This window comes from Periophthalmus magnuspinnatus, chromosome 13, assembly GCF_009829125.3.
Source record: "Periophthalmus magnuspinnatus isolate fPerMag1 chromosome 13, fPerMag1.2.pri, whole genome shotgun sequence".
NCBI classification, from domain to species: Eukaryota; Metazoa; Chordata; class Actinopteri; order Gobiiformes; family Gobiidae; genus Periophthalmus; species Periophthalmus magnuspinnatus.
This window is the reverse complement of record NC_047138.1, coordinates 3798106-3870194: the sequence shown is the minus strand read 5'-3', so window position 1 is coordinate 3870194 and position 72089 is coordinate 3798106. Positions and strand designations below refer to the sequence as shown.

Here is a 72089-nt window from a genome sequence, read left to right as displayed (position 1 = left end):
AGGATAGAGAGAACTAAATAAGAGATCAATACAAGAAATAAAAGAAATATATGAGTTTGGGCTATTTCTGTATCCAATAATTGGTCAGTGTAATGTAATGTCTAGACACAGTGACTCATCCGACTTTAATAAAAACAGAACACTTCACATCTCCAAAGCCAAAAACAAGTAAAAAAAAACAACAAAAAACACAAAACAGGCTAGCTACACATGTAATTGTTAACTTTTCTCGTGGATAATCTGCTACCTGCTCTCACTAGCACAGTACTTAAATAAATACTCCACAGCAAGACACTAAGATGCAATTTACTTTTATGAAACATGAGTTGGTGCAAGGTTTTATTTAGATCCTCTGATAGTTATTAATGCACCAATCCTTATCTGCAGTGTCCAGAGTGTTCGTTTGTTTCTAAGGGACATGCAATAAATTCCCCATGTTTCGTGCAAATGGATTGAGCATTTTGAAGGTTATAAGAGAGCTGCGAAACCTCAAAGGGCACTATATTCATGTAGTAGCTGAAAATGAGGGAAGTTAAAGCCTCCACTGTGCTTTTTAGGCTGATTAGTTTAACGTACTAAAATATATCAGCCCTGACCCGAATCACTCATGGTAATTCACAAAGGGGCTTAAGACTGTGTACGCTGTGATCTGTAATGCTCATTTAAAACAGCTATTAGAGACTCTATATATCTTTTAATGCAAAGAAATAGGCTCGTAAAGCAAAAATACAGATGGATTAAACAAAGAATGCAGCACACAAATGCTGTGTGTTTGTTGGTGACAGACAGATCACAAATACATGTTATTAACCCCAAGTCCATTTGAATGTTTTAAGAAATTTGAGGCTTTTGACCACAATATTCAAATGAAAATCTACTAATCCAGGCTTTATTTAGGACTAAAACACAACATTATGGCAAGGCAAGTTTATTTGTACAGCACAATTTGTACACAAGGAAATTCAAAGTGCTTTACAGAATAAGAAAGACATTAAAATCACATTACTTTTAATAGGTTTAGGGGTCAACAGGAAAAATACATCATTATACAGTACAAAATTCGTCAAATAATTCAACAAATTGGAGAATCTTCTGCTGGAAAACATAAGCAGGTTTTCATCACACATTTAAAAAGCATCACTATCTGTGGATTAACCATGTTGGAGACAAAGTGTGGAGTTTAATGTGGGACGTGCACATGTGTTTTGGCAGCGCAACAGACTGTCACAATTTTGTAATACTATGGGCAAGGAAATGGGGAAAATATTTGTGTACACACTACCAAAAACATGGATAATGATGTGTTTTTGGGCTAACCACTGATGCACACTTCCCACAAAAGCACGATTATTTATTCAAGATATTATTGGCAGCATCAAAAAAAGCCATTACCCACAAAAGGAAGACGCCCGGCAACTGGAAGGACATTGTGGACGAAATTCAAGTTATGGAGAGGCTCACATATATTCTAAGGTTACAAAAGGAAAATATGAAGAACAACTGGGAAAAATGGAAACTGTATTTAAATGACAGCTGACCAATTGTTCACTGTTATATTGTTATGTTGTTGTTGTTGTTTTTTTTTAAACAATAAAATATAAGTAAAAAAACAAACATAATAATAATAATAATAATAATAATAATAATAATAATAATCACAAATAAAATTAACATTAACAAGGATAAAAGTGCAGAATAAAACCCTTTCTGTCTCACATCATCAAAATATCTAATTAATTTGTTGTTGATAGTTCCGGCAGCGTTCACAGAAAGAATTCCTTTGGTTTCTTCCCCTGGACATGTCGCTGGCTCGTCAGAAATCTTGTTAGAAAATGTAAAAACGGTTTAAAAGTGTTGATTTACTTAAAATAAAATCATAACTAAACAATTCTTCCAGCACTGTAAGAGGTAAAATGATTAAAAAGCAAAGTACAGAAGTAAAGAAGCAGCAGGACTCTTCAGAAGCAGGAAGTACATCATCATTATGTTTATTTAATGCATTGTTATGATGTTTTTTGAAATGAAATCTACCTGTGTGTACGACGACAGCTAAACCTTATGCTGCACATTTATTCTACGTGACTAAATCCCTTGATATTGCAGATTACGCAGGTGCCCAGCATGTTGATGGAATATGCACATAATGATTTAAAGTGTATGAAAACTACAGTCAATGGTAAATTAATGAAACTCCCAGTGTGTCGTCAGCGGTTCTGTGAATTTGCCATCCCTGCACATTGGATTGACCCAAACAAGCACTTAATACATTGCTTTTTCTGGTCCAAGGCACATGAATGGGTCCAGAGGAGGTGGAGACACAGAATCAATTGGTTTGACAGAGAAGTGAGACAGGAAAAGAGCAGAGACCAGAGGGTGGATGAGGGTGGATGAGGCTGAGCCAATCCAGCCTGTGTCGTAATTAAGTTTTTATATGGAGGACCCCAGGAAACGGTGCGCCGCTCAATAGCCAATCCAATCAATATCAAAAGCTCTAATCCTAAGCAGCAATTTCTTAAAAGGCCGCTGGCTGGCCTTGGCGGTCCTTATCATCATAATTATCCAGAGGAAATCAATAATGTGGCTTCAAAGAAATACTTTCAAATACAGGCAGCTCACCTCTTATGACTATATGTGAGGAAAGTCATGCAGATAAGACTGTGAATGTTAAAAGAGTTTGAATCTCAGATAGTAGTTTAGTTTACTTTACATTTCTCACTACTCATCAGTACCTCAATCCAAAGTACTACATTTTACAGTGACGGTACTGTTCACCTTGCTCAAAATGACAATATAATTCACGTCTACAGCTTCTACGACGAGATGTACTGAAGTAATCTTTCCCCGCACGATTGTGGCTAATGTTCTGAATTCATATTAAGCAGCTGTTACTTGTTGTATTAATAAAAACAGCTGCAGTAACCGTCACATTCGCTTTATGGTTTGTCTAACGCTGCGTAATGAAGCAAAACAAGCCTAGGTCAAACGCGTGATGGTTCTCAGGTGGGTCCTTTCTTCAGTCGGGGTCAGAGGGTAAATCTGTGGCTCCGCGTTACGACAGCGCAGATGTTCGCTAACGTTAGCTCCTGTTTTCCACTGGGGAAACACATGGGGCCTGTGAGGTCAGTGCGAAACATATGGACTCAGTGTATGGGCCAATAACTTAACGTGTTCTTTCATCCAGATGTTGAGGTCAATTAGGGATTCAAATCATTAGTCAAGTAAAACGTATTTGGTGAGAAAATGAAATAACGCGTATGTTTGGATGGAATCTATGTAACTACTGCCACTTATCTATTACAACCCCAATTCCAGTGAAGTTGGGACGCTGTGTAAAATTTAAAAATACAGAATACAATGATTTGCAAATGACTGAGCCCTTTGGAGATGCTCCTTTTATACCCAACCATGACACACGCCTGCTTCTAATTAACCTGTTCACCTGTGGAATGTCCCAAACACGTGTATTTTAAGCATTTCTCAACTTTCCCAGTCTTTTGTTGCCCCTGTCCCAGCTTTATCGGACCATGTTGCAGGAATCGAATTGAAAATGAGTGAACATTTGCGTTAAAACAATAAAATGCATCAGTTTGACCATTAAATATCATGTCTTTGTAGTTTATTCAGTTCAATATAGCTTGAAAAGGATTTGCAAATCATTATATTCTGTATTCTTTTTTAAGTTTTACACAGCGTCCCAGCTTCATTGAAATAAATAAAAAAATCATTGATCAAAAAGATGCACTTAAAACTATAAAACAGAGACTCGAGAAGGAATACAGATGCAGAATTAAGTCATTTCAGTTCAATGTAAACTCTAAAGTGCCATTTATCTGTCTGTTTATATCACAATAACATCACTTTACCATTAAATGATTTCATGAAGCTGGTTACATACGAGTAATGATCAATTAGACACTGTAAATGAAACAAAATGAAGGATTTATTGTTTGATCATGGCGTCAATTATTGTGAATAATCATAATATTGTGAAGCATTTTCTCACAATGATCCTAACACTTACATTTAATATGGATACATCCTTATACCCGAGTAAATTCAACTCACTAATGCGACTTCCTCCTTTATTAAAATGTTCAAAAAGCATCCAGAGCCAATTAACTCTGTCAACAACAGTCATCCACTAGGTTTGTTAACATCACACACGAGCAGAGCAGAGCAGAGCGTGCCTAATCTTATTTTCCCTCTGACTCTGACATAATTACTTAATTAAAGGTTGATTATTATGAGATCCAGTCACCAGAGTCATCACCAAACACAACGCATACTTTAATTGCTTTGGGGAAGTTGGGATCCATATAAAAGCCTCCTCGGTTTGCCCCGTTAGGTCTGGCAAAGCTCACACTGTAGTATGTAATGTTCAAGGGTAAACTAATGTTGTGATCAAGAACAGGTCTAAAATGTGGTTACTCGATAATTTTGATTATTCAGGTCGCAGGTATAGCCGGAAGAATTAAAAAAATAAACAATTTAGAGGTTGTGAGGTGCAGTAAAGTGGTCCCTCGTTTATCGTGGGGGTTACTTTCTAAAAATAACCCGCAATAGTCAAAATCCATGAAGTATCAGCTTTATTTTTTACAATTATTCTCTATGTTTTTGGCTGTAAAACCCCTCACCACACACTTTATACTCTTTTCTCACACAGGCGTTAACATTTTCTCACATTTCTCTCTCGTTTAAACTCTCTCAAAGTTCAAACCTTCGTAGGCGTCTTTGTCGGTGCAGAACGTTTCATCGACATTGTGGGTTTTGTCAGGGAGAAAGCAAGTTGCAAACGTACAGCACTTCAGAGTCACACTGAGATCCAACGTTTATGTAAATTTGTCTGAACACATTCTGTACTGGACAGGAGACACGGCACGGAGGAGACTGATGGACAATGGTCTTAGGAGGACGCCATGCAGACCAGAAGAGGACCCTCCTTATACACACTAACGCACACATTGGGAGACGCTATAAAAACTGTCAACATTCACATCTCAGGGCTCTCTTAAATAAATACTATATATATATTTCCGCAGAGTAAGTTGCTTCATTGTTCACTTTACCTGACTTAATATTTCAGGCTCTTGTTCCTCTTTAACGCTTACACCAGAAACGAACATTCCTACAAAGTACAAATAACTCATTTCAATTCACTTTGCGTGCTTCTGTCTGTCCCAAGTGTCCGCACAGACACCGGTAAAGTGGCATTTCAATATTCTGCACCTTCAACATGGAATAATTTACAAAAAGTTTTGAAATTACAAGAACTGACTTCGGTAGTTCAGTTTAAATCTATGTTGAAAGGTTTGGAAATTAAGTCTGTGATTTGTAATTGCTTTTAAGAATCCATTTTGTGATGTGTTGAAATGTGTGTGTGATGTAACTGTGCTGCTGTCTTGGCCAGGACTCCCTTGAAAAAGAGATTAGTAATCTCAATGTGACCTTCCTGGTTAAATAAAGGTTAAATGAAAATAAAAATTAAAAAAATGTACTAATGTTCATGCTTTTAGTTTCATTTCATAAACCTGGTCATATAGATCCTAACAGTGTTGATCTATTTGACAGTTTGATTGGAAGAAAACAAAGGATTTCATTGTCGGTCATGGTGTCTGTGATTGTGAATAATAAATATATGATGGCGTTTCTTCTCACAATACCCATAACATAACATAAAATATGATATTCTGGCAACCACCTGGGATTACACCGTCATTTAGTATGTATAGCGCATAACTAATAGACCCTAAAGCTCTTGTTGCAAAGCTGACATCCTCACGTCACATAGCCTTATTTACTCTCTATTATGAGCAATATATTACACATTGCATGCTTTTAAAAATAATGGAGCACTTTGCAAACAATTTATGAGCACTCCTCCGGTCTTTATTTATGGACTGTGTCTCATCACCTTTTATGTCTGGCCCCAGGAAATGTGTCACTGTGTTGACAAGAAATAAACACTATAACTGTGCTCAGTGGCATGAAATCATGAGCTATCAACAAGCAATTTACTATTCGAATCGCAAACTAGTAACAACAAATGCATTAAACGTACGGAAATTTCAACAAGTAAAGATGTGGGGATACAGCGCAAGGACGAGTAGGGGGCAAAGAGATGTGTTGCGTGACTGTTTAGGGCGCTGTGCCTTAAAAACAAGAAAAACAAAACTCATTTTAACCAGTTTTCAGTGGTCCAAAGTTATTCCTCACAGCAAAATGTCTATAACAGTTTTCACGTGATGGTAAACTTAACATTTACTAGCAAAAGACGTTTAAATCTGTCAACTGGACAAATTGTACAGTACAGATCTTAGCCAGAGAAAAGAAATAGTTTGAGAGGAGAGTTAAAGAAGCTATTTAATGTTAGGAAAGAGAATCCTTCCTTAAACAGGAATGGAGGCCTGATACAGAATCTATCCCCCGTCTATAACTCCATCCTCAGACCTAAACAAAGAGAACAATAGTAGGATCGTTTAAGCTGAAACTGGAGACAATAGCTGTTTATAGTTTCAGTGTAGTTAGCACCTCCCTTCAGACAGATAGAAGGCAGTGTCCACCGGATATCTAACCAGAACTGAAGAAAAAGCAGCTTGGACGAGCAGCGAAACGTCTTCACTCCTACAACGATTTGTCCAGTTGGCAGATTTAAACTTCGTCTTTTGCTGTGGATCAGACCTGGACGACTGCGGGATTACACAGACATCTTAACATTTACTAGCATGCTAACGTGCTTGTTTGACAGTAAAATGCTTTCTAATTAAATGTAGACAGCACGCAGCGGACTCATTTGGACCCCGAGAGCTGCTTATACGATACATCTGTACTGGAACAAGACACGTTTTGCTCAAGTACTTGGAAAATAATCATGCACAAAATGTTTAATCTAGTTATAGTTCATTCCAACTATTTGACACTGGAAGGGTTAGGGTTTGTTTATTTTTTTTAGTTTAACCAGCCTTTGTTTTTTTTTGTATGCTCTACTATTATAATTTACCATATCATTTACCAACTACTGCAATATTATTCCCTTCTCAACATAACTTTGGAGCAGTTTGGCTTACAGTGCCATTCTTTCTGCTGATTTCCTGCACGTTTGTGGTACAAAATAAGGCAACCAGTTAAAAAAAACCCATTCCCTATTAACCAGATGGGTGCACAGCGAGTCGCCAGAGCTTTCAATGTAACAGTAAATTTAGCTTTTTCCGAGCATTGCACACTCTATGTTGTTGGGAAGTGTGCCATTTTCTGACACAGCTGCCCGGGCTTGTCACGCTGAATACTCTGAACACTGGCGGCTGAGTGAGATCCTTGTTCACTCTGTGCCACATAATAGCACGGTCACAGTAATCCGTCCCCTGTGCAGGTGCAGCTATACGAAGGGACGTGGTAAAGCCAAAAACTGTGCAGAGATGCTTTGGGAATAGAGGTATTTGGAAGAAAAAAAATGGTGATATAACACAGGACTGCTACGATTCATGTGAATAATCATGACTAGACTATTAAACTAAATGTAATCTGGACTATAAAGACTAAAAATACACACAAAAAGACATTTTATTCCAATGAAATGTCAAAAAAGACATGCAATTTTACACCACAACACATTATTCATACATATTTTCTATCTAAACGGCTTCAGTCACCATATTTCAACTGTTACTTGTTCAAAAATCTAATTGTACAAAAGAAATAATCATTGGACGAGTTGACTACTAATAAAAACTGAAGAAGTCCTATTCCACCAGCTGTAAAGGACAGGTCAGATGTAAGTGCTAAGATGATGAGAGTCAGCAGTTTGTCACAGCTGGATACTGCGCTGGCAAAGCTGTCAGGAGCAGTGAGGATCCAGATCTTGAGCGATGCTGGAGCTGGAGCACCAATCTCACCCTTTTCCACGAGAAGCAGCGTGCACAGAGCTGCTGCCGGTATGAGTCTGTTCACTGAAAGCGCGCTGAAAGTAAGACGTTTTGTGAACACTAAACCCCTGAGAGGCATTCTGCACGCTTAAATCTTCACAACGACGGTTTTATTTTACATCAATTGACCTCATATTTGTGTAGTTTTTGTTATTTTTAGCTCATAAAAAAGACAGTTTTGAAATCCACCCAGTCATATTCAAATTATACACATTAAATTTGTAAGGTTAGCATAATAACAAACTTCCTGAATCAACGTAAAGCCGAGATCGTGCAAAGGGCAGGCCAAAACCAAATAAGTTCAAAAAAGTCCAGGGCTGACTTCTTCTCCCAGTCCAGCCCTGGCTATGTTGTGGTATTTCTCTACAACTCAACACTCACACAGATGGACAATAGAGTAAACACAGCTTTTTTGATACTGACCCCAAAAAAAGTTAGTCAAACGTTATCATGCTATATCTACAGACAACAAACTAACAAGTTAACTCCAAAAACTAAGTCCCCCTGTTGGAATTATTACATCTAATCCAGGAAATGTTTTCATCTGCTGGAATTACGGTTGTGCAAATCCGGTTGTCCAAATCTGGCCCCTGACGCTGGAGCAGGTGACCACTTGAACCACTTTTGGCTCAGAGGTTGTATCTCGCTGCCGCCCGGGGCTCATAATCAGCTCATGCATCATCTGTCCCTCAACATGGATTAACCAAGTGCCTGCAAAAACACAGGAGAGGCTGGGATGAGGGAAATCTGCCACTAGAGACCAAAAGTGGGCAGGCGCTTTATCCCCCTCTGCCCATTTTTGCATCAAACATACTTTTTTTGGGGGGTGGAACTTCGGATTAAATGAAAATCTCATTAATTTAACTGGTGAATTTATGATATAAAGTAGATTGATTTGTGTAAAATGTTCAAATGCACCAACAAGTCTACACTGATTCTCTGGGAGCCTTTAAATTGGCTTTGTAAAATGTTTAGAACTTATTCGCTGTTAAGATACAAAATAATATAACCCAAATGATAATGACGGCGCCCACAGCAACTTCCAGAATAAGGAGAATTAACAATTTATGTAGAGTTTAGATCGGGCACAAAAGATCCACGCAGGACCGTGCACCCGATGATCCGAGTTTTATTGTTTTATTGGGAGAATAAGCACACTAATAAATACAATTCATCATAGTTATGTTTGTTGTTATGCAGACATTCCAATATTCATTTGCACTTACGGCCAGAACAACATCTTAAAGCAGCGGCGCCTGCAGGGGTAGACCTTGAATTTCCTCGAGTTCAGTGGATCTCCCAAATTACGCATGGAGCAGCGCAACTCTGATTATTGACTAAATTGTTCACCCGAGGGCAGGGTTGTAAAACTATTCACACATGCCTGTTTCTGACATTGGATATGCAGGGTACCAAGCGCTGGGTCTTTTTTACTCCCTCCAATCCCAACGAGGACAGCGAAAGAAGAGAGCCACAGAGCAAAGACGACGACATGGAGGGGTAACCAGGGAAAATGTTCAAAAATCCTGCAGGCGCCTCCTCTTAAAAGTGCTTGCGACGTATTTACAATTTGAAATGAGACGACGTGTTTTTACAAGTAGCCTCTGGTCTTTTTATATATATTTATGCATGTGTCATTTTAGCACAACTCATGCTTCATTCATTTTGACTCAAACTGTACGTAAGAATCATGGGATGGCTGTGTCTACATGTGTGCCGTGGACTCGGTAAGAAATTAATATGCATGTGATTAGGGACCAGTTCAAATGGTTTCCTGTGCTGTGCTGCTGTTTCCTGCCACCCAAGGCAACAATTACTGTAAATTCATTACTCCATAAAAGCTATTATACTACCATTAAAAGTCGATTATGAGATAGTGTGTTGTCGGAAGATAGGTGCTTGCAGGGCCTCTGGGTATCAGTCACAGATGCTCCAAAGCTAGACAATTAGAGAGCTTTAACATGTTAAATGGTTTTATCTGGCATAAATCAAGGGAGGTAATTGATTTATCCAGTTATTGCTTAAAACAGCCAATTTGTCTCTCAATGGTATTGACAAAGTGGATATGGAAATGAGCAGGTAAAAGGCACCATCGCTGATTAATCTGTTACACTGAAGTCTCCACCACACACTGAAACGATGGTTGTTTGGCTCAATTAAAGAAAGTGGTGATTGCCGTCAGATCTAGGGAACAATAAACAATAATATCACTAACTGCAATAAAACACTAGCTCACTGTACTTTGGTAATCGTGTCAATCCCCAACCAAGATAATAGACATTATACTATCCGAGTGTGTACATCTGTTCTAATTGTGGACAATATACAAATATAGAACATTGCTTACGAAACGTTCTGTTTCCCACAGACTCTGCGTTAGACTCTGTTAGACTCTGCATTTTTGACTCTACGTTTGACTCTGCGTCAGACACTAAGATAAGATAAGATAAGATAAGATCTGCCTTTATTAGTCCCACAGTGGGGAAATTCCAGTATTGCATCGCACAGTTAAAGAACAGAAGGAAAATGGTACATGCAATAATACAAGATAATAGATAAATAGCTTATAATAATTTAAAAAATAGACTTAAAAATAAGTTCACTCATGTTAACTCTTCACTTAGACTCTGCATTTGACTCTGTTAGAATCTACATTAGAGTCTACATTAGACTCTGCATTTTTGACTCCATGTTAGACTCTACTTTTGACTTTGCATTAGATTCTGCATTTTTGACTCTGCGTTTGTCTCTATGTTAGACTCTGCATTTTTGACTCTACGTTACACTCTGCGTTAGACTCTATGTTAGACTGCATTAGACTCTGCATTTTTGACTCTGCTTAGAATTTTGCTGTACACTGCCTTTAACCTGATTGTACAATAAATATCTACAGAACAATTCCTGAACCTCTGCTTATTGTTCTTTATACAACAGAACAGAAACCATCATGTTCTGAATTGTTTTAATAACAACAAACTGCAGCTCTATAATCGTTAAAAAGCACCACTTCTTTATAAGACAATATAAATAATGTCTTTTTAACTTTTACATATGTGTGTGTATTATCATTTTTTGAGTCTATTTTCATAACATTTTTAAACAGCCTGAATTTGTGTTGCTGTTAATCATCATCACAGTTGCGATATCGTCCCGTTCCTCGTCTGTACAGCCTGATTATAATTTCCAAGCGCATACATTTACCAAAATTATCGTTATAAGAGAGGACCCATCTTGACAACTGTTCGGCTGCACAAATGAACTCGTCAGCCCATTACATGTGTTGTCCTTGTAGTAATGTTATCACACACAGCCGAGGGACTCAACATGATGAGATTACATTTACTGCAGTGTGTTAACAATCTGAAGCATGTCCACCAATAAACTTTAATGTGCTTTGATTTCAGTGGTTCAACTCATTGCCGTGGTCCCAAGGGTTCGTACTGACAAATTAGGATGGATTACGGAGATACTTCGACTAAACAAAACCCACATGGCACAGATCGGCAACTATGAACAAAAAACAACTTGGGAATAAACTAAAACGTCAGAACCATTTCAGACTTTTGCTTATGTTTTTTTTTTTTATAACACCAGACCTTTATTTGGCCCCGAGTGCACCTTGCAATAACTCATTTATCATTCTTCCTTTGTTTGTCTTTGCTCATTTTGTATAATGTCTCTCTCTTGCAAAATTGCAGCGCCCTGGGCAGAAGTTGGGGTATTTGTTTTGCACTGTCTGTTCAGCAAACCTCGGCTCATTTATCAAAACAAGTGTGATGGGATGCCCTGCCCCGATGCCGTTTGTCTTGTATTGATCACCTCCTGTCACGACTGTCTTTCTTGAAAGTGATTGGTGCTTTCGTCTTTCTGTTTAGCTTAATGCTTTGGAACATTAAAGTCTTTCAAAGAGGGGCAATTGAGCTAAAAACAAGTGAAAAATTGTCTTTAGAGAATTTTCCGCTTACTCACTACTGCCATCTATTGAACGCTTTTAGAACGTTTTGGCTGACTCCTCCAATCACCAGTTTAAACCACTTCCCTCCAACCAGATGGCTTTTGTAATTGAGTTTATTGAGGCACAGCCAACGTGCAGTTTTATTTTATTGCTAAATACATGATACTTTCTTTATGTAATTTATACTTATTACCAAACTATTTGTATGTATTTAAAGTTGCACTATGTAACTATTCTGGTGGAGGGTGCATCACCTGCTTTTATCAATGGAAATTCTTTTGTCTGTTGTTGAGAATATTTCACAGTATCTCAATGGAGACAAGCTGGTAGGCCAAGTTACAGGTCAGATCTGTGGAGAGGTGATGTCTCATAGTAAGAACGCATGTTTTTCAAGGTATTTTGAGCAGTAAAAACAAATGTAGTTGTAAAAATGCAAGAAAATGTGTGATGGGATACTAAAACTCTCTAGGTAAAGGTAAGACTTATTTGTATAGCTCAGTTTGTACACAAAGTACTTTACAGAACAAATATTGAAATCATGCAATAACAAGGAGTGAAGCAAATGGCAGAATGCATCTTTTAATGGTCAAAATAATTCAAATATAGTGGTCCCTCGTTTATCGGCGGGGTTACGTTCTAAAAATAACCCGCAATAGTAGTCAGCTCTATTTTTTACAATTATTCTATATGTTTTTTGCTGTAAAACCCCTCACCACTCACTTCATACACTTTTCTCACACAGGCATTAACATTTTCTCACACTTCTCTCTTGTTTAAACTCTCTCAAAGTTCAAACCTTCGTAGGCGTCTTTGTCGGTGCAGAACGTTTCATCGACATTGTGGGTTTTGTCGGGGAGAAAACAAATTGCAAACACACAGCACTTCAGAGTCACACTGCGATCCAACGTTTATGTAAATTTGTCTGAACACATTCTGTACTGGACAGGAGACACGGCACGGAGGAGACTGATGGACAATGGCCTACAGTCCAACAGCCAATCAGGACGCACGACACAATGGTCTACAGTCCAACAGCCAATCAGGACACACGACACAATGGTCTACAGTCCAACAGCCAATCAGGACACAGAACACAATGCACGCTCAGACAATGTAAAAAAGCATGAAAAATTGCACCAAAAAAATCCATGAAACAGCAAGACCGTGAAAGGTGAACCATGTTTTTCGTGAGGGACAACTGTACGACAATATGGTTGTTCTGTCTTGTCTCCGTTCACAAATAGAACAGAAGGAGTCCGCTTCCTTTTGAACAGACAGTCGTGTTTTCTAATGTGAAGTGTAGGTGCTCTCTGGTGATAGCACAGATGCTACGGCCATTAATGGTTTATCACAACAGTGCAGAGTCCTGGTAAAGCGGCTCACAGTAGAATGAATGCTGCTTTTCATTGACTTTAATAGTACATTCAGACGGAAATATCCACCTCTCTCCCAAGAGCAATGAGAGGTGATTCAAAGCCAAATGTGTCGCTGTGAAAATGACTCAGGCTGAATGAAACCCAAAGCTGTTAGCATCAGGGTGATATTACCGTGGAGAATCAGATTTGTGATAAACCTGCAGGTCCCAAAGCACAAGTTAAGGTCAGGACCCCCATTAAAACCTCGCAAAACAAACACGTATGCACCAGCCTCTGTGCGTCGATGCAAATGAAAAGATCGTGATGGCTTAACATGCTAAAGAGGGCACGTAAATCCCGGAAAATGTCCCGAAATTACTTAACGTAAGCCGGTATCTGAAAAGGTTGACGGCAAGTGGATCAGACAGCTGTATCAACAGTCAACAAGACCTAGGTCACTCAGGAAATGCTAATCGCTAATGTTAGTTTGATCCCGCTGATGGCGAGCATGGGCAGCATCCAGGAACACAGTGAATAATCCATATTGAGTAGATGCACGATTGTTGGGGTGTTGAAAAAAATGGATTCTTAAAATGATCGCAATTTTATGTCTTTTACAGTCTTTAATTGTGTTATTATGTGTGTTTCCTCCACTTTAAACTCACCTGACATGCCTCTGCAGACTTTACATGGCGTCATTAAACTGGGAAAAACATTTGTTGTACCATAACTTCATTCAAAACAGTTGTGTTAGGGTGTTTCAGTCATAGTTTGCATCTGAGGTCTTTTCTCCAGGGGGCTGTCTCCGAGTGCACACAGACAGAGGACGAGTCTAACGTGAGGCCTCGCTGACACAGAGCAGAGATTTATGGGATATCAGCGCTACTTTGAGTCACTTTAGCTCCGTTGTTTGCTTTACTGTGGTGTTGTTAACAGTGAAGAAAAGCTAATGCGCTAACTACAGTCACAACGGGTCGGAGTTAAATGGTCAGAGCCCCGTCGTATTGTAAATAAGCTCTATAATGTATAAGAAAATATGTATAATATTTATCTTTAATGAATAGACCTATGTATTTAATCACTGCAGTATGGAATGAACTGGGCCCAGTACATCTGTTTTATTGAATCATGAACTAATAGAAATAAATGCAATGTGCAATTATGTGAACTGTGCAATGAGTGCAGTGTGCAATTTTTGTTTTGGCCCTTTCTGACCCCAGCCCTCGGGACCATGTCTGTTTTATAACATCCATTGTCCGAATCAAATAAATAAATACATATAATTTCAGGTAATTTCTTTCAGATTCTTGCCTGATCTAAGAAAAGTTCTGTTTTATATCTATGTACAATTTAAATAAAAGACTGTTACAACAGGGAAATGTGTAAAATAAATGTTCTTTGTTTTTAAATGAAAAATTGCTTCAGAATTGTTTTTCTTTTTTTCAGATGAATAGAAAGTTTAAACAAAACATTTAATTTATGTCCTAATGGGAGATAGGGGTGGGATTTAATAAGTTTTCTTCTTCCCACTCCTTTTCAAGCTTAAATAAGAACAAATTAGTGAAATGTCTTTTAAGTGAACCTGATACATGTGCTCGAAATAAATAAATAAAATTAAATTAAATTAAATGAGAATCGTTTTAGAACCTAAAATTGTTTTAAATCATACTGGGACCCCAGTGATCAAAATCACCAGGGGCTTAAACCATTATGTTGTTACCACAGCACTTTCACTCTGCTGCTCCATTGACCTGCGACCTCTGAACTACAGCTATCAGTGCATTTTTTATACATGAATACATGACATAGACATGTGCAGTTACAGCACTCTAGGGGGATAATGGTGAAAGTATTAGACAATGGAAATGAGAGCAGACAAAAGCCTCTAATGTTCTTCGGGGACAATAGACAATAGAATGTCCATAGAAAGTGCACTAAGCATAATCCTAAGTACGTTTAATGTGAATGTCCTGTAGTAATACAAGAACCTAATCATTTATTTTCATTTGAGTGTCAATTTGTAATTAGACCGGCTGAGTGGCCCCGTTGTATTCTCCCATGATGCTGTCTACATTGCTGCTGTTTGTCTGTGTAATCCCGCAGTCGTCCAGGTCTGATCCACAGCATCTGTCAACTGGACAAATCGTTGTAGGAATGACAACGATTTGTCCAGCTGACAGATTTAAACTCCATCTTTTGCTATAACTGCTGTATATTCATATCCTTCTCAAAGCTGTGTTTAGTGGAGTTTTGTGTGTTTTTGGAGGCACATGTGACTGTGAAACTTCTCAACTATGAACTTTAAGTGCAAATATAGATCCAGGTTAAGTGATGCCCGTCTTCAGTCTGTTCTCAGGGTTTCAACTGTGATTTTTATCAAGGAAAATGTTGTGAGCAGGTTTCTGGCAAAAAATGAACAACTTAGTTCATGTATTAGGTTTGAAATATTGCACAAGATTGATTTACTAAAACATTAGAGGTGCAGGCAGGTTTAAACTGTACTAAATGGTGCGCACTGCTGCTGTAATGAGTATTATATTGTTCTAAATATGAAAATAATGAAATGGGTCTAATTATATTTGACTTTGTGGACATTTTTACTTGATATATACATATTTTTTGACAGGGTCTGATGTGGCTCCAGACTGATTTGAGTTTGAGACCAATGATTTACACAAGTTGTTCTGTTACTTGAGTGATAAATAACAGTTAAATAACACATTTGGACACATTTTGTCTTATTTTATTTTTGTTTTAAGGAAATAAATGCTCTGTTCCGTCTCTGCACTAGTATCAGTCGATGTCAGGTATTGGCAGATACTAAAAAATCTGTATTGGAATTGAAAAAACTGGATTGGTTCATCCCTGGACAGAAAAAGAGCTGAGAACAAAGGCCAGGTGAGGAGAGGAACAGGTTTTAACCGGTTTCACATCTGCAAATCTGCAAAAAAATCTTAATAAACGCACAGATGCTAGCTTTAAATCAGTCATTGCTTTTATTCATGTTTCTTATTCCGTGTGTTTCTTTATTTTCACAATGTGGTACTTGGTTACAAATACTTCCATTCTTCCAACTTCCATTTATATTCCTCATTCTCTCTTCAAAACTCATTTCTGCCGGTGCGTAAAGTTATAAGATAGACCCCAGTGCAAGGGAACTATTGGGTATTTTCTCCGTTTTTGCGTGTAGGTTTGTCAAAAGTATCAAAACCCAGATACATGTCTATATTAACACTGATACTGCAGCTAGATACTCATTTGAAGGAGAATCAATACTGAAAAACAAGACAAAATCAAGACAAAATTTGACTTTTCTTGGATAAATTTAGAATGGCATTGATTGATATAAGGGATAGTATAAGATCACATTAAAAACATAGTATTAAAGTGTTTTTTTAGTATCATTGTGGTATCGAAAATGTTTTTTTTTAGCACAGGGACAGCACAATTTGCATGATCCACAGTTATCTCGTCAAAGGGCCGCTGCATCTGGCACTCCACTGTCTGTCACACTCATTAGCAGCTCATTAAGAGATTGGAAATCATTTCACCCGGGATCACGGAAATATTATGAAAATATTCCTGCTGCTTCACGGGGAAGTAAACGCAACTCGAATCAAGACATCATGAGTGAGCTGCACTAATTTGTGTGGTAGCTTCTTAATGTTACGTTTATAAAAAATGTAAAAAAAAAAAAAAAAAAGTTCAAATACAAGAATTCACTGTGGTAAATGGAGGAGCAAGGAATATAATTATCCTGTATAATCCTTAAGCTCATGAGCCAATAATAAGATGTATTCTGAAGGGCAATACACGAGAAGATCTGAATTTGTATATTTCATTGAAGACGTTGCATGTATGAATGGATGAACTGGTTTAATTAGAGGAATTATTCATGGGTTTCAGCTTATAGGCGACATTCTGAGGACTTTAAGAAGATATATTTTGTTTTGACCTTTTGCTACGGCATTACACAAATACACAACGGAAAACTAAGAGTCAAACGAGTGCGAACCGGTACACCACAGGGCTACCGATCGTGTTTTATATGTAAATGGAGTATTATGGTATTGGTATTGGGGATGATTTTCATAAGGACTGACGGAGGGATCAAAGATACAGACTCGGGTAACAGTTCAACAGAGTTTATTTGCAGATACATGAATGTGAATGAAGGTAGACAGAGCAGACAGTTGGGAGCAGTGTCGTGGGTCGCAGGGTCAGAGGCTGAGGTGCTCGTACCAGACATGGAGAGCTGGGTCGGAGAAGGAGGAGCAGAAAAAAAAAACAGAAAATGACAAGAATACTGGAAGGTTACAAGATGATCCGGCCCAGAGTGTTGGATCCTCAGTCCTTTTGTGCTCACAGGTGAAGCTTGATTGCGTGATCAGAAGCAGGTGTGTGGAGGTGGTGCCAGAGTCTCCGCCCAGCTCCAGGCTCAGACACAGAAGGGAGGGGGGAAAAACAGCACGGGACACACAAAAAAAACCCAAAACTGACAGTGATATACAAATGTAATGTTGCTTACTTTCCTACAAAGGTGTAAAGGTTCTGTTTTCCATGTAGCAGTGGCCATATATCACACTAAGAGAAAATAACAGCTATGTTCAGGTTATTTTAAGGCCACATCTCTTAATTTGTGACGTCCACTCTGGGTATTATAGAACATTAATGCGATCACGTTGTTCGATTGTGCTTTAAATTTCTGACCTATGGAATGTTTAACCCACACTCTTCGAGCTCACCTTCTTTAAACTCTTCTGCCTTTAACCCGACTTTACAGCGATTGAAGAAAGGAACATTGAAACTCTGTGGCGTCTCCTTTGTCACAGTTTTTTTTTTTTTAGTAAAATAACGTTTCTTTAGTGCATTCCTAAATCTGACCCTTTGACAGTGGCTCCGTCTTTTCTGCATCACTCGAGGAAAAACTAAAACTAAAACACAACTCTGTACTTTTAATTCACTACATTCGAGAGCAGTATTTGTACTTTCTACTCCACTACTTTGAACAGGACTGAAAAGTAAAAGTATTTATTATTGTTTGAGATCTGCTGAAAAGAGTTTATTTTTATTGCGTTCATAATTTGACCAAAAAAAAACAAAAAACAAAAAACAAACAAACAATAGATTTAGTTGTTTCTATTGAACAAAATTCAGCACAAATCTGTATTGAAATAAACTGTAACGGACATTAAAGATCTACAGAACATTCCCTGTGTCTCTCCGTCTATTCTTCATGCAACAAAACAGAAACCAACAGTATTTTTGATAAACTTGTGTCCTTATTCTTTGCAGAGGATATTCTATTAGCTAAATAACTGCAGAATTTGCTATTTAATAACTGTGCCAACGCAAACTGCAGTTTCGATTCACTGTCCAGCCGTACCTTTCCAGCAAGAACATTGAAATTACCTTCTCACCCAGTTTATTTCGTCCTTATTGTTGTCTGCTTATACGTTTTCTCCTATGGCTTTGGCCTGAGTGCATTTCTGCTGACGAGCCCGGAGCACTGCAGACAAACAATCCAACCGACCAAGCCCTGTGTTATTTTCTAACCTGGCTCTGATAATCCTGTCCCCCGGGGAGCGCGGTGACATTCACTGTTTCACTGAGAGCACGTTGGGTGAGTCAGTGTGTGTGGCTGGGTTGCTCTCTATTACCATAATGATGAGTCAGTGCTGTTCTGTGCCGGGCCCTCCTGTCCTCTCCTGTCCACTCTGTCTTATGGTTCCTCTTTTATGTCTCCTCTCCTTCGTCCTCTCTTTCACCTGATCCTACCTGCACCTACTTTACTCTAGGACTGTCCTGTCAGCTCATACTGTACGTGCAGGGGAGTAATGAGTTACACTGACGAAAGTACTTACAAGAACTGCACATTTAATCACAGTAGAATAAAAATCGCAACTTCAATGGACGTAATTAGCCAATAGCAAAGGCAGTATTTTTTTAAGTACCATATTTTCCTCCACAACTAACAAAATATCCTATCATTTTCTGCATAAAATCACTAACGCTGTAGTTAAATCTGTACAAACGTGTTCTGAAATGTGATTCTTGTATTATTCTCTCAGTTCATATTTCAGTAGTTTTGACAGTTTTTCTGGATGTGTTTAAAATATGAACACTGAACAGAATCGTATTATTGAAAAATGAATTGCAAATCTAATCACAATTGCAAAGCTTGTCAGAAAAAATTGCAATTAGATTTTTTTTTTTTTAACTTACTGTACCTCTATTTTTGATGTATTATCATATTACAAAATAAAAGTTGAGCAAAATACGACCATGGCTAAACTGCACAACTAAAACATGACTGACTAAAGTTGTCCCTCGCTATAACACGGTTCACCTTTCGCAGTCGGATTTTTTTGGCGCAATTTTACATGTTTTTTTTAATATCATCTGAACGTACATTGTGTTCTGTGTCCTGATTGGCTGTTGGACTGTAGACCATTGTCCATCAGTCTCCTCCGTGCCGTGTCTCCTGTCCAGTACAGAATGTGTTCAGACAAATTTACATAAACGTTGGATCGTGGTGTGACTCTGAAGTGCTGTACGTTTGCAATTTGTTTTCTCCCCGACAAAACCCACAATGTCGATGAAACGTTCTGCACCGACAAAGGCGCCTACGAAGGTTTGAACTTTGAGAGTGTTTAAACGAGAGAGAAATGTGAGAAAATGTTAATGCCGGTGTGAGAAAAGTGTATAAAGTGTGTGGTGAGGGGTTTTACAGCAAAAAACATATAGAATAATTGTAAAAAATAAAGCTGATACTTTGTGTATTTCGCTTTCTGCGGGTTATTTTTAGATTGATAAACAAGGGACCACTGTACTTATGAACATTGTTTTGATGAAGTCATGTTACGTGATGATAAAATGAGAGATTAGTGACCAACCAACCAGTGATCCTTTTAGTTTATAGTTTTTTTGTGTTTTGCGCAGTAGCTTTTCATAATAAGCTGCATCTTTTCTGACAATAAATGGAAACAATCACCTTCGCTCTGACATATTTGCACTTTACGTGTTCATTAATATGCAGTATCAAATGAATACCTGCATATTTTTTTGCTTTTTAAACCCTATTTATGTATTTTCACCAGTTACTAGCATAAATACTTGCCTACATTTTACATAACACAGTTGATTCTGCCATACTCTTCCCTCTGTGCACAGTATACGCACCAACGCTTTCCTCTTTCCTGTTTAACGCTCTTGTTTACTCTCTGCCAATGCTGACACGACACATTCAGGTTTACATTGTACTCCTACATCCAAGAAGCAGCATGTCCAATATCACAGGCGGCGATGGAGGTGGTGGAGGTCTGCGATGTCCTATGTCCTCATTAACCTGCAAAGTGATGAGTGTCCATGGACGCGAGCCAAAGTGCGTAACCGAGCCTCTGTACTGTTTTTGTCATGTCTCTTTCTATAAATAAACCTTGTGTGTTAACGCTGATCTGATTGTTCTGTTCATACCTTGTTTTATCTTTGCCGTTTTTGTTTGGAAATGTATTTTTTTCTACAAGACGAGGCTGCTGATTAGAAGGTAAGTGAGCAGAGGAAGGCAAAGCTTAGAGAGAAAACAGCTGTGGGGATCTGTTATTAACGCAATATTAAATACATTTATGATACGACGATTCAGATTTACGATATGACAAAACAAACAACAAACTCTTGCACAAAGTTGTATCAGTATATCCTAAATATTGTTAAATCACCCTAGTCTGAAACCGTTTTCCTTATTTCCGTTTGTAAAGTGACAAAGGAGTCGAAAACCGCGCACGCTTTTGTGACATTACATCATCGTTGTGTCACATTTCTTCGTCAATGTGGAGCAAATCCTCTGACTTTGTGTAAACTGTGCAGCAGCGATTGCCCCGACGTCTCGGCACTCTCACGTTTGATGTTATAGTCCAAAAGCATTACCACAAAATCAAAGCCGTACTTACAAAGTCATTCATCGCGGTCCTTCGAGAGCTACAACTGGTGGTCTGGTTCAAAAGAAAACACGAATGCACAGGGGCCCCCGACTGTGGCGCGCTGGCTCCATCTGATCAAACACTGACCTGTTTAGTTCATGCCTGATCAAAGCCTGATGTCTATTAACCCTTGTTGGAGCTAAAGTCTTATCAAGAAATCTACAACCCAAGACACAAATACACTGGGGAATGTATGTCCTCATCTGATCAGCGAGGATTACCATAACTTCTGAAATTAACAATAAAAACTAAAGACTTTGGATAACACAAGACACATATGACTCAAAGTATTAGATGTAAATATACTTTGAGTCATATTTACATCTAATATTATATAACAGTTAACAGTTTTTATTTCTCAAACAAATATTGGGCCTAAAAACAGGTCTTGATCTTTGGTTTTCATTCTATTTTGTATTTATTTTTCATTCTACACTACTTATTTTATTAAATCTACAAAGGTTTGAACTTTGAGAGTGTTTAAACAAGAGAGAAATGTGAGAAAATGTTAACGCCTGTGTGAGAAAAGTGTATAAAGTGTGTGATGAGGGGTTTTACAGCTGCAAAACATATAGAAGAATTGTAAAAAATAAAGCTGTTGCGGGTTTTTTTAAGAACGTAAATGAGGGACCACTGTAATCCTCATGGAAATAATAATGACCATTTAGATTTTGACAGTTTCATACAGTAATAATGACTACAGTGGGACTAAAACCACGGACTACACATAAATACAAGCAAGAGAATGTCTTTAAGAGGAAGTGATGGACAAAGATGGAGCCACATTTCATCTCCTGAACTGTTTGGACAAAGTTTGAGGAATAAAAACGTGCAGAAGAGAATGACGATGTGATGTGCCACTCTCAAACTTATTTTATTTTCACTTTTAGCTCACAGATTCAGCCTCAATGAGCGCATTTTCTCAGCAAAGGACACAACAAGTTTTGCAGACCCAGGGCTCATGTTATAGACCTAGTACATGCATGAAATGAGCAGGATTTAATGAGTAAATCTCCAGTGTGTACGTATCTGTGTGAGTAAACGAGTGAAGTTTGTGCGTTCTGTGGAAACAATCTAAACGTGCATCTCATTTCTGTACTGTAGATCTTTCATAAACAGACACTACATATCACCTCTGAACTTTTATTATGCTTTTAACATAAAGGCTAGCGAGTTAGCCTTTAGCCCCATGCACATTTACAGAAGTGCATGGATGCTCCGTGTCGTGGTCCGCTTCAGTAGAAAGTGGGTTGCAAGTGGGTTAAGGAGGGGAGCGAGGTATACAGAGCCACATCAGGAAGCAAGTTTGAAGTTTTAGCAAGTTTTAACCAAGATTATAAAGGGTTTAAACGATGTTGCTTTGAGGTGCGCTGCTTTTCCCACAGATTTGGTGAAATAAATGAGGCGTCAGTGCCATCAGAAACAGATTTTCAGTACTGATACCGCGGGATACTCGCTATTCTCCATCCATCCATTTTCTTCCTCTTATCCTGGGCCGGATCACAGGTACAGCAGTTTAAGCAGGGACTCCCAGACTTCCCTCACCCCAGACACATCCTCCAGCTCTTCCAGTGGACCCCAAGGCGTTCCCAAGCCAGATGAGAGACATAGTCGCTTCCGAATCTTGGTTTTAGTTATCGTCCCATCTCTTATTGAGCATCAACTGTATTCTTTAGCATCAAAAACAAGTTAGCAATTTTAATATTGTTTGTATACCACCAATATTGTATAGTACCAACTAATAATCATTCAAATAAAACAAAAATAAGCAACTGTTTCATACAAGTTACTCTTATGTCTTACCTATTGATGGTTACTAGAGATTACACGCTACAAAAACACACAAAAATGGGATTATTTTGAGATAAAACAAGACACGTACCCTATTTTAATCTTACAATCTCTTGTTGAACGCAAAAACACTTGAGAATTCAGAAGCTCCACTTACTCATATTATCCAGCATGCAATCAAAATCAAATAGACCTCTCCAGATTTCTTACTCATTAGTATTACTTGAAGAGGCGCAGTGGCGTGGTTCTTATAGAGGAGACTGAGGTGCTCTCCACGAAATTCAGAGGTAATTGTCCACGTTTTGGGAAATATGGCTTCCAATTACCGTAGAGCAGTTTGGGTGGGTGTGTGAGTGTACAATAGCGCTCGCTGACAGACGGTTTATCATTTTGTTCGTCACTGCAGCATCTGCCTGTCCCCTCCTCAAGGCGCGCGGGTTCAATCAACACCAGCTGCTACAGAGGAAGGAGGAGCCATCAGCCGTCTCTTTACACTACAGCTGAAAGCACACAGATCCAAACTGATGGCAAAACACCAAAAAATCACACAAATCTGGATCATCTCAGGCTATAACATGCACAAAACCTTCAGCTAGGTTCTCCTACAACTCACTTACGCACTTAAAACAAGCACAATTAGGCAAAATCTTCAAGTTAGGAAGTCAAAACGAATCTTGATTGGCATTTGACGTTACTGGGCCATAGTTAAAATCCGCAAATTTGACCTTTTAACCACTAAACCTTATAACGTTGGTGGCCTCTTCGTCAAAAAAGACACCTGCGGTCGTATTTTGTATCGAAAAGCACACAAGAATGCATAAAACGTGTTCTTTAAACTGTATGGACACACTAGAGGTGGGAAATAGTGTTGATCCTTTGCAGCTGATGTCATTAACGTGCCCAAGGGGGTGATGATAACTGTAAGCACGCTCTGTCTGAGGCTTTGTAATACTTTAATCTGAGCTTGAGCTGAGCCTGAGGAGAGTGCACAACCTCCTGCGTGACCGGCACCACCCTGCTTATCACCTTTTTCCACCTGTTGTCCTCGAAGATACAGGTCCATACAGGCCAGAAGCACCGCACTGACCAACAGCATGTGTCCTCAGGCTGTAAAAGCTGCTGAATAGTGCCCCGCCCCCTCTCGCACGGACAATAACCACATCTACCAATACAATAACACTGAACTGGACTCACATTGTTGCATAATGACATAAAAGTGCACATATCTGACTGTGTGTCCCTGTGACTTTACTGTTGTTGCCTTTGTGCTGCTGCTATGACTGTAACTCTTTATTACATAAGCTCTGCACTGTGTTTGTGTTTTTATCGGGGTTATTTATGGGGTTATGGGACGGGGTCTTGCACATCAAATCTAATGATAATGACAAGAAAATGTTGAATCTTGAGCTTTATTTTAAGACAATCGCCACAAAGAACTGGCTTAACTGAAACTTTGGACTCTAGATGACCTCCTTCTGTGTCCTGATCCTGTTCTGGCTGGATGAACTGTTGCCTGGCTGAGGTGGCTCCTGTCCTGCCATGGATGGGCCCCCCTCTGTCCCTAAATTGAATGACTCTGGTCCTACAGACTTGAACTCTTTCTGCAAATGGATGCACATGAGTCCTGGACACATCTGCAGCTGTCCGTCCTCTGTCCTGTCCTCTCCTTTACTGTGGTTCTCCTCGAGTTTTCTCTTTTTCCCACTGTTTTCTTTTTTGGTTTTTTTTTTCTTGCAGAGAAGGAGGGTCTAAGGACAGGGGATGCTCTGGGACAGTTCTCCATTTGCTTGTTTTCTGTTGATTCATTTGCTTGTCTGTTTCTCTTGTTGAATCATTTTTGATTCTCCAGCCCTAAGAAACAAAAATAAATTGAATTGAGTTGAACTAAACTGAAACTACAACAGGTGAGATGATTTGCGCTGTTAAAAAGTCCGTCTTAAACAACATTACCATCAAAAAACTAGTCATTTTTAGTCATTTTTTTGTTGAAAATCAGACACGTAAACAGGACCACGAACGCTCGGATTGATCACCGACTCGTCGAAATGTAATATAAAGTACAAAATTGATTTAAACAACACGTTTTCAGACAATCTTAAAACCTATTTGGCTGCATTTGCTAATACCATTGCGTTTCCATGGTAACAGCTGAACATTAAACCAATACGCAAATATGTCACTGTAAAGAACCAATATGTAAGTATCACATATGTCAATGTCGTTATAAATATATAGCAAAAATCTAAATATTGAGGAGAAGTGTTAAGTTAAAAAGTCAAACTTTTAAAAATAAATAATAAATAGATCCAATGTATGTTTTTATTGTTCAAACCAGGAAATGCACGGTTATTTCTGCACATTTGTTGCACTCAGACAGTCTATTCACATTTGTTTCTTATTAGCGAGACCAGAATACTAAAAACTAAAAAATTAAGTTATTAATTTTTGTCAATATCGCCCACCCTCAGGACAAACCATTTCTGACTAAATCCGTTTCATATGCGATGCACGCTTTCATTTGCATCTTACAATTTCACCACAGTCCAATCGACAGCAGCATATGTCAAACTGTCAAAATGTAATACTAATTTATAGCCTTGTGAGATTAAACAACCCTCAACTGAGTCATCATTGGCTATTATTTCCGAACGTAGCATTTTGATGGCTTTAATTTGTCAAGGAAAAGCAGAAAAATAGTAAACAATGCACCATTTCCATATCGAATTGATGTTTAAGCTGTCCGTCAGGAAGGTGAACTTTGGAAAGGTCGCAATCAAAGCACATAATTGCAAATCTACAACACAAGACGGGCAAAACATCAAAATAAAACACTGGAGATGACCCCGTGACATCAAGAACTCAGATGAATTTTTATAGGAAGCGAAGCACTGGGCGTTGAACATTCTGCAAACTGAAATACTGCATATTTCAATGGCTTTGCAGAAGTTGTATGACGCAAAAAGGACCCATAAGAGCTGATTGATTCACTGACCTAGTATTTTTACAGTCTGTAGTTGACGTTGTGTGTCGGGATAAGCAGCGCTGCAGCCGTGTGTGTGTGCAGAGTGAAGTGGGGCGTCTCTGTCAACACAAATTCTCTTATCTGTGAGACAAAACATGGAGTTGCCAAAGAGGTAATTTGTGCATTAAAAAGAGGCACTAGAAAAACAAATTACTTCCTCAAAAATCAAATGAACTGTTTAAATTTACACAATCCCAACACAAAATAGTACTTGCTTTGCTTTTGACGATGGGACTGGCAGGTTTTGACAGAATTTAGTATCAAGTCTGTCACATTTTATGACAATATCGACAATAAATTACAATTAAATGCATTTTTTTATGTTGATCACGTCCTACTGAACATTTTTGAAGCTCATTTTGTATTTTTTCATGACTTTCCAGATTATTTTAAAACTTTTTGACAGTGTTCGCTAATGCTTGCTTTGCGTTTCTATGGTAACCGCTGATGATCCCACCATAGCGACACACGTAGAACACACCCAAGCATCAATTTTGTGGCTTGTGATTGTTTTACATGGAAATGCGACACCGTTGTAAAATCACAGTGGAGTTTTAACTTGAGAATGAAGCCATCTGGTACTAGACAGAGAAAAATAAGACATTTTTCAGAGGTAAACCAAACAACTATTTTTCACTTGCAGTAAAGATTCGCTGGCAGGTTGATATTTGACAGTTTAGGGAGGCATTTTTCTGAGCGTCAGTAAAAAATGGAGGCAGTGCTCTGAGCCCATTCTGCTGTGTTCTCTAAATGTGCCCAAATCTCTAAATTGATTTGGAGCCTTTTGGTGAGAAGCAGATTTTCATTATCAGCCTCAGCAGTTCACTCCACTAAAAGACGCTGGCACATTATCCAGGCAGGGCCCCCCTCGCCCCCTCCTAATCTGCTTATCAGCCCCGATAGTGGGAGCCTGAATGGGCTGCACTAATGGCAACTGCTCAAACGCTGTTCTTCTCTGAAACACTGGCATCGAGCAGCAGCATCACTAAACACATGATATATCCACACATGTTCAACTCAGTCCATTTCTAACATGTCTACATTTAATTATGCTGTAAATATATGCATTTTAATTCATATTTACCATGCTTGTGTCTATGATATTGATGATAAGATCAATATTTATAACTACAACCATACATTTTTACGCCTATTTATCCACTAAACCATGAAGAATGTGTGAAAAGTGTGTTTCAGAGGCGCGCTCACACAAACTCTGAAACAACTGAAAGAAAAAACAACTTTACAGAGAGTTACGGAGCTTTAACTCGCCATATTAAGTTTGGATTTGGAGGTGCGTTATGAATTATGAATGAGATCATCCCTACAGCAACGATAGAGGCTTACATAACTGAAGAAAAACACTTCTTACAAATTAGACTTGGACAAACAACTATGAAATTTAATCTTTCTAAGCTAAACAAGAAGTTGCTTTTGGCAGAGGGCTTGAAATGGCGTTAATGAAATTGGTGTGGAAGTGGAATTAAGAGAGTATTATTTCTTAAATCGATTTATCCTGGTGGAATAAACCAAAGTATGTCGCGGCTACTTAGTTTGTTGTGCATTGTAGTTTATGTATTTAAATTAGGCATGCACAAATCCAGCCTTTTCTGCTCCAAAATAATTAATTTCCTTTAAATTTAAATAAAATAAGAATAAACTGATCCAAATGTGCAATGTAGCTCTATTTATTCTTCAAGTTACACATTTTTTTCTGAATTGGTGGTGATATTTGATGCCAGTAGTGGATCCCGGTGCTGATTTAGGACTTAAACTGCCTTTTTTCAGCCTTTTTTTTAAACTACGCAACAAAATAATTAGATCTATCCCAAATGAAACATGATCTGATATGTGATTTTGGTTAAATTGTCAGGATTCAGTGCGTCTAATGCTGCTCTATGTTGTAATTAACACTGAAATAATTATATAAACTTGTCTTTATCAACCAGCCCGAGCGAGAACATTTATGAATTGTGACTTTTTTTTTTTTTTTTTACTTTCTGAACCTGCACAAACAACACACGTCAAAATCTAAAAACATTTTTCTCAGTGACTTCTTGTGAAGCACATTTCTTTTGGACCTGTCAGAGCAGCAGGAGGTTGAGCTAGTTAAATCAAAATCCTTGGTCTATTTTCACCCTGCTGCTTTCGAAATTGAAAAAAATTATACAGTGGCAAGTGAAAAAGTAAGAATTTGAATTTTACAGGCAGATAAAACACATTTTAGAGGTGCACCCCCCAAAAAAAGCTCTGATTTGGAATGAGTCGTGCTGCTGCGTGAAACTGGGAAAATCTGAATTTGATTTTGAATAAATGATTTGTGTTTTTATGTTAGAGAGGTAGTGGGACTCTGCGGTAGGTCAGTCAACATTACATTTCTGAGGTAATAAAAATAGTAAGTGCAAAACTCACCATGTGTAGCTCTTCAGAAACTGTCCATCCAGGACCTTTTTCCATTTCCACAGCTACAAAAGCACCAAGAGTTATTTCAACAAGAGTCATTTCCATTTCTGAATATTTGCTGTTATGCCAAAGCCGACCAAACTCATCCATGTGTAGCTAAAAGCATCAATGTTTAGTTTAGAACCTCATTAATTATGCGTCAGACACATGGTCCTTGGGCTCACACAGGCTCGATCAAAATTATTATTATTAATACTAGGTTAGACGACTGTAACGTCCTGCTCACTGGACTCTCCAAACGAGCCTTAAGACAGAACAGAACATCCAGAACACTGCTGCTCAGGTCAGGACTAGAACCAGGAAGTACTTGACACATGTGTCCTGTGCTCAGGTCTAGAACCAGGAAGTACTTCACACATGTGTCCTGTGGCTCAGGTCTGTGGCTCCTGTGGCTCAGAGACTTTAAAGCAGCTCAGTGTGAACAAGTCTCTCCATGGACCAGCACCAAAGAACATCTCCCACATGAGCCACATGAACCATCTCACATGAGGAGGACTAAACCAGGACTAAACCAGGACTAAACCAGGACTAAACCAGGACTAAACCAGGACTAAACCAGGACTAAACCAGGACTAAACCAGGACTGAACCAGGACTAAAGCAGGACTAAAGCAGGACTAAACCAGGACTAAACCAGGACTAAACCAGGACTAAACCAGGACTGAACCAGGACTAAAGCAGGACTAAAGCAGGACTGAACCAGGACTAAACATGAGGAATCAGTGTTTCAGTTTTCTGCAGCTAAATCCTGGAACATTCTTCCTGAAGATGTGAGACTCGACTTTGACAATGTTTAAATCCAGGCTCAAAACTGTTCTGTTTATCTGTGCATCTGACTGAAAAGGTTTTATTCTGCACTTTTCTCCTTTCATGTTAATGTTATGATGATTATTTGTGATTATTTATGTTTTGATTTGTGTGATTTTAATGTCTTTCTTATTCTATAAAGCACTTTGAATTACCTTGTGTACGAATTGTGCTGTACAAATAAACTTGCCTTGCCATTAATCAGTTATTATTTCTGTCAAAAATACACTCACCTGCATCTTTCCTCATGCACGAAGAGAAAGGTGTGTATTTTTAACACCCAAACGATAAAACAACATTACCACTAACACTTTGAACACTTCACTTATTATGGACCAGTGGTTTTAGTTACTTGATCAAATGGGGTATATGTTTACTTTTCTGTCGTGAGAGTGCCCCCTGTTGGTGTAAATGTGCCCTGCATCTTTCTGCACAATGGTCTGAAGAAAATAAACCAGGATCAAATTCATCAATGTGTCTTCACAGCTGCTGCAGTAATGATCCAGGTCATCAACTGTATAAACCTGCTAATAAACTACACATACATTTGGACATAAAATGCTGGTTTAATCCACTGACACTGCTGCTTTTCTAGACTTGGGAAATTGAAATGCTACACTGACTTTTTGTTTCGAATGAGAAAATGGCAAAAGCTGATGAGGCAGATACTCCCATCTATTAAAGTCAGTCTGGATTGTCCCTGCGAGGTGTGTGTCTGTGTGGGCTTTTCCCGGATGATTTAAAGGCTTGCCACTGAAAAAAGAAGAGGTCATTAATAATTATATATTTGCATTTTGCTTTGTCGTCATGTCACATGTCCCTCTGCCCGGGAGCTGCTGCTGTTACCTCTGCTTGTTGTCTGCCTTGATCAGTGCACTCATTTTTTTTTTTTTTTCTTATCAGGGACCCGGGGTGGAATTGAAATGTTTTGGTGGAGGAATAGCAGTTCTTTTTACAGTTTTTATACATGCACAATGAAATAAATTGGTGTTTATAATCAGGACTGCAGTGTTTATGGATATTGAACAGTAGACAAAATGCACAAAAGGTGACAAAATTTGATATTTTAATTAAATGATAAGATATTTTTTCATTTTTTGTGACAAAGATGCTTTACCTCATCGACTAATTCTTATTGGTCAGCTTCCGTCATGCCCTGAGTGAGTAAAGTGAGTGAATTTTCAGACAAAACTAGATTGTAACTACATTTATTTAAAAAAAATTCAATATAGAAAGCTGTAATGTCATTTTTGCACTTTATTTTGCACTTTTAACCATTGCTGCTGGACTGACAAATAAAAATAAAGTACCAAAAACGCATAATCAATCAAAATAGAAAGGTTTCCTGTGCAAAACATTTGTCTCTTCTGCAAATAGGACTAACCACACCTTCAAATTTATATTCTGAACATACACACTTTATAGGATGTGTATGGAGCCTTTTCATTGCTTGTTATTTTAATGTACGCTGAAAGTAAAGCAATTAAAATGATGAATCTGATTTAGCCGCAGACATAAACCCGGGATATACCTTACTGAAGAAGCCTGGGCACCTTTCATGCTTCTAATTGCCGCCAAGCAACTGGAAGGCGGAGCTAATAGCAAAGCTTCAGAGACTTACATGTTTTTCGACAGCAGCTATAAATCTCGGTTCATGCATGAAGACACAAACATATTTGCATCTCTCGTTTCACGGCGTAAAATTAGCTGCAAAACCTGATGTGGCCAGGCCTGTTCCGTGGATTTGTAAGGAATCATTACAGCGCCAAATCTGGAGACTGAAAATATTAAAACATTACTCATAGAAATGCACGGTCTGTGAAGTTTTTGCTGTTTCATGTTATTCATCTTTGCTGTATTGATGAACTTTCCTCCGCCCCGTGCCCCTCTGTGCAGAACGTCTTTTCATCACCACCAATGGCACAAGGAGTCAGCTTAAAATGAACTCATCTCCACAATCCTCTGCACAACTTTGTTTAAGGATCTTTAGACAGTTTGACTAATCGTGTATAAAAAGACGGTGGGCTTTCTATAGGTTAATTTATGAATACTCCAGAGCGCAATAAAACATCCATCCATTTTCTTCCGCTTATGTGGAACTGGGTCGCAGGGGCAGCAGTCTCAGCAGGGACTCCCAGACGTCCCTCACCCCAGACACGTCCTCCAGCTCCTCCGGTGGGACGTTCCCAGTCCAGCCAAGAGACGTAGTTGCTTCAGCGTGTCCTGGGTCTTTCTCGGGGCCTCCTTCCGATGGGATATGCCCGCAACACCTCCCCGGGGAGACGTCCGGAACAGATGCCCGAGCCACCTCAGCCACCTCCTCCTCTCGATGTGGAGGAGCAGCGTCTCTACTCTAAGCTCCTCCCATGTGACCGAGCTCCTCAGCGCTCCCAGACTGGACATTTATACAGAGAAAAACAGCAGCAGTGGTGTTTGCATCAGTGCATGGAACACTACAGGATCTGATATGTCTAATAATAAAGAATATGTTGGGTTTTTTTTCCCATTACACCTTCTATATGAAATGTAACAAGGCCGACCGAAGCTGGAAAGTAGTTGAAACCCCATTTTCAGCTGAGAACATTGGCTCATAAGCAGGAGACTTATGGTAAATGGGGTGTCTCACAAATGTGGTGAGATCATTTGTTTCTCCACAGGTGATCACACAAAAATGTCTCAGTAAATAAACACCTGCTCAGGAAACAATCACATAATTAATTCTACCCCAGATTCCATTTTTCATGTTGTTGTTTGCTCATTACCTCAGCCTGGCATCTTCTTTCCCCCTGCAGCACTTAGGACGTATGGAAAAGCTGTGAGAAGTGAAAGGATTAAATATTCAAGTCTATCAAATGGAGAGTTGGTGAAATGTAAAAAATGACGTAATAATATTTTGTCTGGTGCTTTTATTTCGAAGTTGCTGTTTTGTGCTTGATTGTGCCAGGAGAGACAGGTGCATGACAAGAGCATTTTGGTGCAGTTTAGAGTATTTTGAAGCATTTTGGAACATTTTTTAAGCATTTTGGAGCATTTTAGAAGTATTTGGGAATCTTTTTGAGCATTTTTTTTTAGCATTGTTGGAATATTTGGGAGCAGTTTGGAGCATTTTGGCGCATTTTTTGGAGTATTTTGAAGCATTTTGGAGTATTTTGGAGCCTTTTGGAGCAGTTTAGAAGCATTTGGGAGCATTTTTGGTGCGTTTTTGGAGCATTTTGGAGTAGTTTAGAGCATTTTTTGAAGCATTTTGGAGCTTTTTGGAGTATTTTGGAGCAGTTTAGAAGCATTTTTGGAGCATGTTGGACCGAGGATCACGCCCTGTAGCTTCATGGGCTCGACACACGGGGAGTGACGTCGCTCGCTCTCCATTTATTTCCAATGGTCTCTGTGCCACACTGTAAATCGCTCGTGTCTCTCACCTCCGCGACAAGCGAAAGTCGTGCACGTGAAAACCTCGCGCTCGTGCATGTCGACGTGCACACTCCTGCGACGCGACTAATGAAAGATGAAAAATGTTCAACTTTTATCGCTGTCGCTGCACAACAGCCAATCAGAGAGAGTTTGATTGACGAGCCAATGCACTGTCCACTTCACAAACATCATGGAGGAGAAAATTAGACTCACGGTGTCGGATTTCCCAATTCTTTTTGGCATCTGAGAGATTACCGAGATATATCAAAAAAAGCAGCTGCCTGGGAGCTCGTTGGTGCCAGGGTGAATATGAGGTAAGTTAACATGCGCAAATTTGTTAATTCAGATAAATTTATGGAGGCTAATAACCAAATGTATTAAAGACTGATTCAACATTAAAAAATATATTTATTTAAGGTTTTTACATTAAACAGAATTAGCTGCAGAATAGGGTGGACCCAGGATCGTTTTTTTTGTTTTTTAGTTACTTTACGAGATTTCATTTTAGCGTCTTTTTCCCATCTACCGCTGTTAACCTCAAAATTCCCTCCAAATAAACAGCCAACCAGACCTGTGAGTGTCGCTGTCGTTAGTCGCTCCCCGTGTGTCGAGCCCATCATGCGCAAGAGGGGACGGTGTGGTCGTCCCCTTTAACTTTGCACGCTTTCTGAAAGATACGCGTCCCAAACCGTGCAGCTGTTACACGTGCGCAGGGGGAAACACGCGCAGTGTGTCCAAGGTCTAATGCTGATCTAAACTTCGCACTTGGGTCGTTTCCTCCATCTTTAAAACATTCCTGTAGATGCTTTCCACGAAGCACAGGACATGGGAAAAGCTGACTGTCACCATTTCCTCGCGCGCGTCCTGTGCGTCCTGCTTCTAATAATTCTACTTTTTAACAGGCCTACGATTTGCTCCAGCAGTAAGTAAAGTTGTTCAGTTGTTTTTCTTTATGATCAGTGTTGTAAGTAGTTAAGTTAAGCTGTTTTTCTTTGTGATCAGTTTTACTAGAGTGCGTTTTGTCCTGTTTTCCTTTAGGACAAGAGCATGAAGAGCAGCAGTGGCCATGCGGAGATGGAAACCTGCGCTTTGCCTCTTATTATGAGGATCATATGGTGCTACAGAAGTCTCCAGAGAGGGCCCTGCTGTGGGGCTGTGGTCCACTGGGGGAACAGGTCACTGTTTATGTCCAGGGTCCAAATACTCAGCAAACACTGGCCACTGTCTCAGATGGTAGGTCCTGAAGCATAGACAGGTGCATTCAGCTAAAGCTTGTCAAGAGTTCATTTGTTTTTAGTGCTGCCCTACATTTTAGACTTGGATAAACTTTAGTGATTCGCAGTAGCTGAAAGTTGATTTGTTGGGGATATTTTAGGCAATCACAGTAAAAGGCACAATTGGTATTACTGATTAGAAGCATTTCGTGGCTTAATGACCATGTTTTAGTTGTAACAGTATAACATAGTAATACATGTTGTGCTTGATGTTCTGGTCTTTAATCAGAATCTGGGATGTGGCGAGTGATGCTTGCCCCCGTTGAAGCTGGAGGCCCGTACAACATCACAGCTGCTTTGACCAACCTCCAAAACACCTACGTCACTTTGGTGGATGTCCTGTTTGGAGATGTGTGGCTGTGCAGTGGCCAAAGCAATATGTTCTTTAAAGTATTAGGGGTAAAGCAAAAAATAGTGTTAAACATATACAGCAGAATGTAATATCATGTTTTCTTTGTCCAATAGTTAGTCAATGCATCGGGTGAGCTGGCCCTAGCATCCAAATATCCACATGTGAGGTTTTTTATGGTAGGCTTGGTTCAGAAGGACACTGAGCTGCTTGACTTGACTAAAGTCGATATTTCTTGGTCTGTGCCCAATGAAAGTAAGACTTCACTTGGCTCTATCACTGTATATTCATTTATGTACTGATGGTTGCATATGTGTTTAATTCTTCCTGTTTTGTTAGAGAATTTGGCTTCCTTTTCTGCTTTGTGCTGGCTGTTTGGCCGTTACCTGTACAACACGTTACAGTACCCCATCGGTCTGGTCGAGTCCAGCTGGGGCGGCACCCCCGTGGAGGCTTGGTCTTCACACAGTGCGCTGCGGAAGTGTGGTCTCGATAACCCAGATGAAAAGTAACAAAACAAAAATGATATTTATATTTTGTTAACCAAATAATTTTATAGTATTTTAATTTCGACTTTCCGTTGCAAGTTCTACTGGTCCTATTTCAAATTCAGTCTTGTGGAACGCAATGATTCACCCATTGCTTAATTTGACCATCAAAGGAGCAATCTGGTATCAAGGTAATGCAATACAAATGATCCACAAGTATAGTGTAGTTTTACCAATAAATGTGTTCAACAGGAGAATCAAATGCAGACTATCACAGAGACTTGTACAACTGCACTTTCCCTGCCATGATCGATAGCTGGAGGATGGGTTTCCACGAGGGCTCAGGGGGTCAGACAGCAATCCAGTTTCCTTTTGGATTTGTACAAGTTAGTAAAAACCTATTTCATGCTTCAAGTGAGAAACCTGTAGTACTATTACTTATTTCCATCTATAATTTGTGAAAGTATATGGTCAAAGTCTCTAACCTTGGACAGCAAGGTGGATTCTCGTGATATCTGTGAGCTCAAAAAGTCACCAGAATCCATCTTGGCACCCGCTGTAAGGGTAAAAGGGTGAGCAGACCAATCACAGAACAGCTTTAAGGTTTGTGTGGAAGCCAAAGGCCAAGTGCCCAAGAGAACCAAAACAAACATCATGTACCTCTGCATATATTAGCATCAATAAGGACCATTTTGTTTGTGACAAACGTGCAGAAGGTAAGCACTTTGTGGGGTTATGGACAGGGAAGATGTCTGTGCTTTTCTGTCAACCAGGTGTAACAAATTAGATTTTTTGGCTGAGCCAAGTTACAAAGTTGTAACTATTAAGTGAAACAAACAATAGTGCCCTCTGTCCAGTTGAGTACATATAAACGCCACTCTACTGATGATGGTTTTCCTGAAATACGCTGGCACCAAACCGCCGACTACGGCTTTGTCCCAAACCCGAGGATGATGAACACTTTTATGGCTGTGGCTATGGATTTGCCTGATGAAACATCTCCCTATGGAACGTAAGAGATATTTATGAGTGTAACACTTTGGATTAAACTTTGATGCCCTACTGTGCAAGTAAATACTTCATTTTCAGGATCCATCCACGGTATAAGGAGGATGTTGCATACAGACTAACACTTGGTGCAAAAGCTCTGGCTTATAATTATTCTCTGACTTTTCACGGTCCTTTCCCTGATCATATTTTGCCCCAAAAACTGTATGTGAACCTTACGTTTGATCAGCAGCTCTCAGTCACACCATCTACAGACATCTTTGAGGTAAGACAACATCATTCTCATTTTTGTTTTCCATTTTTTACAACCTGCTCTTCTCCATTGAGATTTTTATGATTTTTGCCTGAAATGTTCCAGTTTAGCTTTGAACTTGTCTGTTTTTGGCTTTTTTTTTTTGCTTCAGAATACCTTAAACAAATTTGTTGGTGGTGTAACATCCACCAGAAATGTTACATAGTGCACCTTTAACATCTAAGTTACCTGTTTTTACTGTTGTGAGATAAACCACTAAAAGACAAATTAAAAGAATAAAAGTTTTTAATGTTTCTTTCACCAGATATGCTGCTCTGCCAGTATCTCATGTGGACCACGGGCCAACTGGGTGTCCGCTCCCATTATAACGTGGGACCAAACAACAATACAGTTATCTACAGAGTCATGTCCAGATCAAGTGGCTGCTGTTCGATATGCGTGGACAGACTGGCCCTGCGACTTTAAGGCTTGTCCAGTTTACGGCTCCAATACCTCTCTACCTGCTCCACCTTTTGTTATTAGCCTTCAACAATCATTTGGATGGAAAAGAAACGTTGCAACTAATCGTTACTTCAACACTGATGGGCAAAAAGTACATGATGGTGTGTTGTAGAAATAATTATACCTAGAAATCATGTTCTATAAAAAGAATGGAAATAAAATAATGGAAAACAAAGACAGCAGCTACACTTATCTTTTATTTTCTCGTCATAATGTGGTCTGGGGTTGAAAGGATACACTTTATGTAAACAGGTTTGGTACAATCTGGAAACACAGCATCAAGCTAAGCAATTTGATGAAAGCCTTTATGGGTTAATTGTTAAAAATATAACATGTTTTGAGATTTGAGAAGTGACCATATGTATAATTTACCAAAGTTTATTGTGACTTGAGTGGCAGCTGAGTTTCAGGAGCTGTAGTAAGAGGTGGGGGGTTTCAGATTTGGGGATGCCATGTGGTGCTGAGAAGAACTGGGCGACTGAGGGGTTTGCACTGTGGAAAGAGAAAAAGGCTGTAGTATTAAATAAAGCTGTGTTTTTTCTGCATTTTACACTTAACCATTCCATATCTAAAATACAGTATATTGCCATGCATTATATAAAGTCACAGTTGCAGGGCTAAGATGGCGGTGATGTCTATGCTCTAACAATTAAACTACAGTACAGCTAGTGTTGGGTGGTAGATATGTGGCATCTAGGAATGTATTTTGTTGTATACTCCTTAATTTAGGTTTTAATCCACTGCTTAATTTTAGTCAATGGGATAAATGTGGTTTCCTGTAGTAGAAATGGTCACTATAAGATGGCAAACAATAAAAAAAAGGACAAAGATTTTCAAAAATGTAAAGAAATATTCAGTTACTTATGGCATGTTCAGTCTTTATGTCTTTAAAACTCTGGTGTCTCTGGAAGGCGTCAAAGTTAATCGAGGCGTCATCCTCTGATAGACTGTGAGCGATCTGCCCATCACCAGGACGACACACCTCAAAACGTATCCAGCGATAACTGTAGAGACAAAAAAGTGAGCAGTGATATGTTTGTATTTACAAGAAGAACTGCTCTCCAACTCTCACTTTAGAATGCACAAAAAAAGTGAATCAGCATTTGTTTGGAAGAAAAACTGCTGAAAAGACGATGTACGAAGTGTTTGTGTAGTTACAAATATGCTTTGGTCTACATGTTGAATATTTAATGTTTACTAACCAAAGTCTATGGCCTAAATAAATAGCCCACTCTTACAATGTTTATTTATAAAGGACTGGTATTGCACCACATTGATTATATGGAAACTTCACCCAGTTGTACTTAAGGTAATTAATGTATTGAACAGGAAGCATAAACAAAGCGTTTGATTTGTGTCCTGATGGAAGATAACTTATCAAGTCCCACCTTTATCTTCTTCCCACTGCTTTTCGAGCTTGTATGAAAACAGATTTGTGAGATGTGCTTTAGGTGTACCTGTGCGTGCACACGCACACACACGCAACTAAATAAATAAATAGTGAAATGTACTGAAGAGGTGGACTTACTTGGTACATTTACGGGCACCGGGACAACTTTGTATGAGATTCTGTATCGTAGGATGAGAAAAGCCAAAGAAGTCTGCTCCTGACGGTATGACAGGGACCACAGGTTTTAAGCTGTTGAAAACAATTGTATTAAATAGAAGGTTATTATTTATATAATTAAAATTATTTACATTATTAAAGTATGAACTGCATGTATAACATGGCTCACAATTGTAAACAAGTGAATAATGCACTGGACGTATATAGCCCCTTTCAAGACACGCAACATTAGTCATTCACTCCACGTCTGTGGTGGTAGGCTACTATTGTAGCCACAGCTGCCCTGTGGCAGACTGAAGAAAGCAAGGCAATTTGCATCATTCATACATTGGGTGAAGTGCCTTGCCTAAGGACACAGCAACAGCTTTTACCACTGGCGCTCCACTGTGGCACTTGATATTCCAAGAAGTCTTCCATCCAAGTACTAAGTTATCTAAACATGTATGCAACATTGTGAATTAAAACGCCAGCTGAAGTTTAATGCATACCTGGCTGCTGCTACAGCCTTGAGCAGATTGGCGTGGCACGTTAGGGCAGAAGAGGCCACTATGGCGTTCTGTGGATCTTCTTCAGGTACAATTTCAAACTATGAGAAAAATATACATGTGTGTGTGTGCAAGTTTTCATGGATGCAGCCTTTACATTTTAAATCTTTAGCATTTATATTGATAATAAGTGTTACCTGAGGACCTGCTCCACCATCTTTGATCTGGCAGGTGTAGAGGCACTGCTGCTCAGGGCTCTTCATACTGGCAAACACTCGAGTGCTGCAGAAGCCCACGGGGTAGATGGCACACTCATCATGGAACAACATCCTGTCTGTGATGATCTGGAAAACAATTCATTGAGACATTTAAGAGCCAGTGTTAGGTGTTATTTAATGATTTGCAGAAAAATGGCAGTCTTCTGTTTGATATGTGTGAGGCCAAACTGAATGTGTTACCTAAATGATACTGACCTCTCCCAAACTGTAAACTGTCAAACCTCCCAGTACTATTGGAAATACTGGACGACCAGAAGAGTCCAGGGGAATGGGCTGCACCAGTTTGCGAGAGCCGTCTGCGAGTTTTCTCTTCTTGGAAATCTTTCGTGAATCTACAGAAAATATATCTTTAATTAAAAGGGCCTGGCATATTTTTGTACTATACTTTTTTAGCACTGACCTTCATCTTTGCCATTTTCTCTGGCTCTCTCTTTTCTTTCTTTTTTGGGCTTTTTTAGTGAACCTTCCTCTGTGATTGGAACTGAGGGCAGGCTGAGTCCCCCTGACATGCCAGACGTCCCAGCAGAGCCTGAAGTCATTGCTACATTTTGAACAGGTGGATGTGTACTGGCACTGGGTGTAGGCAGGAGCTCCCCCTCTGACACCGATTGGTACTGTAACAGCGACTTCAGTAAAAATCTGCAAATAAATAACACATTATTTATGATTATATGTGTGCACGAGTAAAGACTTATTTATGTTGTGGTTATTTAAGCAAATTTACCTTCGCTCTTCTTTTGCTCTTATAAACTTTTCTTCTAAATGTGCAATTTCATCACAGAGGGAAGCATTCTCCTACAGCAAGAATGTTAGTACATGATTTATATTAAATAACTGTATGTTGGGTTTTTACTTGACCATTTTCACTTACAAATATCATTGTGCGAGCTGCTTTGCGTAGTCGTAAGTACTTCAGTCTGTATTTTTCATTTTGGTTTTTCCGTTGACCTCTCTTTGTCTTGACTTTATGCTCAGATGAACTTGCAGGGGAGGGAAAAGCAGGAGCTGAGGTGCCAGAGCCAGAACTAGAGAAAGACTGTGGGGTATAGGGTTGCAAGGCCTGATGCTGTTCCTCATCAGTCTGAGAAGAGACGTATCCACAGTTGTACAAAGTGAGTCAGATGAATGATGCTGATGAGTTATTTACAACAATGAGTGGAAATGAAGACTACTATGAATGAAGAAACACCATTATATAGCCTGGTAATATCTGATAAAATCTGCGTGAAAAGGGGTATATATGCAAAATTGTGTTGTAAATTATTATAAATACAATTTGTTTTATTTTTTTTCAATCATAGTTGAAGGATTATTGAGCAAGTGTCCCATACAACTCACCAGCAAGGCAAAGAATCCATTTTTGTTCTCAATCCTCTTGAATCTCCTGCTGCCTTTTTGTGTCTGAAACATAATGTGAGACCGAAGCCAATAGAAAGAGCTAAAGCCAATTGGGGTCTTTGGATTCAATCAGTATTCATAAAATTAAACTGGTTTGTTTAGTTATCACTGAAAAGTTTTTGTGTGACCTGACAATTATGGTTGACTCAACAATCACAAACAATGACATCTTTCATTCTAATAAAAGGTAAGAATGAAAAAACAACAACATTTGAATTGAATAGAAACAACAACATATGATAACCAAGTGTGTTTTGCAATGAGCCAAAAAAAAAAAAAAAAAAAATGAAAAAAGTACACACATTCAGTGCAGGTTGAGATACTCAACAATTTCACATAATGCTTACCTCACGGTACATCACTGCCTCCAGGCTCGACTTTGCACTACCAAAGAAAACATATCAATTTGGCTATAGTACAAGCATTTTTTAATTCTACACAATAATGATTTAGTTTTACTGTGACTGCACAAGTCCCCTGTCGATAATTCTCTGCTTAATCTCCTTGATGTGCATGGGCCTCCCTGCTTCTTCTAACACAATCTACAAACAAAATAAAATAAAGTGCAGACAGTAATATGTGAAAACTCTGTTAACTTAAGTGCATTGTAATTTACCTGTGCAGCATCAAGCCATGTGAGGTTGGGCTTTTCAGCAACTTCACTGGGAGCTTCACTATAAAATAAAATAAAAAATAAAAACTATGTGATATAACAGAATTGATAACAGACCTGCCATTTTAGACAGAGAAATACTATGTGCAATAATACATCTACCTCTCCAATGTTTCTGCAGCCCCAGACAAGCTTGCAATACTGTCTAGTGCAGGAAATAAAGAGTAGTTCCCCTGTCCGTCGGTCTCGATCACAGATTCAAAGGTGTTGAGGGACTCCATATGAGCCTCTGGTCCTGGACAGACAGCAGTTCATTTATTACTGTAGCCACGGCTTCTTTATTACTCGATGGAATAGCTAGCCACCGCGAACTACATTACTAACACAACTGTTACGTTTATTAAGATTAAAAAGCTACACCGAGCAAGGGTATTAAGACCGATTAAAACATACTTTTACAATCCAGGACGAGTGAAGAACCGCGTCGTCTGTCAGCCCGGAACCTTTATTCCGGTGCACCGTGTTGTTTACATTTAGCAGCTAGCAGTAAATGCTGGTCATTCGAGTTAAGTATGGGTTATCATTTCAAAATACAATACCTTATATCTTAATATCTCCTTAAATCCATATTACATAAAACCTTTAATCAAAACTAAACAGTTTAAGCAACATCCAAACAGAGAGCCACATAGGAACCACGCATTTGGAATTGTTTTACACGGAAGATAACACAACCGGACCGGATGTGGGACCTCTGAAAAAAATAATAATAATAATAATAACAATGAAAACAAATAAAAATAAACCAGTATCGATACAAATCATCAACTCAAGGTAATACATACCTAAAATACACAAATTCTATACATTGCATGTTTATATTTATTTATTATTTAATGATTAAATGCTGCAGGACACAAACTCAAAATAAAACCAAAAGATTTTTTTGGTAAACGGCCATTTATTGCATGTTTAAAGTTCAGTAAATTAGCATAGTATTAACAGGCAAGCCAACAACTTTGTTGATCCTGTGTTGTTACATTAAAAGTTTCTGAGACATGGAGTTATAGAGAGTCATGATCATATTGTTGAGATTTATTTTGTGAATTAATCAGTCTACAGTGATCATTTCTATGTGAATATGTATTTTTCCAGCGATTCCACTATTAACAGGGATGTAAATCCAAGTAGCAGCCTTCAGTAGCAGTCCAGCCAGCCATAGTTCAGCAGAACACGCATCACTCTCCTGTATGGTAGGTAGTACTCACTTTGTCTTGGGCCATTTGAGAAGTACAAGTATCCTGTGCAAAGAATACATATGTATATGCAATCTTAAGTCTATCATATTGAATCTCTTAGCAAATAATAATAGCATGTTTGTTACCATAATTCTCAAACGCTGCATCTACCCTAGAACCAATGCCAGGGAAATCTTGAGTGATGTATCGAGGATATCCATAGTCCATTTGGTTTCGGGCTTCATCGTAGCTACAAAACACAATGTTACTCATGAAAAAGGCTCTTATAGTTTTATCTGTCTTTGACTTATTTACCTCCAGTATTTATTCCTGACAAAAATGAGTGTCTTTCTAGTTGAAGTCACATAAACTGCTGCATCCACCTTAGTGACCCAAGACGGGAGGCCGAGGTTTGTCAAAGGTTTTGGGTAGCCAGGGATCTTTGTCTTTGACTGTGATCTTATACCCCAGTATTGGCGGCCTGTCAGAATATTGTTAAAAACATTATATTCTTGAAATATGACGCAACTAGATATTATAGATTTTGTTAAACACCAACCTTCAAAAACAAAAAATCTGCTTTCATTTGGGACCTCATAAGCAGCATCCACTTGATTTATCTGTCCCCATCTAGACGGAATCTTAACCAGACGTATTCCATTGAAAGATCGACTCTTTCTCCAGTAATATCTGTTTAAGAAATCCCAAAAATATTTAATTAAACTTTGAAAACTGTAAAATCAAAATTATCCTCAAAGTATTATAGCTATACCCATTTTTGAAGAAAAACAAGTCTCCTCTAATAGAAGTAGCTGCATCAAACACCAAACTGCGGCTGCATTTATCTGCACCGGGGTTGGGCAGAGGGTCTGGATCGTCGGGGTCCTCTGGGTCTGGCTCAGGGGCAGGTGTGGGGGGAGGTTGGGGTTTAGGGTCTGGTGTTCGGCTGCCTGGAAACAGCAGGTGGACAAAAATAACCTTGTATTCACTATGTAAATCATGTTTGTCTGATAAGTAAAACTTAAATTAAACTAAACCATAAAGAGCTTGAACTCCACGCCTGTCATCGTCTGGCAGTCTGTATCCGTTTGTGTTGACATACTGATATGTGGGAAACATCAGCGCACGTCTGTCCCGTGAGTGATCCAGGCCCAGAGCGTGGCCAAATTCATGGGCTGCAACTAGCAGCAAATTCACACCTGAACAATAAAACAGAAATGTACATTTTAATAAGTTCAAAGGTTAGAAAGGACAAACCATCTGAGCACAGATTTTAAATTTTTTTTATGAACCTCTCTTTACATTCACGATGCAGGATTGGCACTTCTGTGTTACATTACTGGCCAGGCTTAATACATATATTCTGTACACATTTGGTTAACAATAACAGTTACTTTATAAAGCTTTAGTATTTTTCAACAATTTGTGTCTGAATCGATATGTCAAAAACTAGCTGACTGCACACAGCTGCCATAGAGTTTAAACAGCAGACTTTAGCAGAAAATATTTACCTCTTTGGGTTAGGGTCCATGTTTCATCATCGTCAAAGTGAGTGTCCCCTCCCTGATTTCTTCCAGGAGAGTTAGCATGGGCCAAAACACCACCAGCACCATCAAAAGGGTAAAAGTCTCCATGATCTAGAATATATGACTCAAATAATCTGAAATATTCAAGTTATAAATTATAATTTCTAATGACTTTCCTGCACTTACATCCTCCTTTAAACAGGATCATGATGTCTGCAGTGCCACTGTAGATCTGTTTGAAGTTTAACGGGATAACATCACTGTACAACTCAAAGGCCTGAGCAATCGTGGCATCCACTTGTCTTTGTGAAAGATCTGGAGTGTACTGTGTGATCCTGTAAAACATCATTTATTTATCGAAGCTTTTTGATGGCTGAGCCGGAAGGCGAAGCTCTCGATTTACCGGTCAATCTACGTTCCTACCCTCACCTATGGTCATGAGCTTTGGGTAATGACCGAAAGGACAAGATCGCGGATACAAGCGGCTGAAATGGGCTTCCTCCGCAGAGTGGCCGGGCGCACCCTTAGGGATAGGGTGAGGAGCTCGGTCACACGGGAGGAGCTCGGAGTAGAGCCGCTGCTCCTACACGTTGAGAGGAACCAGCTGAGGTGGCTCGGGCATCTGCTCAGGATGCCTCCTGGACGCCTCCCTAGGGAGGTGTTCTGGGCATGTCCCACCGGGAGGAGGCCCCGGGGAAGACCCAGGACACGCTGGAGGGACTATGTCTCTCGGCTGGCCTGGGAACGCCTTGGGGTCCCACCGGAGGAGCTGGAGGACGTGTCCGGGGTGAGGGAAGTCTGGGAGTCCCTGCTTAGACTGCTGCCCCCGCGACCCGGCCCCGGATAAGCGGAAGAAAATGGATGGATGGATGGCTTTTTGAAATGTTTGGTCAAAATGTGATTAAAACAAATTCTTTTTAAGTGTTGTCTAACTATATTTACTGCATATATTATAGTATATGTAACAAGCAATAGCAATTAGCACCTCCGTTTAGAAATATTAAACTGTATTTTGAATTGTTTTATTTATTTATTTTTATTTATTATTATTTATTTATATTATTATTTTAAACACAACCACATCATATGCAGGGGCTAAAAATATATGAAGAAAACAGTAGCATGAGAATTTGTGTTGCTCACATCAGTTTAGTCATTTGTTTTTCCATTTAATTATATTTTTATTTTACTTTACCTGTATGTAATCAGACTCTTCTGCCATTTTGGTTTCCCAGGAAAGTGTCCATATCTGCTGATGTCTGACACACCGCACCTCGGCGCCTTCATGACTTCCATCGTCTCATTATTCAAACTGCCCGTCACCTTCAGGTCAGTGAAATAAAGTAAGTATAATGTACAGATCTATCTAAATTTGGTTTAGGAAATGTTTTTGTACAAATACCTCCAATCCAAAGAATGACTGCATGGCTTCCAGGTCCTCAGTGAAGTTTCTAGGTCGGATGAGTCTTCTTGTTGTAACATTTGACACCCCGATATCAGAATAATACTGATAAAGGTAATCCTGCAGCACAAAAATGTTTTAAACAGGGGTTCATCTAGTAAAATATGGGTATGTGACATGATTTTTTTTCCTTAGAAGCAATTTAACTATTCTTATATAACAGAAACCCAAGGACCACTTTGCCTTGATTTTGTTCACACCTTGAACAATGAACGTCTGGGCCTGTCCTAACTTGTTTTTTACTAAATCCGTGAGCAGTATATTGTGTCTTTCAGGCTACACAGGGAAAGAATTATTGAGTCCTTGAAGAGAAAAAGAAATATTTGCCAACACTTGGAAGTCACAAACTAAAATTGAAGTACACTACATGGTACAAACCTGGTTTAAATTAGATCAAACTGTATAAACCAGATCTACAGACTGTAAACTAGGACTAAACCACACCCAGGTTCATGCAGCATTTTGACAGAGCTTTAAAGGCTTAGTTTAACTGTGTATATTTTGGTCCCATTGATAACCGCAGCCATTGAGCATTTCTATTGTTTTTGCCAACACTGCAACTGCTGTATTCTTGTGCAACTGCTATTGTGCAGTCGTACTATATTAAGTGTCTTAATCTGTGTGATTCTTACCTCAGCTTTTGATTGGTCATCTGCCGAAATTGTTGCAGGAGCAGTAGTTGGTGCTGCATGACACAGGGCTAAAGCACCGAACAGCAACATCCAAAATACAGGCATCTTTATGTGGTATGTTTTATCGTCATCTATTGTAGCTTTTTTGTGACAAGTGCTATGAAGATTTAGAGCAAACTGTCAGTATAGAGAGACCTATGCATTTGTTAAAAGGGGTTCCCCTGATAACACAGAGGGAGGAGACATGGACATGTGTAGGTTAACGTATGTAAAGTCAATAGACTGTACTTGTTTTGTACATATGGACTTTAATATAGCTGCCATCTTGGAGCTCATATGTAAATAAATGCCTTGTGTAAGGGTCAGTGTCTGTTGAGACAAAGGGCAAGCACAAATTATTTCTGATGACCTTCGAAAAGTATATAACGATTGTCCCATTTGTAAAGAAAAAAAAGGCTTTTTAAAAAACAAATTTATTTAAGATCACAATTTAAAACAAAAGCAAAAGACAATAAATGTGTAATTGACATACAATTTATGACAAAAATTGCAGACATGTCATAACCAGAGCAGTATTTAAACTGTGGATAGATTCAAACCAAGAGTCATACCATTTATTTACTTGACCAGTCTCAAAACATTCATATTTTTTGTTGTTGTTTTTCCTCTATATTTGTTATAAAATGAGTATAAAACAAGTGCATTTAATTCATACATAACACAATTTCACTGTTACAAGTGATAACAGGCCTGAAACGACTGTAATCGCAGAGTGTAAATCAAAAACCTCCCACTGAGATCAACATCCGAGCCAGGAATTTGCTGAAATGATCTTGACCACTTTGTTCTTCCTGTAGTCGTACTGGTAGGACTTTGTTCCACTGATGATGAAAATGCTCCCTGCTAAAGACACAAATGAAAGTGTTTATAGGACGGCTCAATTATACGATTATTCTGTGCCACTTAAATGTTTCCTCAGATGTTTACTCTTTGTTTAGCTGTATTTTCAAAATTCAGATCTAAAGTCATTATTATTATTATTTTTATTATTATCAGTAGAAGATGGGAAAAATAAAAGCAAAAAAAATTAAATTTAAATTATGATTATTTTAAAAACTGTTTATACGTAAACGTGCCAGTATAAACTTTTAGATTGCTTATCAGTGTTTTGCTTTTTCTTTTTTATGGTGAACAATTGAACATATTCATGCGAAATGTAGTTAATTATCTTTATTGATTACATCATTATTGTAACTGATTGAAGCTGTAATTTTAATGAGGTTTATTGCACCTAAATGTTATTATAATGAGCTGATGCAGTGAAATGTGAAGTTATATTGTTTTAAAGGGAAGAGAAAGTAAAAAGTTCATGTGGCGAACCCCACCCTTCACCACCTAAAGACGGTAAAAACAAGAAATTACAACTTCTATTTCAGCGGTATGCTATTCCTGCAGCGGCTGAGGTCTCCACTATAGAAAGTACATGACCATATACTGGCCATGGGAACATTTTTACCTTGTAACTTGAAGGCAGCATTTACTTTGCTCGGGATCCCAGGCCAGTCTATGTGGATGTGTCGGGGGAAACCACTGTCCATTTTCCTTTTGCGTTCGTCGTACCTGGTCATACAGAAGGTGTTAGTAAAAAGCCAAATGTTCATGTTGTCTGATGGGATATCGTAGTGAAAATATACGCCGGTATAGTCATTTCGGTGTTTATTTTGCCAATGTATTTCCCATGAATACAATGCAGAGGGCCGTCTTTGTCTAAATTTCTACCTCATTTGATTGCTTCATGTATTTATTTGTGATTGTGCTAGTCCGACCAACGCTTTTTTGTTTACATCCATGAGAAATGTGCTCAAATTGTCAAATTTCTGCCTGTTTTCTTGTTTATCCCCAGTCCAGCTCCATTTCCCAGCCTGTTCCAGCCCTTCATTTGCTGCCTCCCTGTTTCCCCGCCGTTCATTTACTAATCAGGAGGGTAGAGCCTATATGTTCTCCCTTTGTTCAGTTTGTGTGGCTGGATTGTCATTTGTTCCATGTAGAGAGACACAGGCTCTGTATTTCACATAAACTTGTTGTATTCACTGTGACAAGGAGTTTGGCTTTGTTCTTTGTGTTGCACGAGTCCAGTTTATTACCTGTGTGACACAAATATGCCCTAAATTACTTGAGGTTTAAGAATTTTGCACAAACTGACTGGACTTTTGCATATCTCCAAAACAGCAATTGTGATATTACCGATTTTCTGATATATCCAAATCATTCATTCATTCATTCATTTATAGTATCAACACAAACCTATTTCAGATACAGCTGAGCACTACACAGACTTTACCAGATGTACTATTGTTTTACCTGTAATACAAGTCCCCCGTGAAAAATATAGTTTTGCCATATTCACTGACATGAACCACGGCGTCAATGTGCTTCACACTGGAGGAAAAGCCAAAGTCTGAGATAGAGGCAGCGTGACTCTTTGTTTTCAGCTGTTGAACCACCCAATACTTATGACCTGTGAAAACACAAACATACAAATGTGTCACTGCAATGTGGGACAGTGGGGCAGCAGCAGCCCACAAAGAGATCCACACTCAGAGAGACTGTGGAGGGAACTAACACTGTGGCACAGGGCTGTAATTAGAGCGCAACACTGAGCTGTGTCATGCTGACAGGTATAAGGCTGCATGGCTCCAAGAGAAACTGCAGTAGTAGTGCCAGTAGTTGAAATTGCACATATATGGAGTTAAGTTAAGTGTTCTCTTATAGTGTGTAAAACATGTTAACAAAATGACTACTTAAGTTAGCGTAATTAAACCAAAGTAATATTAGTACAGCAGTGCTCCAAGAAATGCTTAACTATTACTAGTTTTATTAAAGTATTTGGGAAACTACTCATGTAAGAATAAGTGGGCATTATTGTGAAGGTAATGTAAAGATAGATGGACAAAACAAAAGGATAGACCTAAAAACAGCAAATATCAGTAACTAAATGTATATCGGAAAGAGCAGTGCAAGAAAATGTAGTATTGTCAGCATAAGCCTCCGTCTCTAAACTTACTCATAGTAGGAAGACTGACCCACATTTTTTACTCAAGTACTTTTTTACTCAAGAGTACTGTTACACTCTAAAAATTTTGTTTTGTTTTTTGTTTTTGTTTTTTTTAGTTTTTTACCATTGCAATATCGATTTATAAAGATTTGTAAGAGCCATTTTGAGTCATTTTAATATTTTTGCACCACCAGCCGCTGCATGTCACTGTATTTCCTGTTTGGTCTTGCCCAGGTGTGCCCAGGCGTGCCCAGGTGTGCCCAGGTGTGCCCAGGCGTGCCCAGGCGTGCCTATTTAAGGGCTTATTAAGGACATGTCAGTGCTACAGAATAGAGACATACAGTTTTTATCTATGGTTGTGCTGGTGTAGAAAATGTCAATGAAAGGATTCTTCACTAAACGTATGAATACTGGGCGCTTTAACCTCACATTCTGACACCTTCAACCTCTGTCAGTCTAGTAGCTGGTACATATGGACGCTACAAAGATATTATTTCAAAATCATTCAGCCCTAGTGACTCAGTTCATCCTGTTACTGTACCGGTGAAGAGGTAAGCCACGCCCCTCGCAGGGACGTCATACGCAGCATCAATGTGAGAGTAGATACTTGGTAAATACGTGCTCATCTGGCCCTCGCGCAGCTGGTTCCAGTATGTCGTGTATGTAGTTCGCATCCACATGTACCTGCAAATAAGAACAGTTTATTTTCTTGTCAGTCATTAAACAACGTTCAACACAATGTTTCATACACAATGCACAAGTGTTCAGAATATTTATAGCTTTTCAATTTCATGACCTATTTCTAACTTCCCTTCTCCAGTCAAATTTATAACATATCAGCGCGTTGTAAAATCACCTGTTTTTAAAGAAAACCATTTCATTTCCGATCATCGCTGCTGCGTCAAAGGAGAAGTTTGGGTCACACTTTCTGGGAGCCATGTCTGCTCTTTCCGTGGGTTTACCTGATCAAATGTCCACGTTAATACTATGAAGGATTGGATCTTTTTCGTAAATATAATCATCTTACCATATAGTGTTTGAATGCCAAGTATATCGTCTTTGGACAGGGAGTACTGCTTGTTGCTACGTCGTCTGTAGTTGGGGTACATGATGGCGGAAGGGTCCTGGGAGTGAGTTAAACCGAGAGAGTGGCCCAGCTCATGAGCGGCTACTGCAAATAGACTGTAACCTGCAAAAACAACATTGTAACTTAGATTTTTCTCAACTGGCGGACATTGTTAATTGCTATAATATGTCGAATTGTTTCAGAACAAACCGTGACTGCCTGTCGTCCATGTCTCATCCTCGTCAAAGTGGATATCTCCCCCAATCCCTGATCCGGGCTGAAAAGCGTGAGCTAGTACTCCTTTTGGTCCATCAAACGGGAAGAAATCTCCATGAACTAAAGAAGGAATAAGAAGAAAGAAAGTTTAGATTAATTTGATACTTAATAAGTTGATGAAATGGTTCGTTAAAGGCACTATGTAAGTTTTCCGGTGGAGTTTTGCCTGTAATGTTCCTTGCAATGACATTAAACAGACCAATCTTGTTTTTATTGCTCCAAAACGCCTTGAAAAAGATGTATCCTTACTGTGAGCGACGTCATCTCTCCACAGATCTGACCTGTAACTTGGCCTGGTGTTGTCTGATTGTCCGCTAGGACATAAATACGTTTAAAACCTAGCGAAACATTCCAGACAAAAGCAGTAACATGGAAACAAGCAGACGACACAACATCCACCTGGAAAATTACATAGTGGACCTTTTAAATCAAGTCTTATAGATTATTAAAGGGTCAAAGTGTGACTGTGGCTTTAGTAGTACGGGTTATTTACATCCTCGTGCAAACGTCAGTATGATATCAGCTTTGCCACGCTCCACTTGGACAAATCTGAGAGGAGAGGCGTCACTCCACATCTTGAAGGCCAAACGGAATGATTTATCCACGTCGTCCTTCCTCATGTCCGGAGTGTATCTGGCAATCCTGTGAAATCATAAAATACTCCATGAGATATGGTCAAGTTCAAATTGATAAACAAAACAGAAATTACAAAATATGAATGTGAAATTACTGGCTTTTACTCCACACACTAGATCTAATGGTCACATGTCATTTTGCAATATTAATTTAAAATAAGTAAAATCAAGAAACTATCCAAAGCTGGAATAAGTAACACTGAATCTGCATTATAGGAATGTTTTGCAGAACTTTTGTTAATAAGGCCAGTGCTAAAAAGTCACAGGAATTGCAAGATGTGTACATATATTAGTTGCAAATAGGACACAATTGAACCTTTCTTGAATAGTTTTAGAAAGGTCTTCATTTATAGCACAACTAGTGTAAGACAAAATGAAAATATTAAAGAAACTTCTGTTAAACTGTGCAGAAGAACTGATTTGTTGCGGTGTCATAATTGTTATAGAGTGTCAAACCTTTTCTTTAGTGTCAAAATTTGAAGCATTATCATAACATCCATATAACCTGAGCTCTTACATGTACGTGATGGTGTTGTTTTTCCAGCGGGGTTTGTTGGGATAGAAGTTGAAGTTATCCACATCTGGGACTCCACACCTGGCCTCCTTCATGGTGTCCAGGGTCTGGTGGTCGAGGAGGCCCGTCTCGCTCAGACCAAAGAAGTGCTGCATCTCTCGGATTCGGTGGTCCGCGGTTTCGGATGTGGTGCGGGGGTTTCTCTCATGTTTCGGACCTCGTTGGGCTTCAGGGCTGAGCTTGTAAAAACGAGTGAGATAGTTCTGTGGGAGGAGTTATCTTTAGGTTAGTGCTTCTCTGTAGATGAATGCTGAGTGTATAATTAGTCATGTTTGAAATATAAACAAAGAGATGAGTGAAAAGTATGGACACTTTCAAGTTTATGTTATGTGAAATTCTGCGTAAATGTCACCACAAATGATGCATGATCCTGATTTATGCTGTATGAAGTAACAATACAGGAAAATATGAGATTAATGTCATGGAGAATGGAAGAAAACATACATATAATTTGATATAGGCACGAATCTAAATGCACAAGTCATTCTGAACACAGTGTACACATTCTGCAGATTGGACTTAATTAGTTACTTTCTTGTTTTTGCCTTTTACAGGACAAAAAAATATCCTTAAACAATCAGTTCTTTGAGAAAACGTAATGGTAGAAGTTGATGCCAGTTGTTATTGTCAGTATTGGTGTACTAAATGATGTTAGTACAAGTTATTTCTGTAGTTACTATTAGTAAAAGTAGACACAGGTCCACTCTTTGTCACTTGAAATCCATTGCACATCACATATCGTTATTTTCAATCGATCTCGTTAAACTTGGTCTTATATAAAGTCAGTGATTTTGATTTGCACCCAACAACTTCCCATTAATATTGCTCAACTGTAATACATTATTAGACTAAATAACATATGCAAAAAGTTAAATGAATGCATTTCTTGTAGAGATTTTAAAAGTAATATTTGTACGCACAAACCTCAGCCAGTTGAACATCTTCAGGTCTGAGTCCATCGTCCTGTTGCTGCACTGGTAAAGTCCATGACAACCCCACAAACAAGGAACCCCACGCGAGTATCCAAGACCAGACCAACTCCATGTTTTAAAATGCCCTTTTTCGAGCTGCCTTTGGATATTTTATATGTGGGTATTCTTAGGGGGGAATGTTGGGTAATCACATGGTCGCACTAGTTACAACCGGGTCTACCTGTCCCAAATTTTCTGGAGGTTTTTGCGGTCGTAGCCTCGCCAATGAAACGTCTACATTCGTCGTCTGGTAGCTGTGTAATTGTTGAACATGTGTGTGCACTTTGGGTTTGAAGTCTAAAGAAATCCAATGTCTCTTTGCAGTCAAGTCAAAGCATGCTACAATTAGTGAGGCACCAGGCTTGGTTCATGTACCGCCCTCCACCACAAAAACTCCCATAATGTCAACAATATATGTCGAACAACTCCTCCAGTCTATCTCCGTTTAACAACCAATAAAGAAACTGTTTTTTTAATTGTGTGGGTAATTTATTCAGGGGGATCAAGTCAATTCTTTGTGGCATGTTCACAGAATTACATTTCAGCAGCCGAGCCAAGAATTTGCTTTTTCAACTCCAACTGTGCGCTTCTGAGTGAAGTCGTATTGATGGACTTGTGCTCCAATGAAGAAGTACATGAAGCCTATAACGAGACAAAAAGTGAAAGTACTATTACTTAGCAGTTAGATGTTGTGTTTAGGTACTAATCTACTAATACTACTGATGATATTAGTACTACAGATACTAGAACTGATAGTATCGCTTCGACTATCACCACCACTCCACCACTTACATCTATAATTACTACTTTTCTTCAAACTGCCACAGGGCTAAAGATGCACTCTGTAACTTTTCTGGTGGAGCGTCTACCACCTGTTGTCTCCACGAAGATGTTTTTGCATGGGATGAAGTATAAACATTCAACAGTAGGGCGTTAAACTTATCTAGCATCTACAGTTTTCGGTTAGATTTGTTTTTAGTGCTTGTTACTGTGAGCTGACTCGCCTCTCCACAGAGCTGGCTTGTAACTTGGCCTAGTAAAACATGCCCATGCAAACGAGCAGAAGTGAAGTGAGTGAATAATCAAGTAAATGAATCTCCGTGCATTCCGTGTTTGCAGATTTCCATATTTTCTTGTTGCCGTTTGTGGTCATAATGATGTGGATAATCACGTGTGTGTGTGAACTTTAAAGTACACATCGGGTTTGCAGCTGAAATTACAGTCTACGATTTGAGAGTTTTTAGACAATAAAATGATTTAGAATTACACAGTCGCATTTTCAAAGGGGAACCACATGCTCAGCTGATGTGAACGGCATTCCTCTGACAATAATAGCAACGCAACCTCTCAGGCCCCCTAAGCTACAGACACAAGTTTACTACCAAAACATAATTACTTCGCTTTCGCCTCGCAATCTGAACACTGGTATATGCCTTTAGAGTTTACATTTCTAATTAGCAATAGCTGTCGAAAAAATGTGAATAGTTAAAACTTAAATCTTACCCTCTTTGTGCAATGCTGCGTTTATTGTTTCTGTTGTGTTCAACCCTGGGAAGTCCTCGTAGATATATTTGGGATAACCATACTCCATCACTCGCTTGTTCTCATTGTAACTGGAAAATATATGGAATTAGCACCGGTAATATACATTTTCTAAGAAGTTAAAGAAGTATGAGTGGTGGATGTTTCCCTGTGTGGGCCATATAATAGAAAAGATACACTGTAAGTTATGTTTTATTTTCAGACTAAGTGGAGAATTTAAGGTAAGACGAGAATTATAGGGAGATGTCAAGTATAATTTAGTTACATTTAAGTTCATTTAAGTGCTTTCTAGGCATCTCTAATGTTTAAGTATTTTAATGACACAAATGCATCTCAATTACTGAAGGAATTTGCAAGTGTGTACAAGAAATGACTCTGGATTTTAGTAGCGTTAGTCCTTCTCTTATTGCTCGGTTGATTGGGATTGAGGCAGGAGTAAAATGGATGAAGAGTCTACTATCTGTTCATAGTACTTGTAATTCATGATAAGGAAACTTTTACTTATTTTATTTATACTGGTCTATTCTAGGCACTGTTTTTGTTGTTTTGTTTAGGGTTTTTTTTAATCTAGACATTTTTACTGTCATCCTTAAAGGTCCTACATTATACAAAATGGATTTTTAAAAGCTTTGAGCCAAATTATAATGTTGTTTCCTCCTCAAAAACATACCCAGAGTTGTGTTTTGTTTCACTCACACATGTTTGAGTAACCCTTTATTATTAGTCTGTCTACATTTCCCAAGCTCAAAATGCTCTGTTCCACCTTGTGATGTCATGAAGTGATAGTTTTCAAGTCAAACATCTACCTTTTACCTTTAGTTCAGTAAAAATGGGTAATTCCAGGGCTGAAATGATCCAAATGATTCTAGTGAAGTTGTGTGGAGTTTAAAAACGCGGTGGAGCACTTCCTGTATTACCACATGATGACATCACAAGGTGGTACAGAGTGTTTTCTGTTTGAGAGAATAACTAAATCTGCAGGGGCAAACATGTGAGAATGAAACAAAACACAACTTCAGGTCTCTTTGTGATGAAGAGCGCAAAAATAGCCTAACATTTAAGTCATTTTCATGTTATAATGGTTTTCACTGTAATTTCTCTGAGGAAAATTAAATATAGTAGCTGTTAATGGTCATACCTCCAGTAAATGTCATGCACAAAGAAGAGAGTGCGTCCAGTTTTCACTATGTGCACAGCTGCATCCAGCTCCTGCACCCAAACAGGAAACCCAAAGTGGCTGAGGGGCCTGGGCTTCCCCCGCACAGTGGAGCCCTTCACCGTCCAGAACATGCTCTCTATAAAATGGTGTTGCTTCAGTGTCAGTGTCTCACAGATATTAACTAGATACTTTACTGTGTCTGTTACCGTGGAAAAGGAAGGCTGTGTTTTTGCGAGGAATCCTATAAGCGGCGTCAATGCTGGTTTCGATCTTTGGCATGAAGTTTGAGATGGGCCCCTCTTTAATGTCTGGCTGAGCATTGTGTTTGATCCATAGATATCTAATTAGAAAACAAAACATAAATGTGTCTTGTAGTAATACATAAGCCAAAGTCTGTAAATAAAAGCAACTGTAAAGTAAAAGTGAAGGCATATTTTTATTATTAAGATATATATTTATGTTTTTCAGTCATGTTTTTAGCCAAAATTGCAAAATGAAATTGAAACTAAAGCTTTAATTGGTTGTATTAAAATAAATAACAATGGAAAGCAGATTTTTAGTAAGCAACTATTAACAGTTGTCGCAGCTATTAATAATTGAAGGCTGTGTTGTAGTTATAATAAGTCAAAATAAGCACGTTACTCTAATTAAGTATACTCCTTTACATTCGGTAAAACAGTTGTTGAAGCAGCAGTACTTAAAGTGTGTATTTTGAGGATCTAATCAATCCGTGCTCAGTAGTTTGCAGTATAAGTACACTCACTGTCCTCTGAAGAAGAAGGTAGCGTCTCCAACAGTGGACACTGCATCAAAGCTCATGTCCGGAGCGCACCTGTCCTGCATGAGACGAGGGAACAGCCAGGGGTTCAAGTATATGGGCAACTGGACCGGCCCTACAAACATCACAGCAGTTTACAATCAGGTTCAGCTTAAAGGTCCACTGTGTCACTTTTTCTAGACATTGTTTTGCCTATTTTGAATGTACTTTAAAGTTTTATACGATACTGTGATACATTCTCTAGGCAAAGCAAAAACATGGAGACAAGAAGGACTCTTCCCATGAAAAATAGCACTATGCATCAATGATAAATGTATTCTGATGTTTTTAAAGCCGATAAAAATGAGTTGTTACTGTAAAGTGCATTGATATTGGCTATATCCTCCAGAGACAGTAGGTTGCCTGGTCGGGACGCCCTGTAGTTTGGGTACATGAGGGAGTCCGGGTTTCGAGAGTGCCTCAGACCTAAAGCGTGGCCAATCTCATGAGCCGCCACCACCTGTAGATTAAAACCTACAAAACACAACAAAAGTATTACTTCAGTTTGTGTCTGTGTAATCCCTCAGTCGTCGGTTGTATAAGGCAGTGTCCAGCAGTAATCTGACCAGAACTGAAGAAGCGGCTTGGGTGAGCAGCGAAACATCTTCATTCCTATAACGTTTTGTCGTGTTCAAAGATTTAACTTCGGCTTTTTTTATATACTTGAATTGGTATTACAGTTAAAATGTGCAGAGCAGGTTCTCAACTATTTTACAGGATGTTTCTCACTGTGTATTTGGACTAAACCAATGCAAAGTCTGAACTAAACCTGAGGTAGTCTGCAGATTAAAACCAGGACCAAACCTGGACTAATTTGTCATCTCAACATCTACCAGCTGGAAAAAAAACATACAGAATAAACCTGCACACGATTTCCTTCACCACTGTTTGAGAACAAGTGTATTTTTACCCTTCGGCCCTGCTGTCCACTGCTCATTGTCGTCAAAGTGGGTGTCTCCTCCGATTCCAGGACCAGGGCCAAAGGCGTGAGCCAAAGTCCCGCGCTGTCCGTCGAACGGGTACAGATCACCATGTGCTTCCCAACAGCAAAGTCCAGGCCAAACATGAAACACAAACCACAAGCAAAACCATTTTTTTATTTTCACCAAAAAAACCAACAACTAAAACTAAACTAAATTATAGGCTTCTCCGCTGCTCGCTGGACTCACGTTGTCATATTTAGCTGTCTGTGGTGATGATAGCTCCTTATATCTAGATTGGTATAGTTCCATTTATGCTTTATATAGATTTACATGTAGTTTTATATCTCTAACATTGACAATATTTAGGGCTGTAGTCGACTAAAGAGATGTGTAGTAAACTAAAGACGTGCCCTGGTCATCGATTAACCAACTATTGTAGTGAAAAGTGAAACGGCAGATTAAATAAACAACAAAAGGACATGACTACAGCCCCACTAATATTACTAATGTACTGTACTGTCGTTTACCAGTACTTTTTACTTCTAGTTGAGCATATAATTATTCTTTATATAGACAGATCCAAGCATAAAATGTGGGTGCAGGGTTAAGAGAGACAATCGAAAGTTGGGAATTGACTTCACAGGACATTAATGATATAAAAAAAAAGATCTCTGTAGTCATTTTTTGGCTGTACTTCAATCATGACACCATTTATTCACCAATTTCAAAGCGTGATCATGTCTCTTTCACTTTAAGGACCTTCCTGGACTCACCATATGTTACAAACTCCATCATGATGTCAGCGTTGTTCCTGTGTGCACGGACGAACTTCAATCCGCTGACTGCAGACCAGGCGTTGAAGGCAGACTCGATGAGAGAGTCGACTGTGCTGCGAGGAAGACGACTCGTGTAACGCCCAATGCTGCAGTGAGCACAAATCAGTGTCAAATGGGTCAGTCAAGAGTCTTTCTAGCTGGTTTGCTTCAGCTTTTAGGTGGAGTAAACCCTGGATATAATAACTTGCAGTGCTAACTAATAGACGATGTAATTTAATCATTCAGTGACATTTAAATACTCCTATCAGTGGTTATTTAGAGCAAAATTAACTAGTACAATCTATACATGTTTTTGGACGTGGTCGTGGGACAAAACAGGACAATGTTGGACACCTCACTGACATAAACTGGCACCAAACCAAAGACAATACCTGGCCTGGTTTAGACTGGACTTACCAATGAACAATAATTCTGCTTAGTCACAGAAAGTATTTAAATTCTTTGATTTATTTTACAATTGTGGGACACTGTTTACATATTTCACCATTGTCTTTGGTATATGGGCGTTACTGTTGGCCTGGAATGGTTGGACACCTGTCTCATCTGTATTTTGTGGTGGAGAAAGCTCAAATGACATCTGGAAATACCCCAGACATAGATATTCTCATTGATTATATTTAAAGTGGGTTATCTTTTGGTGACGTTATTACTTAAAAAGTCAGTAATGTTGACTCACCGTATGGTATCATTACAGATACTTGATATAAATGTTGGCGAGATAAAAACTAATAATCCTTGCTGAGTTTTTGTGTCTAACGAGTGAAAGCGTGAGAGTGTTGCAGACAGTGTTACATAAATTCAGACGTGACTCGGTAAATCTGGCACTTAAACAAACCATAATGTTTTACAGAGGCTGGAGTCTTAAACTGAAAAATCTGCTTACCACAATGTGACAGTCACCGTCACCTCTGCCAAAAAACTTTTATTGCCTCTTGAAATTGAACTCCGAATGTGAAATTTCTGCCAGTTCATGCAAGGTCAGACAAGTTCTCATCATAAACATTTTGCATTTTATCTCATTCTAATCAGCTTTGACCTACTTGTATGTGATTTGGTTCTTGTTCCAGCGTGTGCTCTGGGTGAGGCTGTAGTCGTGGACATCTGGGACCCCACAGCGGGGAGTCTTCATCACATCTAGAGTTTGTGAGTCCAATGAACCTGTTACATTCAGTCCAAAGAAAATCTGCATGTCTTTTACTGAAGAGGAGAAGGTAGAGTCGCTCCTCTTCCCTCGTCCCGTCGGCTCGTCTTTCAGATCGTAGAAGTGTTTGAGGTATTTCTACGAGTAAACGAGAACACAGCTGGAGATACTGTCATACATGATATAAATGCAGTATTCAGTAACTATTTTATTTATTTATGAGAAAATATTTACCTAAAATACAAAAATATACATAAATATTTCAATAATTTATCAGGTGCTATTGTAAAATCATCACAATCGGATTTACTTTTATCGATCCCCTCAACTAAACTCCTGCTGAAATGAAAATAAACCGATATTAAAACTGGACAAACATCAACTTCAATACTATGATTAGAGGCAGTAGTGACTGATAATTATTGTAATCTTTGCAAGTCATAGTAAACGCAGCTGTTTTCAGAATCAGAAATACATCAGTTTGACTAAGAACTTGCAGAATTTGAGAAGAATTATGAAATATTACTAGTATTTATTTATTGTTATTACTAGTATCGATATTTTTATATAGGAAAATCTTTATAAATACCAACTCTGTACATGTCAACAGTTTTATTTAGTTTATTTAATTAAACATTTTAAGCTAAAACTACTAATCCTGGATACAAGAGCATTCACGCAGAGAGGGCAGTGCGTACTTACCTCCGCCCCCCACCCACACAAAATCCACAAAATACATACAAAAAATCCCTCATACGGACGAGTTCAGATTTGCCCAATTTAGTCCGACCTTGGCTCAAAAACTCACATGTCTGTAGAATAAGTCACATGCAGTCCTGTCCGTTACATTTAGCACAAGTCATGCGATTACAGTTAGACACTTACTGTGGCCAGCTCCACGTCAGCCTGCAGTGGTTCGGAGGATGGAGTGGTCGTCATTTCGGACTTAAACGCCGGTGCCATAAAACCTGAAGAGGACAGGAGCAGGAGGGCAAGACAGGGGAACAGCATGGCCAAAATATAAGGCTGTGTGGTGTATCAATTGCAAAGGCCTGCTGGGAGAACATGAGGGCAAGCGGCTAAAGTTAATGAGGAAGCTCTTTTTAAATGGTTATTGTGAGTCACAGCCAAATCCAAGGAAAGCCTCCAACAGTGGCCTGGAATTAGGGAGGGGTTAGCTGACAACTGTGGATAGCCCAAAAAAAAAAAAAAAAAATGTTGTAAGATATGGTGACATGGACAAAGACAGAGTAACTTGAGAGATGCTCACTCAGCAGTTTGCTTACATTTGGTTAGAAAAGAAATGGCTTTGGCTGATGTAGTGAGCAACAATAAGAGTTTTGTTTTGTTTAGGGAGCCACAAGTTTTGTAACTGACTGATTTGATGGAACAGTTGCAACAAGAAGGAAAGAAGAAAAAGCTAAACCTCATGTCATAAATGCCTAAGACTGAAAACATGCAAAATATAAACGTACCCGCTAAAAGTAAATAACAAGTAAATAATTCCTACCACAGGAGTTGCATGTCAATCATCAAGCTGTTTGTACTTGTACTATTTGTATTATATTTGCCAGACCAGCCACGACCAAACACTTTAGGGATTGAGTCGCCAGGCAGTCGTTATGTACCTGTCCTAGCATACATAAATGGCACGAATACCAAACGAATATACTTTTGATGTGAAGCTCAAAGAATGTGTTAAGAATTTTCTTCACCGGCACAGTAGCTCAGTTGGTAGAGTGTTTGCCCATTGATCCGACAAATCCCACTCTCAACATAAACATGAATGGTAGAGGGCAAGACACTTAACCCACCTCGACCCAAGTGTCTGTAGATTGGTGTGTGAATGTGTGTGTGAATGTGTGTGTGAATGAGTGATTTTATGTGGCCCTCGACAGGGTAAGTTAAAAGGTATGATGGTCTTAGAATGTCATTTTATCAGATATGCAGTTACATATCCATATTTGTACATCTAGGCAAATGCATAAGCAATATTTGTAACTTGAATAAGTAATCAACACAGAAACAGCTCAAAAAACGAGTTAAAAAAGTAGTTAGATTTATTTTACATCTGGCTGTTTGAGAGCAGCCATTTTGCTGATGTGGCCCTCGGAGAAAATGTGTTTGACACCCCTGCGCTGTATAAAAATATGAGCATGTACCATTTGCCAATTAATGTGAGCGGGTAAGCGCGCTTGCCTCACTACCATTTGTTAATTTCTCATTCTGTGCAGTTTGCTTGTTCTGCCTGTGCTTAGAAGCTTTCCTGCATCAACCTAAAACATGCACAATAGACCAATCATCCAGTGCTGATAAAACCTAGCTCAAGATCTGGTGAAACGTCCCTGGGCGCTATAACCTAATGAGGTATCCCCCGTCAACAAAGGAAAGATACAGAGGTCAAATTTTCCACTGAGGGTCAATTAAGTTTTGTGTGAAAAGGCCAAAGCCACTAGCTCCAGCCTTACAAAGAGCGAAACAGAACTAAATAATGTGAGAAAGGTCTAAAGGAAAGGAGACATTAGTATTTAAACCTGTGCATGATGAAACTCTAACATGAAGCAAGATAGAAGTGTGTCCTAACATCCCCATATCCACCTGTACATATGCAAAGCCATTGTTTTGCCAGTTAAAGTTCTCCTGAGGTAATTTTGCAACACTTCTTTTAGGACACTTCCCACGCATTCTGCAATCTCTCAAAATAAAGGCATCAAAGTTCAGTCTAGTCCTTCTTTAGCTTGTGCATGTTTGAGACTTTAGTGAGAGAGTTTGTTAACAAGGAACCAAATTGCAGAGGCAGGTTTTAAGGCTTTCCTCAAAAAGAACATGGAAGCCAGCCAGGACGCCTGGACTGGCAGAGGGAGGCGCGGCGTGGACGGAGACAGTAATTAGGATTCATTGGTCATTCGTTTTGTAGACCAGTGTACCCTGAACTCTTTTTTCACAGTTGTCGCTTTGGTCGTTTTAGGTGATGACTGGGCACTTGGTGAGATGAGGCCATGTTTCACTTTTTCCTTAAACAACCTCACACTTACATCTGTGGGGAAACCTTAAATGAATTAAAGAAAAAAGGTTAGTTTGAAAGAACACTGAAGCTCAACAAAACGTTTAACATCAGTCAGTACAGTTATAGCTTTCAAAGTTTAGCTCAAAGAGTAAAGTGGCTCAAGAACCTATAAAATGTTCCTCTTATTACTTTTATATTCTACACTCTTCCCAAAATTACAACACAAATGTAATGAGTTTGAAATCCTTAACATTTACCAAAGAAGAAGTACCATATGTTTAAAAGACTGAGCTTCACATATCAAAATTGTTAAGTTATCCCCAGGTAAATCCAATTAATGTTATACTTTGTTGTTTTCCTTTTTTTTGTTTAAGATGTCTGTGTAATCCCTCTGTCCTCCAGGTCTGATCCATTGCAAAAGACACAGATTTAAACTTCATCTTTTCCTTTTTTTATTTAAGCTTTCTTTTCTAAATAATGGATGTGCTTTGCTGACCTCTAGTGGTGTTTGTACAAACGTGCAGCTTTGACAGATATGATCTCCTCAGGGGTTAAGTGGGTGTGAAATGTAAACAAAGAATCCCATGATCAGAAAGTCTCTGTGCTGAGGCAGCCTTGATTGTTGAAGAAGTGTTAGTGCTGCTAATAGGCTTCACCGCAACCTAAAAAAAAAAAAAAAAAAAGGTTAATATTTCTATGATGTAATTAATATTTGAATAGGTTTCTACCTGTCAAAAAATAATTAGTTAATTGGTATATAATTAGACCTAGACAAACTTTATTGATCCATCCAAGATTTTGTGGTCAGATATAAGGTTGTGCATGTTTAATCCTTCAATCATCCAGGTCTGACTCAAAGTAAAAGAAAAGTATAAAATCTGTGAACTGGACAAAAAGCTGTAGGAGTGAAGACGCAGCTGCTCAGGCCCCTGAGGCCAGCAGAGGGCCCCCAAGAGCCCATACATTTATATTGAAAATAATATAATATAGAATGTTTTTGGACACAGGGCTTGTGTGTTACAGCAGCCTAAATATTCCTCTAGAACAGTTGCATGTGTTTTATATCTATAGTAGTAAAATATCTGCTGCTGCTACATTTGTTTTTGAGTCGGGCAGAGGTGAGGACAGCTATGTGTTTAATCTCGTGCAATTACCCTTTATAATGTAAATGTAAGCCCACTGTCGCAACTGGAACACATTAAAATCTACCAGAAATGAAGAAAAATGTCTAGAACCCCACAACTGTGACTGTGGCAGTTGTGACATTCTGGATGTTTTCAGTCCAATGCTCGTCATATAAATAAAAATACAACTGGTCGAGGTGATGAGAGCAGAGTCAGAATGTGTCAAACGTGAATCACTATTAGCTGAGTCAGGAGGGATCTGCTGTCGGGGCCTCAGAGACAAATTCAGCTTAGGGCCCCCTGGAAGCTAGAACCAGCCCTGAGCTCAATAGGCCCAGTCCACAGAGAGAAACTGCAAACAGCTGTTTACAGTTTCAGTGTAAGGCAAATTTATTTATATGGCACAATTCATACACAAGGTAATTCAAAGTGTTTTACAGAATAAGAAAGACATTAAAATCACAATACAACAAATCAAAACATAAATAATCACAAATAATCATCATAAAATAAACATTAAAGGAGAAAAGTGCTTTCAGTCACATGCACAGATAAACAGAACTGTTTTGAGTCTGGATTTAAACATTGTCAAAGTCGAGGCCTGTGTCACATCTTCAGGAAGAATGTTCCAGGTTTTAACTGCACAAAACTGAAACGCTGATTCTCCATGTTTAGTCCTGGTTTAGTCCTGGTTTAGTCCTGGTTTAGTCCTGGTTTAGTCCTGGTTTAGTCCTGGTTCAGTCCTCCTCATGTGAGATGGTTCATGTGGCTCATGTGGGAGATGTTCTTTGGTGCTGGTCCATGGAGAGACTTGTTCACACAGAGCTGCTTTAAAGTCTCTGAGCCACAGGAGCCACAGACCTGAGCCACAGGACACATGTGTGAAGTACTTCCTGGTTCTAGTCCTGACCCGAGCGCCAGAGGTCTGGATGTTCTGTTCTGTCTTAAGGCTCGTTTGGAGAGGCCAGTGAGCAGGACGTTACAGGTGTTTAACCTACTGGACAAATGCAGGAAAAGTCTCTCCAAGTCTGGTTTTGACAGTTTACCTTTTGATTTTCGCAATGTTCTTAGATGGTAAAAAGCTGCAGATGTTATTGATTTGATGTGACTGTTAAAGTTCTCTTCAAGAGTTGAAGGTTTTAGAGAGAGAGACTGGAGGTGACTGCTGACACTTTCTCTGTTTCTGTGGGTCAAAGACTCTGACTTGAGTCTTGTCTGAGTTTATCTGGAGAAAGTTGTTTTTCCTCCACACACTGATCTGTTGATGCAGTGAGTGAATCCACTGGTTCATATTCACCTGCTGCAGTGAGACATAGATCTGAGTGTCATCTGTAGAGTTGTGGTAAGACACATTATTGCTGCGTATTAACTGACCTAATGGCAGCATGTAGAGACTGAACAACAGGGGTCCCAGGACTGACCCCTGGGGCACCCCACAGGTCAGGGACATTTTATCTGAGACATATTTTCCAATTTCAACAAAGAACTCTGTGTTTTCTAGATAGGACTTGAACCAGTTTAGTGCCGTACTAGAGATGCCCTCCAGTCCTCTAGTCTCTGTAAGAGGATCCCATGATCCACAGTGTCAAAGGCAGTGCTCAAATCTAACAGGATTAAGACGGACAGTGTAGTTAGCTCCTCCCTTCAGACAGATATGATGCAGTGTCCACCAGCAATCTGACCAGAACTGAAGAAGTGACTTGGATGAGCAATGAAATCTCTTTACTCCAACTTTTTTTTTCTCCAGTTGACAGATTTTATATTTTTCTTTTCCTATTAGGTTGCATATTGCACATTTTCAGAAGTTTAAAGTGCAAAGAGCTATAAAATTTAATAAACATGCTAATGCTGTTCAGGCAGTCCAGATATACACCGCTGTAAAGAGGAAGCAGTTAATTTGTCCAAATACGTTTGTGCTGTTTGACTGATGTCAGCGGAGGTGCCAAGATAAACCAGGCTGAGCTCTGAATATGTGGCAAACACATCTTCAGTGAGACACATTTGAACGCGTATTTAAAATAAATGAACAGTTTGTTTCCATGTCTGTTTATTTGTCAGTCGCCTTTTAGTAAACAGCAAAAAGTCCCGAGAGTCAACTTCCTCCTGCAGTGAGTCAGGAGCTGTGTGAACCAGTGTGTCTTATGAGGAGACACGACGCCACTGAAAACACAGGGCCTTTCTTTGCCTTTTTGGGGCCTAATCAGTCTTTTTATGTAGAATACTGGTGATGTAATGTGTACATCTTTGCTTTATATCCAGTTGGAGTTGTTGAATTTCAAACTGAACATGATCTGGGTGGACGTGGAAACACCTTAATTAAAAACAGTGTCCTGATAAGTACCTTTTTAAACCTTTTCAACCTTGATTTCATGTTTCTATGTGACCAAACCTTCTTGTCAAAGCCTCGTCAGATCTGAGACACTAAGCAGAGCTGGGCTTGGTTAGTATTTGGATGGGAGACCACTGGGAAAACCAAGTGCCACAGTGGTTAGGGTCAGATCGTTGTGAACTCTGGCAAGTCACTTCATCTATATTGCTTAGTTAGATTGTGGTGTGTGGTGAGTGTTGGTGGTGGTCAAAAGGGGCCAGTGTACCACCATCGAGTGTGGACTGAGTGAATGAATAACGCACAAAATTGTACAACGACTACAAAAACGCTATATATACGACTAATTATTATCATTATTATTCTATTATCACTGCACGCATTTGGAAAAACTGAGCACCACTCAGGCAAAACACAATTTAACACCAAAAAAAAACTGCCTCGTTGACAGTCGACAGCCTATTTTTGTCACCTATAGCTTTACCTCAGCCGCTGACCGAGACACTGTCATTACCAGAAAAATTCCAGCTCATGATAACAGGAATCGTGACCCATGCTGGCAAATCATTCAGTGACATAGAGGTCTAATCCAGTGGTCCTCGGTCTTGGGGTGTGTGTCGAAATATAACTGTAAACATTCTGATCCAGGAAATATGCACTACACGGCCACTTACGGCGCAACAGTGGTCAGGTGGAGGTTATGGAAGAATGCATGTGAGATAATGATGATTTTATCCTTCCCAAAAGTGTTGGAGACGTGACTAATTGGCAGCATGTCCTGGCTTGTCTTCTGCTTCTTGTTCAATAGGATATGACGTACAGTAGTGTTCAAGGGGCTTCTAATACATACTGCAAACAAAAACACATATTTGGAGTAACACATTTAGTTCTTGACTTGTCTGATTCTAGGACCCAAATCTAAATATATCCTTGACTTTTCTGTGACCTTGGACGAGGTAATTCACCCTCCTTAATTGGCATTGGTTGTGGTGGTTGGGGAGGCCGTTACCGCACATTTGCAGCGATGTTTAACCGTGTCAGGCAGCTTTTCTGGGCAGTAGTACCATCACCAGGTGCAGATAGTGACTAATGCAATGTAAAGTGCTTGGAAGGAAGTCTCTGGGTCAATTACCGGACTAAGATCCTGGCCTGAATTCTGGTGCTGAGTCCCTAGACACTTTTTTGCGGTTAACCTCAGCTGCTGAAAGGTTAAGACTGGGTCACACCGAATCCAAGCTATGTGGAGTATATCGAAATCATGACTGTTCTGTTTCGGTAAATTGCATTATTTATTTAATGTAGGTCTGTCGCTTTATACTTGTTGATTTTGCGAAGGATGAAAAGTAAACATTTGACTAGACTTGTACAGCTGATACTGATTCATGTTCTGCAGCTCAAAGCGGGGAAACCCAGTAACACTAACATTTTTATTGATTCAACATGTTTTAGGATTTTCAGTAAAGGGGACAAGGTTTTAACTTGCAAGAAATTAGATACCGAGTGATGAGCAAAGTCTCGTTGGACCAAATACGGCATGTTTCTATTTGCAAATTTCCTTCGTAATGAAAAATATAGCCTTTAGGGATAGAATGTTGTCACTGTTGCTTATGTGGGTTCAGACCAGGCCAGTCCAGGCTCTTGTCTTTCTACACATAAGCACATTCTTGGCCCCTGAGAGGAGGAAGTGGCTACATTAGGTGCTTTTACATGAATCATAAAGAATGACCGAAAAAAAGAGGACCAACCTAAAGCAGTATAAATACCACTCAGACACACTTGGCCCCAATGAGTGTTTTGGACAAGACAGAAGCTACAATGATGGGTTTACCACTACTGCTGCTGCTGATAGGGACGGTCACTCGCTGTTCAGCTGGACCTCTGCCTCACGACAACCCAGACAATGTGCGACTAGCAGAGGTAAGCAAAATATACACAATATGCACAGATGAATGCGTTATTATAGGGAAAATGTAATGTTTTTGTCGTCTAAATAGAGATATCTGCACCGGTTTTATGGACTCCCAGCTGGACTCAGGGGAAGAAAGGCCTCGCTTGATGCATTTCAGGACAAAATTAAAGAGATGCAGGAATTTTTCAAACTTGAAGTAAGTCATTTTTTCTTGTATTATATATGTAGACTAAACAGAACGCTAAAATGGTGTGTGTGAATGTATAAAGTGACTATTATGAGACAAAGCAATGCCACAATTTATGCGAATGCTCAGGTTTTTTTTATATTTTAAAACAAACAAACCACTTTTCAGGTCAAATATTACTGCAGTACTTGCTTCTACCTTTACGTGTCACTTGTAACACACAACACGGCCTGTAGTACTAAAACTGATGTAATTTCCGCTAATATATCTACAATAATTATCACAGCTGCTACCAATACTTACTTTACCACTTCTGCATTAGTCGCCAACTTCAACAATATTTGCTCCACAATAATGCACTTAAGTTTAAATGTATACTTCACAAAATAAGTATGCAACATGTGTCTTTTATCCAGGTTACAGGGAATCTAGATGAAAACACTTTGGACGTGATGCAGCAGCCCAGATGTGGAGTGCCAGATGTCGGAGAATACAACCACTTTCCCCGAAAACTGAAATGGCAAAACACCAACATCACTTTCAGGTATTTATTAAGACATAAAATAATAGATTATCTTTGTGGTCATGAAGTTATGTTATCTTATTCCTCCTGGTGTTGTGTAGGATTGTGAATTACACTCCTGACCTAAAAAAGTCAGACGTGGACAGAGCCATTCGAAATGCACTGAACGTTTGGGCCGACGTCACCCCTTTGACTTTCAAGAAACTGAACGAGGGCATTGCGGACATCATGATCAGCTTCGGCAGCAAAGGTCTAATTTACGTGTTGTTTTAGCCCCGATAGTGTGCTTTTAAAATGCCTGGCAGTTTACACGCTGGTGCCTTGTTGAGGGGAATAATAACACGGTTTGAATAGACATTGTAATGACACATAATCATGTTGGTCGTCTGGGTTCTTTGTCTGCAGAACATGGAGACTACAATCCTTTTGACGGGCCTAATGGGCTCCTGGCTCACGCTTATCCTCCTGGACCAGGCATCGGAGGAGACACGCACTTTGATGAAGACGAGCACTGGACCAAGGACTCCAGCAGTGAGTAAAGTGCAAATACGAGATAGAAGTTTACCTTATATTTTAACAAAAGCACAATGTGGCCTTAGCAAAGTTTACCAGGAAGACCATCCAGATTAAAAAGTTTGTTTAAATTTGAAATAAAAGAAATTAAAAAAAGAAATATAGGCCATAATATACTTGATTTACAAAGAAAGTACTAGAAGAAAGTATAAAAAAATCAGTAAAGTGTTAGTAAATTTAATATAAAATGGTATTATGTGTGATAAAGATGATCAAATATTATAATTAGTCTGTATTATTAACAATTCTCAATTATGGTGCAATAAAAAATATACAGGTTTCACAACTTTAACTTTTAACTTTTAACGTTTAACTTATTCTCCAGTTGTTATTATTTTCTGAAACACTTTGCATTAAGAGGCAGATGATTTGCACCAAAAGTAAAGGAGTATTTATTCAACTCGCACTCAACTAATCTTTTTCTCTCCAGCGTATAACCTGTTCATAGTGGCCGCTCATGAGTTGGGCCACGCTCTGGGCATGTCCCATTCCTCAGACCCGGGTGCCCTGATGTACCCTGTGTACTCCTACGGGGAGGGATTTCCTCTCGCTGAAGACGACATCGAGGGCATTCAGGAGCTCTATGGTAAAATAAGAAAAACTAGAGTAACATTTTGTGTCATTTTGAGTATCTGGTTTGGACAGAATGAGATTATTATTATGATGTTATTGTTTTACAGGACCAAACCCAAATCATAGAAAAGTGAAGCCAAAGCCTGACGCTCCGCAGAAGTGTGACCCGATGCTCAGTTTTGATGCCGTCACGGAACTGAGAGGAGAGACCATCATTTTTAAAGACAGGTACAAAAACTTTTCAAAATCCAAGATAAATGACAATGACATCACATTTTCCTCCCTGTAATATTAGTAAAAGAAAATATCTACAGTTCAGAAACACTTCATAAAATATTTTAATGTCACGTGATTCATTTTTTGTTACTGCACATTCATTAATATTTCAGGTTCTACTGGAGAATCCACCCTCAGTTTGTTGAACCGGAGCAAACCCTGATCAAAAACACATGGCCCTCACTGCCCAATAAAGTGGACGCTGCCTACGAGAACCCGGAAAAGGACCAGGTTTTCATATTTAGTGGTGAGTTTCACATCTTCACAGTCTTTAACATCAGTACAACGTCTTACTCAAAGCATTACTATAAAACCATCTGTCAACAGGGATTAGAATGTGGGCACTAAATGGATACACCCTCGTGGACGGTTACCCCAAGTACATTCACAAACTGGGACTGCCAAAATCAGTCCGGAAAATTGATGCAGCGGTGCACATCAGAGAGACTGGGAAGACTCTGCTCTTCACTGATGAGGAGTACTGGAGGTAATCAAACAAAATCACATCTTTTAAGAGTTGAAAGTGCGTCTCAGGAGCAAGCACACAAATGATGCAACCCGTGACTGCCAAACTTTGAAAGCAACTTTTTAAAAAAAAACAAGAAAAAAGAGAAAAAATAGACTTGGCAACGCTGAATCAGGTTTATTTTAAATGGCAAAATAAAAACGTATATGTAATTATCTAGAAATCAACCCATGATTTAAGGAAGATTAATTTAAAAAAAAAAAAAAAAAGGTCTAAATTAGGACTAAATAAAAGGAAATGGTAAAAATTAAATAGCAAATATCAGAATACAACTATTTTTAAAGGCAAATTATACAACTTTAATGCTCCATGGAGATGTTATTGCTTTCCACAGTATGGCATTAACATATTTATCTTACATTTATTGAATAACAAGTGATTTTATTAAAACAAAATAAAAAAAAAACATGCATGTGAGTGTGTTTACCTGCGCTACAATGGAAAATTCACAGCAAAACATAGACACATCTTTAAATCAAGACTTTAAAACACTGCAAAGTACCAGTGCTTTATATTACTACGCCTATGACTATCGCTCCATATGTTTACTATGTTATTTTCTAATATCGTTGCTTTATTCACAGCTACGATGAAGCCTCAGGCAGCATGGACACGGGATACCCACGCTCCATAGAGACAGATTTTCCTGGAATGGGAGATGAAGTGGATGCTGCTGCTTTTCACTATGGTACGACTTTGCATCACATATTTCAAAACAAAAATAAATAAATCGCCTTTGCCAACATGTAAACTTTATATTTCAGGTTACTTGTACTTCTTCCACGAACACGTCCAATACGAGTACAGTTACAACTCCAGAAAAGTGATCCGCGTCCTCAGAGCGAACTCCATCTTTAACTGTTGATCGAGATACTTCCAATGATCAAAATGTTTGTAAAATTCATTTGATTGATTCTGTATTGTCCTAATAATTGTGCAGGACATGTGGACAAAGTACTTTGCAGGACACAGAATTCTGGAAATTCAAAGACACATCAAAGAAAGTCTTACTCTTTTTATTTATATTTATTTGCACATTTATTTATGTCTCAGGACAGATCTTTTGAATGTGATATTTCTACAGTGTTGTAATGGCACTTGCTTTGTATTCGATAAAGTTTTCAGAAAAGTTTTGTGACAATAAAATATACTAAAGAAAATAATCCCTTCGAGTTCTCATGTTTGAATAATAGTTTCATATTCTGACCAGATTTGCTTGATCTGTATCTGCTCTTCCAGTTGTTCACACATATTTTGTTTAATTTACAGATTTAAAACAATTAAAACTAAAACAAATATCTCCAGTCATGAATAAATAGCAATTTGTTATTTAATTTTTGCATATGATGACATTATGTACAGAGCCTCACAGATGACGGAGAGAAGAATAATGTTTACAAAATAAAAAAATATATATATATCTTGAGACAACATAATTTCTATACATATGTTTTCATGAGCACAAGATATTTCACTTAAAAAATAAAAATAATAATAAATAAAAATATATATACATTTATTTTCATGAGTACACAAGATATTTAACTTAAAAAAACAAAAATAACAATAAATAAAAAAAATATAAATTTATTTTCATGAGAGCACAAGATATTTCACTTAAATAAAAATAATAATAAATAAAAAATATATACATATATGTTCATGAGCGCACAAGATATTTCACTTAAAAAATAAATATAATATCTCGTTCTCTCAAGATAATTAAATCGTTCCCTCAAGATAATATTATGTGGGAACATGATATCATCTCATGGCCTCGTATTAATATTATATTTTGCAAATGTCCTGTGTCGGGCTCTGTAATTCTGAAATAGTCAACATCTTAAAAAAAAACAACAAAAAAAAAAAACATTGACTCATAGAGACATTGAAGTTGTAATTTCCGCTTGTGTCCACTAGAGGGAGCTCTTCACAATAACACCAACATCACAAAGCCAATAAAAACATAGTTACATCATCTGTTTTTTCCTTTTTGGATTTACTTTCACAGTTTGAAATAGCAACTCTTCTGCACATCCTGAAAAATAACTTCATACTTGCTTTTTTATCCTTTGCTAAAACTCTTAATCTGAATGCAGTTGTATAGAACAGTTATTGTGTGTTGTTGATGCATGTGAATATTGTGGGGCTTGTCTTAAACATTTTGGACCATATAGTACGTCACAGTCTTACTATCATCCACAGGTCTGATCATGTGGATGTAATTACAGAGAAGTGGAGCAGTTTCCATAGTTTTCTGATGTCAAACCCGGTCATTTCTGGTCTGAATTGCTTTAAAT

At 38.8% G+C, this 72089-nt stretch overlaps 4 protein-coding genes across 4 annotated transcripts; 2 read left to right on the top strand and 2 right to left on the bottom strand.

Annotated features, from left to right (window-relative positions):
* The first annotated feature begins 33378 nt into the window (after positions 1-33378).
* On the top strand, positions 33379-36766 carry siae (sialic acid acetylesterase). Its single transcript, XM_033977373.2, has 10 exons — positions 33379-33620; positions 33737-33931; positions 34202-34371; positions 34438-34576; positions 34661-34829; positions 34909-35000; positions 35062-35195; positions 35667-35821; positions 35899-36082; positions 36375-36766. Exons 1-10 carry the CDS (start codon positions 33524-33526, stop codon positions 36681-36683), a joined length of 1644 nt encoding a protein of 547 aa, XP_033833264.2. The 5' UTR covers positions 33379-33523; the 3' UTR covers positions 36684-36766.
* Positions 36757-52631, bottom strand: tbrg1 (transforming growth factor beta regulator 1). The gene is made up of 34 exons (XM_055226226.1): positions 52301-52631; positions 51320-51579; positions 50661-50809; positions 50102-50227; positions 49853-50014; positions 49682-49787; positions 49367-49509; positions 48132-48288; positions 47287-47390; positions 45771-45823; positions 45079-45198; positions 44872-44999; positions 43863-44011; positions 43662-43787; positions 43188-43349; positions 42923-43100; positions 42710-42840; positions 42466-42631; positions 42288-42400; positions 42077-42099; positions 41075-41199; positions 40916-40973; positions 40759-40841; positions 40647-40683; positions 40240-40302; positions 39773-39982; positions 39626-39696; positions 39302-39540; positions 39097-39233; positions 38821-38967; positions 38627-38724; positions 38100-38210; positions 37433-37575; positions 36757-37063 (listed from the first exon to the last, which is right to left on the bottom strand). The coding sequence occupies exons 1-34, from the start codon at positions 52418-52420 to the stop codon at positions 36978-36980; spliced, it is 4284 nt and encodes a 1427-aa protein (XP_055082201.1). The 5' UTR covers positions 52421-52631; the 3' UTR covers positions 36757-36977.
* A 189-nt stretch (positions 52632-52820) lies between these two features.
* LOC117380102 (matrix metalloproteinase-20) lies at positions 52821-59890 on the bottom strand. The gene is made up of 10 exons (XM_033976832.2): positions 59651-59890; positions 58665-58903; positions 57562-57710; positions 56776-56901; positions 56181-56339; positions 55812-55941; positions 55255-55388; positions 55028-55184; positions 53851-53960; positions 52821-52989 (listed from the first exon to the last, which is right to left on the bottom strand). Exons 1-10 carry the CDS (start codon positions 59774-59776, stop codon positions 52889-52891), a joined length of 1431 nt encoding a protein of 476 aa, XP_033832723.2. The 5' UTR covers positions 59777-59890; the 3' UTR covers positions 52821-52888.
* Positions 59891-67008: 7118 nt separating this feature from the next.
* Positions 67009-70690, top strand: mmp13b (matrix metallopeptidase 13b). The gene is made up of 11 exons (XM_033976905.2): positions 67009-67139; positions 67217-67327; positions 67735-67862; positions 67943-68091; positions 68247-68372; positions 68845-69000; positions 69095-69215; positions 69377-69510; positions 69591-69750; positions 70374-70477; positions 70554-70690. The coding sequence occupies exons 1-11, from the start codon at positions 67038-67040 to the stop codon at positions 70652-70654; spliced, it is 1392 nt and encodes a 463-aa protein (XP_033832796.2). The 5' UTR covers positions 67009-67037; the 3' UTR covers positions 70655-70690.
* Positions 70691-72089: the final 1399 nt, after the last annotated feature.

Bases quoted from the DNA above. Each gene is read 5' to 3' on its own strand.
- siae (XM_033977373.2), top strand. From the start codon at position 33,524: ATGGGAAAAGCTGACTGTCACCATTTCCTCGCGCGCGTCCTGTGCGTC. The intron at 33,621-33,736 runs GTAAGTAAAGTT...GTTTTCCTTTAG, and splicing joins GCCTACGATTTGCTCCAGCA to GACAAGAGCATGAAGAGCAG. The intron at 34,372-34,437 runs GTAAAGCAAAAA...TTTGTCCAATAG, and splicing joins TGTTCTTTAAAGTATTAGGG to TTAGTCAATGCATCGGGTGA.
- tbrg1 (XM_055226226.1), bottom strand. From the start codon at position 52,420: ATGGAGTTGGTCTGGTCTTGGATACTCGCGTGGGGTTCCTTGTTTGTG. The intron at 50,228-50,660 runs GTAAATAACCCG...TTCCTTCTTTAG, and splicing joins ACTGACGTTTGCACGAGGAT to TTCATGGAGATTTCTTCCCG. The intron at 43,350-43,661 runs GTAAATATTTTC...TTTATTGTTCAG, and splicing joins ATGGACCCTAACCCAAAGAG to GTGTGAATTTGCTGCTAGTT.
- LOC117380102 (XM_033976832.2), bottom strand. From the start codon at position 59,776: ATGCTGTTCCCCTGTCTTGCCCTCCTGCTCCTGTCCTCTTCAGGTTTT. The intron at 58,904-59,650 runs GTAAGTGTCTAA...GTTTACTCGTAG, and splicing joins CTGACGTGGAGCTGGCCACA to AAATACCTCAAACACTTCTA. The intron at 55,185-55,254 runs GTAACAGACACA...ACCATTTTATAG, and splicing joins CACAGCCTTCCTTTTCCACG to AGAGCATGTTCTGGACGGTG.
- mmp13b (XM_033976905.2), top strand. From the start codon at position 67,038: ATGATGGGTTTACCACTACTGCTGCTGCTGATAGGGACGGTCACTCGC. The intron at 67,140-67,216 runs GTAAGCAAAATA...TCGTCTAAATAG, and splicing joins ACAATGTGCGACTAGCAGAG to AGATATCTGCACCGGTTTTA. The intron at 69,001-69,094 runs GTAAAATAAGAA...ATTGTTTTACAG, and splicing joins GGGCATTCAGGAGCTCTATG to GACCAAACCCAAATCATAGA.